Below are 71,444 nucleotides of genomic sequence, written 5' to 3'. Positions count from 1 at the left end.
GATAGAGAAGATGTGTTGAACTCCTAGCCACCTGCTGAATTGCAATTTATGGAGTCTCTCCTCCCGACAAGAACCATGACCTTATTCTGGACTGAATAACGATATTTGCTCTCTAATATGCTTCATATAAATCTGATCTCACTAATCCTAGGTCCAAAAATCTCGTCTCACCCAGTACAAGTCATTCCGGCAATAAGCCACCACAAACACTACCAAAGGTCTCATATGATGCCACCATATGCCAACAATCCACAAGCTCGAATGTGGTACATAAGGAAAACGAACTCTGGAAAGAGTTACTCAACCCACGTAGCTAATTTAAACAACCGAAAGGATGTTAGGAACCTTCCTCCGAAAATGAGAGGCAAAACACACCATAATAGATATGGGAAACTGTACTCAATACCACACTGTTGCGGCGTGCAACCCGATCCAACCATGATACCGTTGTGACGTACAAACCGATCCAACCATGATACCCGTGGCGGCGTGCCACCCGGTCCAAAAAACATATCTGTGGCGGCATGCCACCCGATCTAACCATATACCTATGGCGGCGTGCCACCCGATCCACACATGGCAATAAATAGGAAAGTACCCATCAAGCCAAAACGCTTATACCTACGAAATACCCGAATATCAATCATAAGCATGCCAAGTGCATAATACAATTCATGGGGAGACGGGCAGCGTCATACGCTATAAACTCAAGCACAACTAAGGTGCAATAAATGACCTGCATCTCGAGAGTTATCCTGCTCATATAACACCACAAACTATACGGGATCTCAATACGAGTGCGAATAATCAAACCGCCTCACAACCCATATGGCATAATAGAGACTACACGGGAGGGCCGACAACAGAAATAACATCCAAGGCCCGAAGACCCCTCCGAAGACAGCGTTATGCTGAAATGAACACATCTGTCCTGATATAGAGCCCACATTCACATTTAGATCCATCCACAGATCTCAAGTCGATCCTGATCGTACTGCACTGGCTAATAACCTTTCAAGGATCCACAATGACCTCTTTTCCCATGATACATAAGAACAGCTGTCAAATCCGGAACAAACTTCCACAATTCACAACCAACTGAATAGAGCGCCTTTCAGGCCTAAACTTTCACATTAGCGATAGTACCAAATCTCCGTACTTGGTTTCAAATCTTTAATCAATCCAGTGACTACATGTCACACTTATACAATCTTCCCGTGGGACACGCTCCCATGACCTTCCGCACCAGACAACGAGTCTGCACATCCATGCCACCGGCCACACAAATGATGTAAAGCAATCAAGAATCCACAATCAGTAGGCAAAGCCTCCCATACAAGATACCGATCTCAGGTGACGCCAAAGACAATACCAACTGACTCTAACCATCTGAGTCCTTTCTCGCTCATCCGAGCTTGTGATATTCCTGCCAACACCAAATGGCAACCTTGATCCTCAACTTTCGATTCCCATGCTACCTCTTGCACCTAATCATGCCAATACGCAAAGGTACAAGAATTTCATCATAACTCCTGAACCACTAATAGGGTACACACTTCATCAGATAGAAACCTTTCACTTAACTCATTTCAGGAGCACCATAGCGACACTCGACTGAATTCCTATAACCGTAGAAAATACAAACCTCAAATCGTGGTCTAAACCACCATAACATTTTCGAAAATCACTTTACACCACAAAGCCATACGAATCGAATACCTCCCAAATCAACCAAGTTGTGGTGGCGCTCAAGCCCAATTATACTACCACAAACCACATGTATAACTCCACGCTCGAGAAACTGGTCACTGCCATAACCGTGTCGATTCAACCATTATCAACCGAGCCACTTCTTCTACTTTACTTGGGACTTGCCCTAGAAATAATAATTCAAAACATCATGAACCCAAATCCGCACTTATCTGGGGTGACCTTATTTCACGAGACCATACTGTCTCAAAACCCACGAACCATCACATACTTTCCTTGTGCGCATATTCGCATCTTCAACGGGTACGCTCATTCTAATAATTTCCCTATGATTCTGAAGTTATTTTCTCCTATTCTTCTACTGCTACACCGCATACCGAAGATAACATAGAACACTACAAGCCCCTTTTATAATCCGCTGCAATAGCTTGATACTTAACCCTACTATGGACTCGAAATCCTTAGGCACCACACTTTAACTTTTGAATCCACTTGGACCGTTGTTGAGAGTCACCCACTCTGTCTTGGTCCCAAATATAATCAAACTCCAAGGCTTCACTAGCACATGAACTCCCTCTCAAGAAGCACCCGGCTGAATCACTTTACTTGTAAATCACCTCTACACGAAGCATAAATCCCGAATCTTTCCAAAGCCTGAACATGAGTCAATAAGGCCAACTATTGCACGCATTCCTCAATCATTTGCTCAAATTACCACTGATGTTCTCTTTCCTTAGTCGTAATGACCCAACAATATACCGATAACCAGAAATCTCACAAGTAGACAACCATACAGTCCAATTGTAGGTGGTGGGGCTCTCCCACTTAGCTTGAAGCTACCATTGCATAACTATGGAACCTACCAAGGTTCCTTTTTCCTTACTGACATGACCTTGCGCAATCGACCCGCCAAATTCCTCGAAATCTTCCTGTTAACCATTTCGTGAACGCCACTAGCCACATTTACATATTCGACCTCTTACTAGATAGCTAGTAAAATTCTTCGTAGAATTTCATCGACACCACGCAACAGTTAACCTGCTCACCAGAAATAACCCACATGGGGAAATTACATGTCGACATTTTCCAACAGCGCTGCACCGAGTACAATTACTATGAAATCAATAAACCACCCTGAGCCCATGCTCATTCACCAGCTGTACAAGTCCGTTCACTCCCCATGGACATCAACTAAAGGTACGACAATATATTCAAATCCAAAGTCATGTTGTATCCAACCCTTCTCCGTATAGCAGCCAATATTCCAAATTAGGTTCGTAGACTTAGTCACTGTCCACCATGAGTTCCAAATTACTATAAACTTTCTCAAGGCATATAGTCATCCTACCACAGAACCCATATGCTACTCTGCCACTCTCCCACTTTGGTCAAACCCTCTCCTTTAAGCAACTATTCGATCTTTGCTTCTCACACTTGGCCTTCTAGAAACTTAACCGCGACAAAAAAACTTACCACATGTTCTTCCTCATCCTTCGCTGCCCAGTTGTTTCCTTAAATCAAAATCTACCTCTGTAGCACTTGAACCAATCGATCACTACCAACTTTAACCTTTCCGAAGATCATCTTCCTTGAACCCTCAACACCCGTACCACCGATTGAGTCCTGAACCACTGCACACTGCGATCTCTGACAGCCGCTTCCCTGGTAATATTTCACACTACCCTGCCCCGAAGGCAAATTGATAAAGACCATAACATCGGCGAAATTAACACATTCAATCCAGGGCGACGACACTACATCACAGATGAAAATTCCACCATGCTCGAAATACCAAGACTCGTTACTCTGTCAACCCCAAACCCGAAAATTCATAGCCCGATTGCCTTTCCTTCGCCGGAAATAAAACACTGCATCCTTGAATCGTGCACTGAGTAAACCTCCTTCCAAGTCATTCGCTGCTTCGATACATAAACAAGCATCCTACCATTACACCAACACTGTGCGATAGCAACGCGCGAATCATCGTAACAATCAATGCCAAATCTCAAAACCTTAGGTAATACTAATACTGAGCTAAAACGACCGAAAGACCTTCCACAAAGTGACGACAATAGCCCAAAGCAAATATGCAGGGAGAAACATCCCGCACCACATCTGTAGTACCATTCAAATTCCTCGATTCCCAATTTATAACAAGCGCCTCATGCCACGTAAGATTAAATGGGAAGGAAATGAAGGCATAAGCCTCACAGGAATCAAATCGCACGACGAGGAATCAAGAAGGGAAATGCTCCTAACAGCCTTGTAGCCTCTCGAAGATAAGTACAAACGTCTACGTACTGATCCACAAGACTCTACTAGACTCGTTCATGACTCGTGAGACCTAAGTGAACCTAGCGCTCTGATACCATGTTGTCACGACCCAAAATCCATAAAGGTCGTGATGGCACAACTGTCAGGCAAGCCAACAATAAATACTTAATTGTGTTATCATTTTGTTACTTTTGAAATCATATTTTCCTTCAATTTGAATCGTAAAAGATGAAGTTTACAAAATAAATAATAATATCTTTAAAAATTCCAATACAACACAACCCATAATCATCCTAAAATCCGGTGTCACAAGTGCATGAGCATTAACTAGGAATATAAAATAAAATACAACAGTTGTCCGGAATACAAATTGGACAGGAAAAATGTAAGTACTCTGAAGGAGACTATGTTGGCTGCGGATCGTCGTATAGAATGCAGCTCACCTAATTCCCTGCCATTATCGCGCCTATGCGCCCACAAGGCCACTAAACATATATGTACCTGCACAAAAATGTGTAGCAAGTGTAGCATAAGTACGTAAATCAACGCGTACTTAGTAAGTATCCCGCCTAGCCTCAAAGAAGTAGTGACGAGGGGTCGACTTCGACACTTACTATGGGCTATAAATATGATATCAATGATAAAATTTAAGCATGGATTATATAAAACGGTTGCAGGCTCAACATTTTTAAGTAAGAAAGCAGTTCTTTTATAATTAAGAAATCTCCAAATTTATTTCCCATTATTTAACAATTTATCTCATGCCAAAAAAGCAATATCATTTACTGTAAATTCCAAAGCAATCAATTCAATCATGCGCAAATCATGCCGAGGTCGTACGGACCGCTACAACATAAATATTTAAATTGTGTATTGCCGAGGGTCGAACGACGCGAACCACAGATGCATCTATTTAATCTACCGAGGCATTCGACCCTCTCCACAAAAGATAAACATATTCAACAGTCAATCAAGAATTCTTTAAGGAGCAATTATCCAAGGAAATGTCAATTCTCATTTAACTGTCAAGGAAAATGAAGTTTAACCTTTTAGAAATTCATTTACCAAGTTCAATATGATTTAAATAATTTAAATTAACAACAAGGTTGCAAATATCGCAAGTATAGCATGATCTGGGTCCTAGACTACCCGGACATAAACATATTAGTAGCTAAGCACGGACTCCCGTCCTCGTGCGTACGTAGCCCCCACAAATAGAAGCACATATTGAATTATTTCACCTATGGGGTTAATTCCCTCTTACAAGGTTATAAAGGAGACTTACCTTGCTCCGAAATTCCATAACCGACTCCCAAGCCCTTCCAACAACTCAAATCGATGCCCAACGCTCCAAAACTAGTCAATAAATGTGTAAACTCATAAATATATACTCTAATACTCATTATAATTTAATTTACAACAATTCCTAACTCCACTTGAAAAGTCGATAAAATCACCCTCGGGCCCACGTGCCCGGATTCTGAAACTTTTCGAAGATAAACTTACCCATATCACCACAAGGTCAAATATATAATTTATTCCAAGTTCCACGTCCAATTGCGTGGTCAAAATCCAAAAATATAGTTTCTAGGTTTTTTACCAAACCCCCCACAATTTCTACTAATTGTCATGTTTAAATCCTTATAAAAATTATGTATTTAACTTGCAATAGGTGGGAATCACTTATCTTGACATAGATGACGAAAATCTCCCTTCCAAGAGCTCCAAAAAGCGCCCAACCAAACGAAAAATGGAGGAAACATGGCCAAATCCCGTCTTTTAAACTTCACTGCCCAGGTCCGCCCTTCTTCGCGATCGCGGAAAGACCATCGCAATCGCGAAGGCCAAAGAAACACTACCTCCAAATTTCCTCTTCGCGTTCGCGTCACCCTGGTCGCGTTCGGAAGGCCAGCTACCCAGGCCCCTCGCATTCGCTTTCCCTTCTACGCATTCGCGTAGGCCAAATGGCCTTAGGCCCATCTCCCCCTTTCTTCTTCGGGTTCGCGAAGGCTTGCCCAGCTACTGCCTCGCGTTCGTGAAGGCCAAATCCCAGCAGCCTTAAAGTTCCTCTTTGCGAATGCGAGACTCCCTTCGTGTTCGCGAAGAAGGAAACCAGATACCAGTAACAGCAGCAGCAAATCGTTCTGTTTTGGTCCGAAACACACCTGAGGCCTCCGGGACCCCGTCCAATCACCCAAACCAGTCCTATAACATAACACAAACTTGCTCGAGGCCTCAAATCACACCAAAACAACATCAAAATCATGAATCGCACCCCAATTCAAGCTTAATGAACTTTAGAACTTCAAACTTCTACATTCCATGGCGAAACCTATCAAATCATGTCCGATTGACCTCAAATTTTGCACACAAGTCACATTCGACATTATGGACCTATTCCAACTTCCGGAATCGGATTATGACCCCCATATCAAAAAGTACACTCCCGGTCAAACTTCTCAAAACTAACCAAATTTCCAACTTTAGCCAAATGACCTACGGGCCTCCAAATCTTCATCGGGACGCGCTCCCAATACCATAATCAACATATGAAGCTATTTTTAGACTCGAAATCCCAAACGGATATCGATAGCATTGAAATGCACTTCAACTCAATTTTAGGAAATTCTTCCAAAATGTCAACTTTCACAATCGGCGCTAAAATGCTCCCGGGTCATCCAAAATCCGATTCGGACATACGCTCAAGTCCAAAACCATCATATGAACCTGTTGGAACCTTCCAATCCCAATTTCGAGGTCATTTACTCAAAAATCAAACCTTAGTCAATTTTTCTAACTTAAGGCTTCCGAAATTAGAATTTTCTTTCTAAATCAACTCTGAACTTCCCGAAATTCAATTCCGACCAAGCGCACAAGTCACAATACCTTAAGTGAAGCTACTCAAGGCCTTAAACTGCCGAACGATGCGCTGGAGCTCAAAACGGCCGGTCAGGTCGTTACACCTCAATTATATCCATCGTTTTATAACACAATCAACGGTGATATGTGAGCCAATCATCAGAATGCTGAAGAAAGATGTTGCAACAAGTTGGAATGAAGAATGCCAGAAAGCCTTCAACAAAATCAAAGAATATTTATTCAAATCGCCCGTGTTGGTCTCACCAAAACCAGGAAGACCTCTGCTGCTTTATCTGTTTATGTTGGATGGGGCTTTTGGTTGCGTTCTAGGACAACATGATGAAACGGGAAAGAAGGAGCATGCGATATATTATCTAAGCAAGAAGTTCATGCCTTACGAAGCTCGATACTCTTTGTTGGAATGCACTTGTTGTGCTTTAACATGGATAGCCCAGAAAATGAGACATTATTTCTGTGCGTACACTATATATCTCATATCAAGGATGGATCAGCTAAAATACATCTTTCAAAAACCCATGCCTATGGGTAAGTTAGCAAAGTGACAAATATTGCTGAGTGAGTTCAACATCGTCTATGTAACTCAGAAGGCAGTCAAAGGGCAAGCATTGGCGGATCACTTGGCATAAAATTTCGTAGACGGAGAATACGAACCATTAAAAACGTATTTTCCCGATGAGGAAGTGTCGTTTGTAGGAGAAGATATCACTGAGGTGTACGATGGTTGGAGGATGTCCTTCGATGGAGCAGAAAACTTCAAAGGAGTGGGTATCAGAGCTATCTTAGTATCAGAAATTGGTCAACACTATCTGGTATCCGCAAAACTCAGGTTTTCGTGCACCAACAATATGGCAAAATGTGAGGCTTGCATCTTGGGACTCAGGTTGGCCATTAATATGAACGTTCATGAGTTGCTGGTAATCAGAGATTCAGATCTATTAGAGCACCAGGTTCTAGGAGAATGAACTATGAAGAACACCAAAATATTGCCATACTTGCATTGTGTACAAGAGCTGATCAAGAGGTTCACAAAGATAGAGTTCAAACATGTTCCAAGGATTCAAAATGAGTTCATAGATGCATTAGCCACTTTGTCTTCCATGATACAACACCCAGACAAGAATTTTATCGATCTTATCCCAATAGGAATTCATAAGCAGCTAGTTTATTGTGCACATATTGAAGAAGAGATTGACGGAAATCTGTGGTTCCACAACATCAAGGAACACTTAGAAAAGGGAGAATATCCAGAGCACGCTACGCACACTCAGAAGCGCATGCTTCGAAGATTGGCCAACCATTTCTTTCAAAGCAGAAGAATTATGTATAGAAGGACTCCTGATTTGGGATTGTTGTGATGCGTCGATGCCAAGGAAACGTCCAGATTGCTCGAGGAAATACATGCCGGAACTTGCGGACCTCACATGAATGGTTTTGTTTTGGCCAAGAAGATATTAAGTGCAGGGTATTTCTGGATGACTATGGAAACAGACTACATCAAATATGTTTAAAAGTGTCACCAGTTCTAGATACATGCTGATATGATATGAGTGCCACCCAATGAACACAATGCAATGAGTTCGCCCTTACCTTTCTCTGCTTGGGGTATGTATGTTATCGGACTAATTGAACCCGCTGCTTCAAATGGATATAGGTTCATTCTGGTGGCTATAGACTACTTCACAAAATGGGTTGAAGTCGCATCCTATAAGGCTGTAACTAAGAAGGTCGTAGCAGATTTTGTTCGGGACCGTATCGTTTGTCGATTTGGAGTACCTGAGTCAATCATTACTGACAATGTCGCCAATCTCAACAGTGACTTGATGAAAGCCATATGTGAAATATTCAAGATCAAACATCAGAACTCTACATCATATAGGCCGCAAATGAATGGAGACATAGAAGCTGCCAACAAGAACATCAAGAAGATATTGAGGAAAATGGTAGACAATTAAAACAATGGCATAGGAAGCTACTGTTTGCTTTTCTCGGGTATCGCACCACAATTCGTACATCCACTGGGGCAACTCCCTATCTACTGGTTTACGGTACTAAAGTCATTATTCCCGCCGAAGTATAAATCCCTTCCTTAAGAATCATACAGGAAGCCGAGATCAGCGACGCATAATGGGTACGGAGCCGGTATGAACAACTAGCTCTCATTGATGGAAAAAAGAATTAACGCAGTATGTCACGGTCAACTCTACCAGAATAGAATGGCAAGATCTTTCAACAAAAAGGTTAGGTCAAGGCAATTCACACAGGGGCAATTGGTACTAAAACGGATCTTCCCACATCAGGGTGAAGCAAAGAGGAAATTCTCACCCAACTGGAAAGGCCCTTGCATGGTTCACCGAGTATTAACAGGAGGAGCACTTATACTTGCAGAAATGGATGGAGAGATTTGGCCTAAACCCATCAATTCAGACGCAGTCAAGTGATACTATGTTTAAGTTTATGTTTGCACTTTTTATTTGATGTAACTGAACTACGCTTAATCTGATTCTCGTTTAAGAGGGGATACGTAGGCAGCCTTGTGGGTTCAGTCACATCATAATAAAACTAGGGCAAGAACTCGATTTTACCCGATCTCATCATGTTTTGAACCGCCAAGGAATGTATCGCCAGAAGTACGCATTTAAATTGGGGCAGAATTTTGAGGAGGATCCTCAAAATTCCGAGTTAAGGAGGTTGCAATGTCTCAAAAGCGTGTCACAGTCACCAATTCAACAAATTATTTGCTCTCGTGCACTATCACATATTTCAAACAACTACATTTTCATAAACAATTTATCAAATGCATGTTTTTCAAAAAATTTGTTTCTAAGGCAGCCATACGTTACCCGGGGTGACTCAAGCAAGGCCTCCAAACAAAAGCAAAAGCGAAGCAAGGAATTGAGAGCACGAACCAACCTTCCCCCGCATAACTCACAACTTTTTCTTTGGATGCAGGCACAATGAACATAACAGGAACATTTGCAAATACATACACACAATAAGATCGCTATCTTCACACCAACAAGAATCGCCAAAATCAAATACATCAAGCTAAGAAATGCTTTACTCTCTCACAGTCAGTCATTGCTTTTCTTGCATAAGGATAAGCACTGCCTTCCTTTGCATTAGACTAAACGTTGTCTCCACATCGCGTAAGGCTAAGCACTGCCTTTCTTTGCATGAGACTAAGCATTGTCTCCATTCTGTGCATAAGACTAAGCACCCTCTCCACATTGCATAAGGCTAAGCATTGTCTTTCTTTGCATGAGACTAAGCACTGTCTCCATTCTTTGCATGAGACTAAGCATTGTCTTCATATTGCATAAGGCTAAGCATTGCCTTTCTTTGCATAAGACTAAGCACCGTCTCCATTCTGTGCATGAGACTAAGCACCGTCTCCACATTGCATAAGGCTAAGCACTGTCTTTCTTTGCATGAAACTAAGCACTGTGTTCATTCATTGCATGAGACTAAGCACTGTCTCCATATTGCATAAGGCTAAGCACGGCCTTTCTTTGCATGAGACTAAGCACTGTCTCCATTCTTTGCATGAGACTAAGCATTGTCTCCACATTGCATAAGGCTAAGAACTGCCTTTCTTTGCATGAGATTAAGCACCGTCTCCACTCCTTGCATAGGGCTAAACACTGCCCTCATCATTGCATAGGGCTAAGCACTGCCTTTCCTTGCATGAGATTAAGCACTGTCTCCATTCATTGCACGAGGATAAACATTGCCTCCATTATTGCATAAAACTAGCAACTGCCTCTCATTGCATGAGACTAAACATTGTCTCCACTCTTTGCATCGGGCTAAGAACATTGTCTCCACTCTTTGTATCGGGCTAAGCACTGCCCTTACCTCATACAAGACTAAACCGTGTCTCGTCTCGTGCTCGCATATGACTAGGCATTACCTGTTCCCTCCATCAAATGATCGATATCGTTTCATACTTGGATTTCATGGGCTGAAACATCGCCATAATGTCTGAATGTGTCATAGTCCAAAGGCACCATTCTCATAGCCTGATGATAGCATGCCATGGCCGGAGGATCTCTCGAAATTGCATATCATTATTCAAAGGCGTCATAGCCCAGAGGCATCATCTTCATGGCCTGAGGACACCATTCCATGGCCTACGAATTCCTTATCATACGCTTCATGGCCCAGGACATCATGGTCTAAGTACATCATCCTCATCGTCCGAATACAACCCTTATGGTCCAAAGGGAATTTGCATCATGTTTAAATTACGCAATTGCCCTATATATTCGCGTGTATCATGTTTTATGTTTTGCAGGTAACTCGGGAGGTAACCGTTCTACAAATAGGAGCAATTCTCACTCCGGTTTCCGTTCACATAGTTCACATCCTTTGACTATCTCAAACGTAGACGACAATCAGAAATTGTTTACTCTTTGTCCCGTAACCGCCCAAATATTACCTCAAATATTTGCAATGTTCAAATTCGCATTCATAGCTACACCTAAAATTATCCGTTACCTACGATACTATCCTACCCAAACGATTCTTTTCGAAACATATGACCACTCTTATAACAACTCCATCGGTTTCGTTCACCATTGGATCCAGAACTACACACGGCCTGATTCCCGTAACACCGGGGAGGCAACTCAAGAACCAGGATTCGACCCCCATTTTTTCAAAGTACATCATTCTTCACTCACTTCGGCCAAAATTGGTCATCATTTTCTTTACCCGACAATTCTTTCATCATTTCCGGGTAAAGAGGGACAACTATTGATACCCAATTTTGCCCTCATATTTTGTAGTATATATACTTTCGAAATATCATTTTCGCATCATTACTTTATTTACAAGAGTTATACAAGTATTTTCTATTATTTTTATAATTTTTGAAGCTTTAAAATTAATTTTCTCGCATTTAAATTACTTGAATATTTGTTAATTACCCCTTTGAATTATTTTGTGATGACTCAAACATCCAAATTTATTATTTTCATCCATTTATATGCTTCATAATATTTTACTTTGTTTTATATAATTATATTTTGTGTTTTAAAGATATTCTACATAATTTTGCGATAACAACCTAAATTCAATACATGATTGTATTTATTATATTAATTATACTAAAATAGCATTTCTTATATTTTTATAATATAAAGATATTATTTTAAGTATTTTACTGCATAAATAATATTTTTTATTATTTACTAATCATTATTTTTATTTATTTTTAATGAATTTCGTGTATTTTAAATTATAGCCCAATACAGGGCTAATTTTCGAACCAATTAAGGTCCAAATGAACATGCCCATCCCCAATTGACCCCAGAAGCCCAAAACCAAATGACCCAACATGTTTGTCCCATCATCGACCCGCTTTACCCGATCCTAGCACCTCTAATCTTGACTGCTGATCTCAAATGATCAACGACCCATAATAAACCCCGCATTCTCCTTATATCCTTCACCCCTAAAACCCTAGAGACATTTCCCTAAACAGCCGCCCCCAAATCCTTCTCTTCTCTCTTCTGTGAATCCCTAATTGTTGCCTCACCAATCTCTCTCCGATTCCGATAGGAAAATGGAATCATCTCATGATTCACTTACCTTACTCGAAATACCTCGCGATTATGAACATATCTGTGGAATTACTTGAGTACTTGTTCAATTTTGGCAAGTGTGACTTTCTGAGATCGGGCTAGATCGACTTTGATCTTGGAGATTTGGACAGTATTTCGTCCATATACATGAAGAGAGGCTTGATTCCTCACACCAGTTGGCTGATTTCAAACGTCAAAACCCCAACAAGGGTTTGGGATTCGATTTCTTTCCTTTACCGATTGATTTAGTGATTGCATATATCTTTTCCTTGTTTATGTTTGCTTGATTTCTTTCCTTATTTACTCGTCTCATTTAACTATTATATAAACCCCTCCCCTAAATCCCCTTAAACAGACCTTAGTCATTGTTATTCTCTCACTCCCACTCATTCTACTATTCTGAAATTTGAGACCTTGGCCGGCTGAAAGCCAAGGCCACCGGAATTCGATCGTTGCTCCTTTCTCAGTATGAGCACTGCCCGAGGTTCATTCGAAACCCTTGGGAACTCTGACGCACTGAGATTCTGGGAGTCCCACTGTTTGTTGATCTGCTTCTGGAACTTAATTTCCTTATTCGTTTAATTTGCAACTGGTAAGTACCTTGACTCTTTCAATTCTATTCGTAGTTGTGGTCATGATCTGAATACCATGCTTGTTCGAGTTTTCTGAACCTATATGATTACAATATGTTGTTACCTTTTGTTTGCAATCATATCTGCTTTGAAGTTAGCCTAAAGTCATGTATTCCCTGGCATCGAAACTTGCCTAAATTATATACTTGGACGTCTGCCCACTATGTATATTTTGATCTTGAACCTATTCAGTCTACTACGTTTATGCACACATGAGTTTCCTATGTATGTTTCTTGCCCATATTCAAGTATTTCTTTGAATTATTATATTAAAACTCTTAGGATACTTATTCGTGCCCAGAATTAGCTCGACCGTACTTCTCTATGCTAAGTCATTCAGGCATAACTTGCTATTTGGTCATGACTGTATGAATTCTGAATTCTTCAAACAAGCGTGATACTCTACCATTTGTGAACCCTCAATCCTCATTATAGTTATTTTCTTTACTACCATCATGTTCTATAGAATCACTACTAATGCTAGGATTGCTCAACTTTAATGCCTGTGGAATCTTTGATGTTCATAACTGAACTTTCTATACGTGATCAATTCATATTAAATACTTGTTTACTGACTAAGTTGTGGTATTGAGTTTGTGAAACTGTTAACCCTAAGATTCTGCAATAGGTTTCCTTAGTAGTATTTCTACTCGCCTTGAATTAGTCTACAACCCTTAGTTATGTCCTTCCTTGAATCCTTATGTTCTGCTTGGGAAGGTTGTTGTGGTATCTACCCCAAAGGGGAGTCTCTCGAGCATGTCATTGTCTCTTGTTAATCTCCTTAGAACTAATCCATGTCCTTAACTTTCATGCTTAGTTTCTTTCTTTGTGGATTCATGTCTCCTATAACTAATCTGGTGCATCCTAAGAAATCTATGCTTTGAATTTATTTGTTAGTTTGAAAGCCTTATATATGTGCTCATTGTAAGGTCTTTGTACACGTGTGTCCTCCCATCTGTTAGACGTCACCCCTAAGGTGGCACTTAGAAAATCTTTCTGTTAATGATTGTAATAATAGGAATCCATGGGTCTTTGCCTGAGCTCTGAGCTATTTGAATGACATGTTTTGTGTCACCATGTTCCTGTTATTCGTTAATGGGTGAGCAAGATAATTTATTTCATGTTTGGGGCCTGACTCATTGGGCTGTGTGTGTGTTATTGGATCTGAGCATTAGTCAGACCAGCTTGCGAACCTAGGTATTGGGCTTGTTAGATATGCAAGAGCACAATTAGTGAAGGTCCAGAAGGGCACTGCTGGGTTACTTTGTACTTGTGTTGGATCTGTAATTATTATATTTGGGCATGTAATAGCCCTTTCAAGTTTGTATTTGTTTATTCATTCTACCTAGACCTGTAATAATTTGTAACAAATAATTGGGGTGTTAATAAAATTGGGGAAACAGGCATATTCCAATACTTGCATAAAAGGGTAGAAAACATACCTATAGGGTCTATGTGTTCTATTTGCTATTTCGTTCAGCATGCCTATAGGAATCACACATGTACTTCACTAAACTTGTCAAAACATGTTGGCTCAAGTAATTGCTATATTTGTTTCCATGTGTACTACTAAATACCTAGATACCGTGTCTATAGGTTTTTAAGTAATCAATCAACCAACCGCTTCTATTATTCTTAGTACGTTGCTCCTTTAGATATAATGACTATAGGATCTTAATCCATCAACCAATTACTTTGTCATTGCTACACTTAGACGACATGCCTATAGGGATAAAGTACAGAAAATTAATTTCAGTTCTTAATTACTAGAAATCATGTCTATAGGACGATGTCACCTGCCTAAGAAGCATGTCTATAACATCAGCAATGGCAATTCGGATAGTTTTACTGCCTCCTTGCACCAACAATTTAGAATTCATGCTTCTAGGATTTATAATGCCTTAATCCACATAATTCACTGCCTGTATCATACTGGAAATCGGAATCACCTAGAAATCATGTCTATAAGACTTAATGATTCTAATACGTCTAAAAATTTCCTACCGTTGAATTTGCATGCGTGCAATCTATTGTTTATATGTGGAGGTTAACTCGAGCCTTTACTTGTATTTATGTGTAGTCCTACGTGTTTTTGAATGTGCGCTAGTTTTGTTATTTTAAGCATCCTAAGTGAAGTCTAGAACCACCCAAATAGAGGTCCAAAGCCTCCTGGACCATAGGTATGGGACGGGTAGTGCACGCATAGGGTACGACCTAGAATTGAATTAGAACGCCTTTAGGTAAACAACTTTAACACAGTAATTGGGTAGCAGGAGATGATAGTCTGTGCCCGATGAATAATATGAGCAACCCCCACCTTAAGGGAGTTGCGAAGTATTATTTATGTTGCACGGGGTGATCCTTTAGGCTAAAAAACTTAGGACCCCCCTCTCTTTACATACTTGTTCAACGTAGCTATCAAGATTTATGCCGGCTCTCACGTGTTTTTATAAGACTCCGCAACTTCTAAATTTCCCTTCTATTTGTTCGATCACCTAACTTGATTACGTCATCCACATAGTCTAAAGTTCGATCGGGACCCACAGTTGTGTACCTCGAAGAGTGCCTAATACCTTCTCTTTGAGGTAATTTAAGCCCTTACCCGATCTTTGGTGGCATTGACTAGTCAAATAGAGTTATTTGCATATAGGTGCCTTGACGCACCTAAAAAAATCGTTAGGTGGCGATTCTTCTTTTTTAATACCTCCTTTTAAAAGAGTTGTCACACGTCAAAATTCGCTTTCGAGAGAAAACGGGGCACAACAAGACCTTTGATAGCAAGGAAAACAAACAAGCTTCCACTCGGGGACGGTTAGATAATCTTTGGCTCGGTAGCAAATTCTCACTGGGAAGTTAAGTTTGCTACCGAACAGAGGTTACCTGACCGTTTATGAGCACAAACCACTAGAGGATTGTTACATATTCTTTCGCTCGATAGCATAGATTCCTAAGGGGAAGTAAGGCATGTTACCGAGTTAAGGATTATTTAGCAATTCATTGGTGGAATCTTTGAAGACACAAGACTTCCAGTGTTCCAATTCACATTCTTCGCATTCGAACACTTGAGGGAATGATTTGAGGATACGACAACATTGACTGCCACGTCAACCGAGAAATGAAAATCTGGAAACCAAATGCATCATCGAGACTGGGGACTGTGCAGCCAGCCCCGTAGAAACAAGTTGTACAAGATAGCCACAAGTAATGGCAATTTCTTTTTAGCATAATAAATACTAGCCACAAGTAATGGCAATTTCTTAGCATAATAAATGCTTGTGTATTTTGAAAATAGAAGGAATTATATGAAATGAAATCCTTTTATTTTTATTTTGTCTCTTGTTTGAACGATGAACTAACTTTGTCATTTAAAATTTAAACAAGTACTTCAAATGTTAGTGCCATAATGAACAGGAGACGTCCTTTTCAAGAGCACCGTAAACATAAGAGGGCTCTCTCTTATGAAAACCCACACATTACAGGGTTGGCTTCGGAAGAATTTGCGCCCGGAATCAAAATGCCTTCGAGGAAAAATGCAACCGAAGGCATACATGAAAGGACGCAAAAAGTAAAGTTATGCAAATACTTATAGAAACCCTCACGTAAAAGGGATAATGCTCGGAACCAAAGTGCTTCGAGGAAAATGCATCCGAGACTACACAAAGTAAAGCGCCAACAGAAAAACGTGCGCATAATTCTTAAGCAAACGAAAGTAAGACTCAAACAATACTTGAGCAGAAATATGTCTTTATTTACAAGAACGTGCTAAAATGGTAAAAGTACAAAATAATACAAAAGAAAAGCTAAATTGCAGTGTCTCTGGAACCAGGAGGCAAAGAAGTGTCCCCATCCCCAGGAGAAGTAGGTGGGACCACCAATGGCTTAACATTTTCAGCAGTTTGGCCTTCAGCATCATCATCTTCCGATTCTTCTTCAGTTCTCAAAACCTCGAAACCAGAACCAGAAGGGCCAGGTACATCAGACCTCAATGGGAGTCCACTTTTAGCTTCTAACTTAAGCTCGCGTGCCTTAGCAATTTCGGCATCAAAATCAATGACATCAGCTTTGGCCTCTTTCAAGATTTTTCTCCGCATGTTGTACATGGCGTAAGTTTTTTCAGCAACAAGGGAAGCCTCTCGGTGCTTGAGTTCTTCTTTGAGTTGGGTTGTCTCGGCAGAAAGGTTTTCCCGGACGGACCTTACAGATTTAAGGATGACATGAAGGTCGCGGACAGTTGAACTAAAAAGCCTATTATGCTAGATAGTTTTCCTGTACTTCTCTTCTAACTAGGAATGTTTCGCCCTCACAGCAGCAAGCTCTTCGATTTTGGAGTTCAAGGTTGCTTCTAAGTCAGTCACTTTCGCGCTCGGTTGCAGCAAGAATGAAGTCTTGGACTTCAGCCCATTTGGCCATGGCTTCATCAAATCTAACCCTCAGCGGGCCAATTTCTTGGCTAGGGGTCACCATTTCGTGCTCGCTTTGCTACAAATGAGCCTCCAAAACAACGACCTCAGTAGCTTTGATTTCCAGTTCCGAGAGGCGGAGAATAATTTGGTCTCGTTCCACCAAAAGCTGATTCTATTCAAAAGTAAGTTCCTCCTTCCCACGAATCAACCTCTGAAGGCCCTCAGAAGCAAGAAAGTTGGCCTGCAAAACAAGAAGAAGTAAAAATTAGAATACATTCATACAAAAGTATAAGAAATAACAAAGAAAGAAAGGAACGCCTCGATGCGGCATTGTGCATGGCATTGTTAAACAAACACTCCCCCGAGAGTGCTTCAATCTTTTCCCTTTCTCTGAAGCCAAAGTATTCAGATAATTAGTAAGCTCCACCGGTCGGGATAGCAAGTTGCATCCGGTAGAGACTGAAAGAGTAATGTTCCTCCTCCTTTGTGGATCTTCAGAAGGGGCAACATAATTTTGCCCCAAATTCCCATGAACTGGGGATTGGGGAATAGGAACACCCTCTCTATGGTCAGGTGCGGCCGGTGGAGATGATGTAGCAGTTGTTAGTAGAAGAGTGGATGAAGGTGAAAATAATATAGCAGTTGCTGGTGTTGGTGAACGTGGAGATGAAGCTGATGGAGTCGAAGGGTGGGAAATAGTTGCATCAAATGCAGTGCTGGTGGATGGATGCTCGCCAACCAAAGACGGCAAGGATCAGGTACTCAGCCCCACAGTACCAGACACAATAATTGGGGCCTGAAAATGGGAGTTGACATTATCTACCAAATCAAACTCTCCCCAAAGTGCCGAGGCATCGTCCTCAGTTGGTGTAACTCTCTCAATAGGTCGAGCATCCTGTTGAGATGATGAGGATCGTTGTCTTCTATGTAAAGAAGATCCCTCATCACTATCTTCTTCATCATCGTCAATCGTCACAGGGTCTATGACCGGCTTGGAAGGAGGTCCAATCACCATCGCTACCGGAGATGAATCGGGGGCATCGGTCCTTGCTCTCTTATTCTTTTACCTAGCTGTAGAGAAGCGTCTTCTCTTTGGTTGTTTGTCCTCCACCCAGGGACTCCGTAAAGAAGCATTTGTTCTAGAAGCAAGCCCGGAGCCACTTGTTCGAGTAAGCACCTCCTGAAGCAGCCTCGCTGCATCAGCATGATCATCCAAGACATCCTCCTCAGGGACATCAACAGAGCCCGCAGGTAGACCTAATTTCGTGAACAAGTCAGAAGGGTTCGACCAAGTTCTCCATATATAAAAAAAAATGGAAGCAAGGTAAGTTAAAATTACCATGATTTTTGGGCCTTCCACCAGTTCTTTCCACAAACGAGTTTCGAGCACCGTGACGTCCAAGCTCTTCTGAACCGACCGGTCCAAGCCTTTCACCACCAGTGGGATCCGCCAAGTTGCTGAAACATACGAGTGGTGAAGAGTTGATACGACCATAGAAGAATATTTGGTGAAAGAAAATATATTAAATAAAGATCTTACGAGTGCGGTTCCAAGCGGCCGAAAAAGATGAAGCCATTGTCGGAATGATATTATTGGTGGCAACTGTAATAAACCGTTCCGTCCACCCACGGTCGTTATCATCATCCATGCTAGTCAACAAAGCATGGTGACCACGTTTGCAGAGGTTTATCATACCCCCACGAAAAATTTTGGGGGAGTAGAGATTCATCATACGAGCTAATGTTAGCTCTTCTCCAGTCTCCTGGAATAAGCATCGAAGGCAGGCGACCGTCCTCCATACTGAAGGACTTACCTATACCAGACACACTTGGTAGTGAAGGCAAAACTCCGCAATCACGAAATCAAGTTATCCACTCAAAGAAAACACACCTAAAGTAAAGTGATACGTGTAAAAGTATGTAAAACTTTCATTGGGAAGGATCACTCGCTCCGATAGATCAGGAGAAATGATATCCAACTCATGGCAGCGACAGTCTTCATTCACAACAAGAATACTGGAAGGACGAACAGAAGAAGGGTACCTATTAACAGCCCGTGTACGAGGGTTAGCAGTAGAAAATTTCTCTTCAAAATCCTTTATGGTACTGAGTCTTCTTGGGATGATGGAACCCACCGTTGGAGGAGCAGATTCCTCAGCTTTGTTCTTGTTCTTTGAAGAACCGGCACGCTAGGAGGAAGAAGCCATTGAATAAGAAGAAGGAAAAGGTTTTTGTTTGAAGAGAATTAGAGAAAGGATGGGGAACAAAGATGCAAATCAGAAGCTCGAGAAATTATGAAGTGCAAAGGAAAAGAATGATGCGTATAAGTAAACTTTTGGCGGCTAAATTCATGGCCATGATTACCTCGATAATCGGCAAAGGTTGTGCTGAATCGTGGGATGACGCGTGTTCAGAGAATTAAATGCGGAGAGACGTGCGTCTAATCAACCATCAGAAGCCTTCAGAGGGAGTTATAGTAATTCCCGCCAAAAAAGTATTTCTACCAACTTTCCGGTAATACAAAGTTATGTCACCGAAAAGCAGGGGGACTATCTGTATAGGGTAAAATATGATATGACACGTGGTCATCTAAGGGAAAGACACGTGAAACCCAAGACGGGAATGGCCGAAGGCCGAACGCAGCTATTGCACTTGTCACCGGAAGGGATAACGTTCATAAAATTGTATTAAATGTTCTGCGCCCGGTAGCATTTAATAAGAAATATTCTGCAGCATTAAGAGCGACGACCCGTTACAGAGAATTTGGCATTTATGCTCGCCATTACATGTTTATCAATGACCCTCATAATTGACATGAAAGGAGGGCATGATCCTAGGACCTCCTTTCCTAGACACAACTATAAATAGTGAGCTCATTTATCATTGTAAAGGACACAAATTTTCTTGCTAAACTTACACTACATTCTATACAAAGCTTAATACAATCTTACTTTTTCGCTTTTTGATTTCATCATTATTGTGCCCGGAAACCTTGTTCCCGGAATTGTCATCTCTGTTGTTTCATCTACATTTTAAGGCTAAGTATTGTATATTTCTTCAATTATTGTATTATTTCAGGATTAAATTAGTTCACTTGTCTAGAAACCACATAGAAATTCAACTGTACTGTTTAACGGGTAATCAGAGTGAAAATAAATATTTCGCTTGAAATGCACCTTCAAATCAACATCAATATTTTAATAGAAATTTAAATACTGAATTTTTAATATACTCATGACCGAACAAGTGCATGCAAAATATTCAAATTCAGTATTTAAAAATACTGAAGCACAATTATTTAACGAAAAGGGCCAAAAATGCCCCTAAGATATTGAAAATGGCTTAATTTTGCCCTCCATTCACCTATTGGACCATAAATGCCCTTAACGTTAGTTTTTGGGCTCAAACTTACCCCCTATATCTAACAGAAGGGCCAACAATACCCTTAACGTATTGAAAATGGCTCAGAAATACCCTTCGTTAACCTTTTGGTCTGCAAATGCTCCTAACGTTTGTTTTTGGGCTCAAACTTACCCATATATATCTAACAAAACTAACCTGATCAATTTTTTGACTTTAATTTTGCCATATGGCATTTTCTTAATCTGCCACGTGTATTATTTGTATTAAATAAACCCACATATATCTTTTAAAATACCCAATGACCTTGACCCGCTCCTATATATTTGGACGGTTAGCTAAAAATAATTACATTCGCTAGTTAAATATATAAAAAATATAAATTAATTATATATAAAATATGTATATTATACATTAATATTTTAATATATATTTTACATGATATTATTTTTAGGAGAAATTATACGGTGTAGTTTTTCCTTCAAATTTTTGTAAATCTTACCAAGTTTTAACAAATACAAATTTTAATTTGCAAACATAAAAATGATAGTGTTCTATTTATATGATTCTAAAGGAGAAGCTAAGAAACAGATGGAAAGGAACTATTTAAAACCTTTAATTATATACATATCCAACTGCTTAGCACATTAATGGACTTCACATGATCTTTTCAATGGGAACTAATAGTGTTTTAATATATAATGATAGAGCTAAAATATTAGCAAAAACTGACGTTCCATTGTCATATTTGCTTAATAAATTCGAGTTATAGATCATAATTAATAGAGAAAACTACACCGTATAATTTTTCCTAAAAATAATATCATATATAATATATATTAAAATATTAATGTATAATATATTTTTTTATATATATAATCAATGTATATTTTTTATATATTTAATTAGCGAATGTAATTATTTTTAGTCGACCGTCCAAATATATAGGAGCGGGTCAGGGTCGTTGGATATTTTAAAAGATACAGGTGGGTTTATTTAATACAAATAATACACGTGCCGGATTAAAAAAATGTCACATGGCGAAGTTAAAGTCAAAAAATTGACCAAGTTAATTATGTTAGATATATGGGTAAGTTTGAACCCAAAAACAAACGTTAGGGGCATTTGCGGACCAAAAGGTTAACGAAGGGTATTTCTGAGCCATTTTCAATACGTTAGTGGTATTGTTGGTCCTTCTGTTAGATATAAGGGTAAGTTTGTGCCCAAAAAATAACGTTAAGATCATTTATGACCCAATAGATGATAGGAGGGTAAAATTGAGTCAATTTCAATATGTTAAAGCATTTTTGACCCTTTTCCGATTATTTAATTATGTCCAATGACAGTTAATTATACTTTTATGTCAAGCTAGTTGAAGTTAGTTGTACGAGCCATCTCAATATTTAGAGGATTAACTTTCATCTTTTCCATCTCATTAAGCTGGACCTTTAGTTTAAAGTACTAGACAAATTAAATTCAACATCTGTACGTCCTATTTTAAGCAAACGCTTTCTGAACAAACAAACAAAGGAACGAAGGTCATCTCCACTTCTCTCTCATTCATATTCACGCAACCAACAAAGTCCAGAACCTTCCCTTAATTTAGTCATAAGTTATACCGGATCCGCCGTCTTCGTCAATCTCATTCACGTTCTCTTCACGCTTCTATAGGTACACAGACTCTCTCTCTCTCTTCCTTTTTCTCTTTCTCTCTCTACGCGGCCACGAAAGCAAGTAAGTAACATGCTTTTGTCAACCGCCTTTAACTTCATTTTACTCTTCGCAGTTTGCAGCCTTACAACTTCAATTTCACACTAACTGCCTCTATTTATCTCCAGATCTGCATTTTTCTATTGCATCATTAAATTGTTAATCACTTGTGCTTTGATTATCCAAACTTTTGATATTGCAGATCTTTCGAAAAGTGTGAAAAAGGACGACGATTTTAATTATTGGCAATGGCGACGCTTCGCGTACTCTCTGTCACGCTTCTCTTTGCGGTTTTGTCTATACAACACTGTATTTGTGCAGATACGCCAGAAAGTTCGCCGAGTCCGGCACCGGAAGCCGGCGGAGATGTAGTTTCTCCACCGCCAACCTCTGCGGCTCCTGAAAGTCCAGCACCGTCACCTTTAGCAGATGTGATCAGTTCTCCTCCATCGCCTCCGCCAACAGATCGCTCTCCTGATTCTGCTCCGGCGCCATCCCCAGGCGAAGCCGACGACGATGCTACGTCGAATGAATCTCCGTCTCCTTCTCCTGCTCCGGCACCGAGTGACGTAGTTGCGAGTGATATAAGCCACGAGAGTACTGCGGAGGCGAATGAGTCGTCGTCTGGCGATGGAATGAACGGCGGGAAGAAGGCAGGAGTAGCAATCGGAGTGATCGCGGCGGCGTGTGTTGTAGGTCTGGGTGCATTGGTTTACAAGAAGCGTAGGCAGAATATCCGACGAGCACAGTTCGGTTACGCTGCCAGGAGATCAGACTTTCTTTGAGTAATTGCATCCTTCATAGTATATATCACATTGCTATACGTAATATTGTGTTTATATTCATGAATAGATTTGTAGCATTCGGGAGTTTGGAGGAGAATTTCATTAGCATTACTATATTTTTTTGATTCTTTATTCACTGAATAAGAGTCCTTTTTGAGTTTCTTTATTTTTTAGAAATTTTGATTCTCGATTATTGGTTATCGACTAATTGTTGGGAAATTTTAGTTTGATTATTTGCGCTTTCTGCTGTTACTATTACATACAATTCAATTTTACTATTTTTGAATCATGAATCATAAAGTTTTGTTTTTCTAATCCCTGTTTAATACAATGGTATATTTAAAAGGAGACAAACACTAATACTCTAGAATAAAGGAAGCGTTGCATTTAGCTCCGTATAAACTTTTAACGTATTCTTCTGGAATCTGTTCATTGAAGGCGTTTGTTGGGAAAAGTTGAAAATTTGAACTTTAATTCTTTGACTTCTTTGAGCAAATATTGACTCTCTTTATATACTCCCCCCGATTTTGTTTATGTTCCAATCCATGACCTCATTTCCTATTATGTGTAAATAATTTACTTTAAATTTTTATTTTATCTTTAATGAAAAAACTTCAGCAGCTATACATAATATTATGGTATATTTAAAAAATAATCTTATGATATGTTTAAGATCACAAGTTAATTACGTTCTAAATTTCATATTTGTTCATATTTAATGAATGTTTTAATGCAAATATACAGTTTTCTAAAATCTCCATTCTTTAAGTATTTTATAATCCCTCTAACTTGCCTAAACCTGATATAGATTCAGAAAGAAGTTTCTCGTACAGATTTGTTCCAGGGTAAATACCAAATTACCAAGTGCCTTATTGACAGTTGCCATTTGCCAAGCATGCAGATGAGTGCGAAGCTACAGTGTTTGACCACCCTTCGTCGTAAAATTAACATTGTGTAAATAGGTAAAATTATGGATTTACATACATTTAATACATATTAAATACTCTTGCAACAATGAAGATTCATAGCTCAGTGGCAAAGGGTGGTCAAGAGGGCCTCATGGGCGCGGGTTCGAGCTTCACTCTCCACAATTTTTATTTTTCTTGTACAAATTTGAACACCCTTGAAATATTTTCTAGCTTGACAGATCATTATATATATGTAATTAACATGGGCCAAAGTACAATTAATAAGCATGTGGAATCGAATAGGCATCACAGTTTTGTCTATACTGAATTTTTTGTTTGAGCCAACTCAGATCTGAAGGAAGAGTCGTGCAGTTAAAAGTAGATTTCTTAATGTTTAAATCTCATATAATGTATGTATACACCAATTAGAGGATGTTGATCTTTACTTAATATGCAATATCTTTCTAATGCTTAATCAAAAAGAAAGAGAGAAGTGTGCACATAATAAGTAGTATATCTTACACAAAGGGATTGCCCCAATTAGCTAATTCCCATACTTAATCTGTTTTTGTTGAAGTTTATCATTTTTGTTTAGCAGATCATTTTTAGATATCGTTGAATATTTTATTTGCTTATCATAGTAAATGATTTAAATTAATTAACTTTTACAAAAAATGTGTGAAAAATTAATTGACTTGTGTTTAGAAGATATAATATTTATACTGTGCAACCCACCGGAAAATTTGCTTTTAGAAAATGAAAACTATGACTAAAAGACAACAGATGATAATTTTTTTATATATAAATGTAAGTTTATCCACTGACCATATAAGATATTTGCATATTAATGTAACTGACCAATTACAACATGTTATGTAACTGACCAATTACAACATGTTAACTACCATATTGTTCAAGCTACCATGATTGGCATAGACACTCACTCTAGCTGATTTTGTATATAGATTCTTGCGAATAAAACTTAAAACTCATTTGTTTTCCATACTATGGAGATTGGTTGGAGAGGAGCGTTAGAGTAACAGTAAAAGTTATCTCCATGTAACCTATAGGTCACGGGTTCGAACCGTGGAAACAGTCACTAATGCTTGTATTAGGGTAGACTGTCTACAGTACACCCCTTAGGGTGCGGCCCTTCCCTTGACCATGCGGGATGCTTCGTGCACCGTGCTGCCCTCACTATGTAGATTGGTCAACAATGAACGATGATATAGCCTATTACTAGATTCCCAAGAAGGGGACTGGTAACTAGAATTGATCAATACATGAATAATCATATTCTGCATTTGCATGCATGTACTAGATTCTACAACATAAAAGCTACATCTCAGCTGCTTGGAAATGGCAGCTCTCTGGAGTTGGCTAATGCTGTATTATTATCAGGTGCTAGAATCTGCATTTACAATGCAACTGTATCTTGACCTCCCTCCCTCCCTCCCAGTTCCATCTGTCAAACTCTTCCAGTTGATCTTACTCCTCCTTAGGAGGATCCACCCAACGACCGTTATCTTTAATTAGCTGGATCAAGGCATCTGTTGCATGCTCCATTTGAATACCGCGTTTTACCACCGTCTGGTAGAAATTTAGTTTACCAGTTATTGAAACATATTAGTCACAAGTAGTACAAAATTTGAAAGCTAGCAAATTTTGTTTTGGTTTTCTTTATATTGTATTTCATTAATAATCTGACCATGCACAGTGGCTCATAGATTTGTTTTGCTTCTTGCTAGTGGTGATACTACCAATGCATTTAAGGAATCATAGGCTATGTTGCCCGGACTCTCCAAAATACACTACTTTTGTAGGATCCGACACATTCTCGGAGAGTCCGAGCAACATGGATTATAGGAGACTAATTGCTATGTAGGTATTTTCAGTTGGGGGATAATAACAACCTTGTAGACTATGTGCATCTAGTTTTGATTATCTTTTAGGCCAGTATGTTGGCTGAAGAGGCATTGTCCCCTCGCACTTTTTGTACTTCAAGACATTTTTGTCTTAAATTTTCTTTCTGTTCTAACATTATATGAATAGTGCAAGCCAGATGCATCTTACTAGGTTACTCGCAATGAAGTTCTTAGTTGTGAAGAGCATTAATAAAATAAGGGAAATCAAAGCTTGGTACCTTGCCGACGTAAAGGTCAATCTTCCCAGGAGCACCACCAACATATCCAAAGTCAGCATCAGCCATCTCCCCAGGTCCATTCACAATGCAACCCATGATGGCAATCTGAAAAGGAAAGTGACGACACAACACAAGCCATTTCATTAATATACTAAGAAACTTAAGAAATCCAATGACAGTAAGCATTAGGGTCGCGTAATTACTGAAACACCGGGCAAGTGTGACGTCTTCTCCCTTATTTGAGCACTTATCTCTTGAAGATCAAATAAAGTTCTGCCACACGATGGGCATGATACGTACTCCTGAAAGGGTAATATGGAAATAAATCATGTTACTATAAATTGGTTCAGATTGTTGCTTTATATTTTCACTTCCCATTACCGTTTTAGTGTTCCGCATTCTGCAACCTTGAAGCAAATTGAAAGATGTATTTCTGAGAAAATCAAAATCCTGATCTGGAGCTTCCAAGAGAATACCATCTCCGAGCCCATCTACTAGAAGAGCTCCTGCATTTGCCCCGGCACCAATCACTAAATCATCCCTGTCATGTTGAAATTTTCATAAGCTAAATTCTAAATAACCTCCACATATCTGATTGTAGGTAAGTCATGTCTGATTTACCATACCTGTGGGTATCACTGGGAAAGTGTATGTGATGAATTACGGGAAAGTTCAATGAATTTTCAGAGAGATACTCAAAAAGCCTGCAACAGCAGATATTTTCAGGTTATCAGAGTCAAAAAATTAGAGACATGAAAATGCAGCGGCTAAGTATGTTTCCTCTCGTAATGTCTGCCTTTAAGAAAGCTTATACAAGTAAGATACGTAAGTACATGTATGTCATATTGATTAGGCCCCATCAAGGATAACTGGTAAGTGGTAACCACTTTACCAAAAGAGAACTTGATTATTTTCGATACAAATGCAACATACCTCCTGGCTGCATGAACTCTGCCAATTTTTTCTTCTGTATATGGGAGATTATGAAGAATCATAGTAACATCAGTGCTCTTTAGGATTTCCAACTCATCTTTTGATTCATCACCACGCACATACACAACCAATCTTGTACCTGAAGAAGGTTCCCAGTCTAGCCTGATTACTAAACTTTTGGAATATGATTAATTCAAAGAACTTAAAAAACTATTATGATCCTCACACCTTCTGGAAGAAGCTTTTGAGCACCACCAGATAACTCCTTCAGAGTAACCAATACCATGGCATTAGATAACGGCTTTGTCAATTGCTCCGACAGAGGAGTAATGACTCCCATGCTTATGTCAACCAATCTTTTGAGAGCTAGGCGCTGTTCATGGTGCAATAAACACAATCAAGTCATTCTCACAGTTTCAATAAACAAAAGGGATCGAGCAAAATAATCTGCAGTAGAAATGCTAAATTTCACATATTAGTCCGAGCATCATCAAAAATAACTTAGATACTTAAATTACTACATAGAACACATAAGGGTCCTTACAGAATCTTTATCATCTACTGGTGGAAGTTCCCTCAACAGGATTGAGTCCACAGTTGCCAGATCCTGAATTGACGCTGATTATAATTTAGCACAAAGACAGTGCACATCTAGAGAAGAATTGGTTCTAGTACACAGTGCAATGAAAACAGTAGAATTAGACCTTAAATGGCATGCCAACGACAAGCTTTGCCGCTAATGATCTGTACAGAAGTTCAGGGGTCTGCAAAACCAAAAGATAAGGCCAGTTTTCAGGGAAGATAAAATAAAGAAAACATTTGTGGCTAGAAAATTCACAAAAATTAGCATGTAATAAAATCGATCAGTAGAATCATATATTATAAGTTATTCTTAGAGAAGTGCTAGATAAGACCTTCAATTGATCCAAAGAAACAGACATGAGAACAGAACCATCTCGATGCAACACCCCTCTGTAGTCTACTTCATCACCCTGTTATAAAAATCAAAACATTTGTTTGCTTCACAAAATGCAGCCTCATATAGCAAATCCGCTCAGGTTTTAAAACTGACCTCCTTTTGAGCTGGCAATTCCCCTGACCGACGTTGAAAGTCAAAATAACGTCTGTTCTTTTCTTCAAAAGGGGCCTGATAAAGGAAGTAGAAATTTTACTACATTGTCAAAACTTAAGGTCTTAAAGCACACTCATAAGCAATAATGTGTGATGAAAACACTACCACTCCTTGTTGAAGCTCAGCTGCTCTCTTTCCAAGGTTTGCCAATCGTCGACAGGGATCTATCTCCTCCTCTGGAGGTTCAGTTAGGGAAACCCTTATTGTATCACCCAGACCATCCTGCATGAATAGAAACTTTTCTTCTTTAGAGAGTCGAGCAATACATTTATGATGATAAAGCCACAGCAAGCATTTCAAGAAAATGAGGATGCTTGTATGAGACTAGATTACCTTATCGTAGTAATTTGCTCGCATGAACACACTTTAGCTTTTAAAATTCCAATGTGATAAATCACAAGTACATATTTTTGAAGCCGCTCTAATTGAGCAGATTCTAGCTTCTAGCTTAATTACGTCTTCTGATTAGCATAATATAACAAATATATTCTTGCTTTATTTCCTTTTGACAGTAAATACCTTATTGCTTGAATCAATGAATATGTATCAGTGAGTACAAAAATATCTGGTGTACCTAGAAAACTTGTCTAAATGAAGCTGGAACCAAAAGAATAAAGATGTTACTTTCAACAAGATGCTCAGCTTTTACTGTTACTCATCCGGAATTCCAAAAGTGTACCTGAAGAAGTGTGCCAATACCGATTGCAGACTTCATCCTTCCATCCTCACCTTCACCAGCTTCAGTAACTCCCAAGTGTAAAGGATAATCCCATCCCTGAACATACATCTCAGCTACAAGAAGACGATACGCCTGAACCATGACTACTGGATTGCTAGCTTTCATTGAGAAGACGAAATTGTGGAAGTCCAACTTTCGACAAATTCTTGCAAACTCAAATGCTGATTCAACCTGTTAACACATTTAGATGATACAAAGTAATTAAAGAATACAACAACAATGACTAGAACAGAATATTCTAGATAAGTAATTCAGTTACTGCTCACCATTCCCCTAGGTGAGTCCCCATAATAGCTCATAATTCGATCTGAAAGGCTCCCGTGGTTAGTTCCAATACGTATTGCACGTCCATACTTTTTACATTTTTCCACCAATGGTGTAAAAACCTGAACCATTTCAAAGCAAAAATGGATTAGACTCAGCAAAGAGATAGACTGGCTGGGCTTCATAATGGAGGACTAAATTTTGTCCAAGAATATGCTCCCGTAATAAAAGGGAAAATTCCTTGCTAAACGAGAATAATGAGCAGGCAGATTATCCAATATAGGATTATTATAGACCCAGCGTCAGCTTGAGAAGCAATTCTTGTTTAAAGTTATCCGTGCTAGCATATTGAACACATATTTATTTTTTGCTCAACAGTGCATAAAAAGGATCTTATAGTTAAATCAATAAGATTCATACCTTATAGGAGAAAAAAAGGGGAAAATCAACTGAAAATAACTACTACATAAATAAAAGACATCCTAACTTGCAGGACGAGCACTTCATACCATGTTGCTGCTTATCAAATACTATTGATAGAAAGGTTAATAATTATCTTTACATGTATTAGAAATCAAAAAATATAGTAGTTCTTATACTAGTATGGCATAGTCTGACCTCCTCAATATGCTCAAGTTCTTTCTGGTAGTCTTCTTCTGTGTACTCTAATTGCTCAAACTGGGCTCGCCTGTCAGCTGAAAGAAATTAACCGATTAGATCATAGCTATTCTCCTGGCTCTGCCAAAAAAGACCATCACGTAGACAGAGGAAGAAATACCAAAGTTTCCAGGATTGACACGTATTTTTTCAAAGCACTCCGCAACTCGAAGTGCAATAGGAGGAGCAAAATGAATGTCAGCCACCAGAGGGATGTTATAACTGCATATGCAGAACACAGATGAAATAAGATATGTCATCAAGTCCATCAAATCTTGAGATATATCGATAAAAATTAAGACCTACTTCTTTTGCACCAGAGAATTTTTAATCTCGAAACATGCATCAGCTTCTTTCTTCCCTTGGACTGTAATTCGAACTATGTCAGCTCCTGCATCAGCTATTTTCATCACCTGTGTAAACAGGAGTTAGCATCAGCGCTAAACTTTCTTGGCTTAAAATTTTCATGTGCATTGAAGAGGTATCCTGTTCAGATACAACATGAATATTATTATTCAATTCAAAACCAAAAAATTGCCTCATGGACTGGGAAATGGTTCGGTTGATTCAAGTAGAAAGCTTGATAATAAATTCCAAACTCGGATGCGGGAGAATTTTCAGAGCAGACTCTCGAAAATTTAATGAGGTTCTATATATTACCGGACTCTTGAAAAGCTCCTCAGAATTAGATGGCAAGAGTAAAACACTATTCGAATGATTGATTCAAATCAAACCTAGACCATTAACTTACTATTGCACAGAAACATTATTACCTTATGATACACAAAGAAGGAAACTCAGATTCAACAAGGATTAACATAAATACCACAGCAAACACAGTTACGAGTAGATGCCACTTCTAACTCGCTTAAATCGTGAAGTAGAAGGAGAACCTGTTCTACTGTTGCAGCAACATCTTTAGTATCAGTTGTAGTCATTGTCTGAATTCTGATTGGATGTTCGCTACCAATGGCCACGTTCCCAACCATCACCGTGCACGTCTTTCTTCTGACAGTTTTGTGTATGGATTCACAGTACTTTTGCCTGGGAACTTTTATCAAGGGGTGATACATCAGTCATCAGAGAGTGAATACAACAAATGTGTTACTTCACTCATAATATAAAATGAAGTTTTTTGTAGGATGACAAAATAAAAAGAAAAAAGATATCAAATTTCCAAATCTAAAATCCCTACAAGTAGCATCCATGATACATTATTGGCACAGTATGATTCACTCGTCGAACATCTAAGAGAAGTTGCTACAAACTTATTCCAAATCAGTTTTTATGACACGTTCCAACCCTCAACGATTTGTACAATATAAAATAATCTCTCCTTTGTTTTTCCTTCGAGTAGTTTTGCAGCTTCATAAAACATTCAAATCCTTGAAAGCTAAAATTTATTATAGACCAAGTTCCAAACTGTTTAAGAACAAAGCAACTAGAAGCTTTCTAGTGCCTTATAAAAATACCTAGTAGTGGACTCCCTTCGGACGCAGGCTGAAGTTCAATGGTTTCTGGACCAGGATTTGCATTTCTTATCACAGAAACCTTGGTTCGTCGAAACTTAACCCTCTGTAAGTCAGAAACTCTTACAAAGTCCAAACTTTTAGCAAACCCCACACCATTTTCCCTGCTCTTCAGGCCTGTAAATGAAGTTGGAACAGCTCCTGCCGCCATTTTATAATTCTTCGCACTCCTGAAACATAAGACAAGCAATACTCATCTAACTTGCATCAAATGCCACACAAAACAAACCATAACTACCACTACTATGCCTCTATTCCAAACTAGTTGGAGTTGGCTATATAACACCTCAATATTCATTAAAATTCAGTTAGCCAGCAGAAAAGACTCACACCTAAGTTTCCTCCATCCCCCCCCCCCCCAAACCACCACCACCACCACACAAAAAAAAAAATTCCCCAAAGAAATGATCTTTTTCTATACCCTTCTGAGCCCAGTTGATATCTTTCACTGTTGAGATAAAACTGAAGTTTTTAAACAATTTAACCAAAATTCCAAAACACAATCTACATAAAACTGTAATAGAAAAAGAAACAAAAGAAGAATTGAATTGCCTAATTCAAACAAAATCAGCTGAAAATACAAACTATAAACACTTACTAGGAATATGACTGCGGACTGCCTAATTAATTTACAAAAAGTTGAAATCTTTTTCAAGAATTTCCTCCAAAAAATCAGTGTTTAACAGAAAAATAGCTGGACTAAAGGATAATACCACTCACCAAGTCACAGTCAAAATCAAGACTAGACTAATATACCACAAAGAAAGAATCTTTTTCTATGCCCTTTTGAACCCAGTTGATATCTATCACTGTTATGATAAAACTGAAGTATTTAAACTATTTAACCAAATTCCAAAGCACAATCAACAGAAAAGTGTAATAGAAAAAGAAACAAACCAAGATATGAATTACCCAATTCAAACATATTCAGCTGAAAATACAAACTACAAACACTTACTAAGAAAATAATCAGCTAACTAATTTACAAAAGGTTGAAACTTTTTTCAAGAATGGTAGTACTACTTACCAAATCAGAGTCAAAAAACCAAGACTAGACTAATATGAAGCCAAAGAATTGGTGGTAGGTGGAAATTGAGAAGGACTTATAATGAAATGGGTTTCAGAAAAGATTGAACATATAAATGTACTAGTAGTCCAGAAGATTAGGCAACAGCTAGTGAATTGTGAATGAAGACAAGAAACACTTGTCCAGCATCTTTTGTACTGCTATTTTATTTGTGGCCATAGGCATATACATTTAAATGAAAATTTAGTGGCCATATTAAATTACTTAAAATTTGCAAATAGTGGTAATGGACCGGTAAATGTCTTTATAATTGCCCCCCTCTATTTAGCTTATAGTATTAGTTTTTCTCCGCCAAAATTAGTTTGGTTCTGTTATAAAATATAATTCAAAGTAACAATATGAAATAAGAAAAAATAAGCTAAGAAATATATGGAGAAAGATAGAAGAGATTCTTATTTCTTCTTCAATTGTGTGTATTTTCCTATCTATTACAAGGCCTTTATATAGGTAAGAAAAGTGAAAAAAATATGTCATTGAATATGTCATTAAACATAGAAAATATGTCATTGAATATGTCATTAAGCATTTGAGATAAAGATCATGGAGTAAGAGTAGACATCCACCATAATTTGATATTTCTTATAACACTCCCCTTGGATGTCCATAGATAATGTGTCTCGTTAAAACCTTATTAGAAAAAAATCCTAGTGAAGGAAAAAGAGTACACATGTTTAGGAATACGCTTTTTGGTTGCCTCATTAAAAATCTTGCAAGGAAAACCCAGTGGGACAAAACCTTGTAAGGGAAAAAGAGTACACTGCGTATTAACTCCTCCAGATGAGAGCATCAATTCACATTCTTGAGCATTCGCATCCTAATCTTGTACACTAGTTTCTTGAAGGTTGACGTCGGTAGAGATTTGGTGAACAAATCAGCCATATTATTACTTGAACGGATCTGTTGCACACTGATATCACCATTCTTTTGAAGATCATGTGTGAAAAATAATTTGGGTGAAATGTGCTTTGTTCTATCTCCTTTTATGAATCCTCCCTTCAATTGAGCTATGCATGATGCATTGTCTTCATACAAAATTGTGGGTAGTTTGTCACACTTCAAACCACATTTGTCTCGAATAAGGTATATTACAGACCTCAACCATACACATTCTCGACTTGCTTCATGAATAGCAATTATCTCAGCATGATTAGATGAAGTAGTCACGATTGATTACTTAGTCAATCGCCAAGATATTGCAGTGCCTCCACATGTAAACACATAGCCTGTTTGAGATCGAGCCTTGTGTGGGTCAGATAAATACCCAGCATCAGCATAACCAACAAGATCGGGACTGCAATCATTGCCATAAAATAAGCCCATATCAGTAGTCCCTTTTAGATCCGCAATATATGTTTGATTCCATTCCAATGTCTCCTTGTAGGAGCAGAGCTATATCTTGCTAAGACATTAACTGAAAAGTTATGTCAGGCCTTGTAATGTTAGCAAGATACATTAGTGCACCAATTGCACTAAGATATAGTACTTCAGGACCAAGAAGCTCTTCATTCTTTTCTTGAGGTCGGAATAGGTCCTTATTCACATCAAATGATCGAACAACCATCAGAGTACTTAATGGATGTGCTCCATCCATGTAAAACCGTTTCAATACCTTTTCTATGTAGGCAGATTGATGAACAAAAATCTCGTTTGCCAAATGTTTAATTTGCAAACCGAGACATAATTTTGTCTTTCCGAGATCTTTCATCTCGAATTCCTTCTTCAAATAATCAATTACCTTTTGGAGTTTTGTAGGAGTTTCAATAAGGTTTATGTCATCAACATATGCGACAAGTACAACAAACTCCGATGTTGTTTTCTTTATAAAAACACATGGACAAATGGAATCATTTATATAACCTTCCTTTAATAAATATTTACTAAGACGGTTATACCACATTCTTCCTGATTGCTTTAAGACCATACAAAAATCTTTGCAATTTAATTAAAAATATTTCTCTGGACTTTGAATTATGTACGTCGGGCATTTTAAATCCCTCAAATTTTTTTATGTATATCTCATTATCAAGTGAGCCGTAAAGGTGGGCTGTAACCATATCCATTAAATGCATGTCAAGCTTTTCATAGACAGCAATACTAATGAGATAACGGAACGGTATAGCATCCATAACAGGAAAATACGTCTCTTCATAATCGACACCAGGCCTTTGTGAAAATTCTTGTGCAACAAGGCATGCCTTTTATCTTTGTACCTCATTTTTCTCATTCCTTTTACGTACAAAGACCCATTTATAGCCAACAGGTTTAATACCATTAGGTGTTTGGACTACAGACCCAAAAACTTTACGTTTCGCAAGTGGATCTAACTCAGATTGGATTACTTATTGCCATTTTTGCCAATCACGTCTTTGTCGACATTCTCCAATGGATTGAGGTTCAAGATCCAATTACCTTGCATAATACTAGATGTAACATTATATGCAAAGACATAATCCACAACTATATTCAATTGATTCAAATCTGTCTCAATATCGATTGGGTTTATTGATAGTTCCTTATTTTCTTGAGTCTCAGGCTCATTGATTTCCTCATGAATTTCAGGATTGGTTAAATCATGGGTTTCTTTATGAGACTCATTCGTAGTGTCATCTTGATCATTTATTTTCCTTTTTCTAGAATTTCGATCCTTAGAACCCAACGGTCTCCCACGCTTTAGGCGTGCTTTTGACTCATTAGCTATGACACTAGAATATTGTCCAACAAGGACATCAATACGGATTGAAACATTCTCTGCAGGGATATGTAATTTTGTTATCCTTTTCAGATCCGTAAATGCATCTGGCATTTGATTTGCTATTTTCTGCAAATGGATAATCTTTTGCATCTCTTTTTCATAAATAGAGCCACGTGGATCAAGATGAGACAATGATGTATTTTTTTCACAAAATTTCACGTTTGATTTCACCAATTTTTCCCCCTAATTTTGAAAAAAATGCCTCATCGAATCGACAATCTGCAAATCGAACAGTGAACAAACCTCCCGTTAATATTTTAAGGTAGCAAATAATGGAGGGCGATTCAAACCCAACATATATTCCTAACCTTCTTTGGAGACCCATCTTGATGCGATAGGACGATGCTACAGGCACATATACAGCGCATCCAAAAATTCTTAGATGGGATATATTAGATTCATGACCCAAAACTAATTGCAACGGGGAATATTTATGATAATTTATCGGTCTGAGATGAATTAGCATTGCTGCATGCAAAATGGCATGATCCCAAACAGAGGTGGGTAATTTTATTTTCATGAGTAATAATCTTGCTATCAATTACAGACGTTTAATTAAAGACTCTGCAAGGCCATTTTGAGTATGAACATGAGATACATGATGTTCCACTTTTATCCCAATTGATAAGCAATAATCATTAAATATTTGGGATAAAAAACTCAGCAGCATTATAAAGTCGAATAGACTTAATTAGATTATCGGGAAACTGTGCCCGTAATCGAATTATTTGTGCCATTAATTTTGCAAACGTCAGGTTGCGTGATGACAATAGGCACACATGAGACCATCTAGAAGATGCGTCTATTAAGACCATAAAATACCTAAACGATCCACTAGGTAGGTGAATAGGTCCACAAATATCTCCTTGTATACGTTTCAAAAACACAAGGGACTCAATCCCAACCTTTGTTGGTGATGGTCTAATAATTAACTTGTCGTGATAACAAGGAGTGCAAGAAAATTTATTATTTAAAAGAATCTTTAAATTCTTTAATGGATGCCCATTTGAGTTTTCTATAATTCGTCTCATCATAATTGATCTAGGATGTCCCAATCGATCATGCCAAAGTACAAAAGTATTGGAATCAGTAACCTTTTGGTTTACGATAGAATGTGCCTCAATTGCACTAATTCTTGTCCAATACATGCCACAAGATAAAGATGGAAACTTCTCAATAACCCTTTTCTGGCCAGAGACATTCTTCATAACGATGAGATATTCGATATTATTCTCATCTATTATCTTAATATGAAATTCATTTCGACGGATATCTTTAAAACTCAACAAGTTCCTCTTGGACTTGGAGGAGAACATTGCATTCTCTATGATAAGTATTGTTCCATTAGACAGAGTTATAGTGGCTCTTCCAGAGCCTTCAATTAGATTACTACTACCAAAAATTATAGTAACATCTGCCTTACACATACCTAAATGAGAGAAATATTTCTTCTCTTTAAATATTGTATGTGTCATACATGAATCAATTAAGCAAATATTTTTACAATTGAAATTTGATCCAAGTTTGCTTTGAGAGATATCCATATTTGCTTAGTCTTCTCAAAGAGCTTCTTGAGACGGTAGAGTCCCATGTTGATAACGTGTTATAAAATATAATTCAAAGTAACAATATGAAACAAGGAAAAACAAGCTAAGAGATATATGGAGAAAGAGAGAAGAGATTCATATTTCTTCTTCAATTGTGTGTATTTTTCTATCTATTACAAGGCCTTTATATAGGCATGAAAAGTGAAGAAAATATGTCATTAAATATGTCATTAAACATAAAAAATATGTCATTAAGCATTTGAGATGAAGATCATGGAGGAAGAGTAGACATCCATCATAATTTGATATTTCTTATAACAGGTTATGAATTTTTTCTTTTTTCTAAAAGTTAAGGTATTTTTCAGAACAGAATCTTGTTTTGCCGAATTTTTTTTTCCTGAAAAATAACTGTTTTGATAAATAAATAAAAGATATTAAAGATGTTCAATAAATTGAATAATTGAAAATGCTCTAGATAGAATAAGTTGAAATGCCTCAAAAGCGAACAGATTGAATAACTATAAGTATCTAAATCGTTTGACTAAAGCACTAGTACTATTTTTGCTGAGAAATGATAATTTAATTTTCGACTATGGTGTATTCTGCATTGTTCAAGCTTAAATATTATTCTTTTCTTATATTTGTTGTATATTTGTACTAATAAGTGGAAAATTAAATGCGAAAGACTCCATGATTATTGTGGGATAAAACCCTAAATAGTACATGCAAAAAAGGAAAGAAGAATGGAGGGTTTAAGTTGTTTTATGCTCCTACCTCAAGTTCTAAATAAAAGATGGTAGCAACCAACTTAAAGGATATTACTAACGTATTACTTCATGAAATACACAATTAATAGGGAAAAACTTTAATTGATTTTGAAAGTTTGAAACTTCAATTACCCATGTAAAAAAATCATTTTTCATCTACTTTGACCGTTATAATAGCGAAACAAATTAATAATGGCAAATACCTATTAGTTGAAAATGAAACGGGAGAAACTATAATTGACGTTTGAAAGCTTGAAACATTTAGTAAATAGGAATCAAATTTGTTATTTTTCTGTTGATATAATAATTGTCCTATACCAAAAAAATTAAATGAAATACTCCCTCCTTATTCCAAGCCAAACTAGATTTTTTTTTAAAAAGAGAGAATGAAAAATATTAAATGTAAGAAATAAAATAGTATGAGATGGTGCAAAATGTTTTAAAATTAGTACATAAATCTCTCATTAGCAAATGCCACTTTTAAGATGTAAAATGAGGAAGCAATTGTGCATTTTGATTGTAAGAGCAACTAGATATTGTAGCACGTAAAGTCTAATGAGTACCCATAAAAAAGTATCAAAAGTATTGCTAAATTTTATCACAGGGGGTAATCCTCTTGCTTTTATTTCTTTTTCTTTTTTCCTCAATAAATGAAAACGGAGAAGATGTAGGAGCAAAAAAGTAAAGAAAACCGGCAAGCATGACTAATAAAAGAAAGTTGTGGACGGTAATTAAATTGGTCAAAAGTGCAAGGACTGAGATGCAAAATTAGAGGGAATCCACTCCGCGATATTCCTTAGTAGCAAGAAATAACTAAATTGTTCAACACGTGAAACGAGAAATAACAAAATTACTTGTCGTTTGGACATTTTAGACAAAAAGACCGCAGTGTGGAAAAAGTAAAAGGACACAGAAGCGTCGCCACGTGTTGTCTTCTTATTGGGTAAATTGTTCAAAACAATACGAACACCTTTTAAACGTGAAAATAAGTACAGTAATAAAATATTTATTCATATGACAGACTTTTTGTTCAACAAGAATCATTTCAGCTCATCTAGTTTTACTAGCAAAAGTATGATCAATACTTAGTTAGTTCGATTTCGTGCCGAGAGTCTGTCGAAAAAATAATCTATCTTTACGAGTTAGGGTAAAGTCTGCGTACGTATTATTCTCTCTAAATTCTACTTGTAAAAATATACTGAGTTTGTTCAGTGGCGAAACCAGAAATTTCATTTAGAGTGTTCAAATTTAAAATAAGTAAAAAAAATCTTCGATAAAGAATGGTCAATATATGTTATATACTATTAAAATCTAATATTTTAGCTATATATACAGTATAATATAACTTCGCCCCGGATTTGTTGTTGTTCGATCGTATAAATTGAGTCAGTTTGCATGATTTTTTCTAAATACCTCACACTATTTAAAAACATGCCTACACTTATGGCCATCATGGGATATATTCACTAGCCCCTCCAATCTAGCACGGCGTAGCCAACCCCTATTGATTTATGGGCTTATCTGAATATTTATTAAATTTAAGTTGCCTAACAAATTTAATTCTACTTAATCATAACGGCGGTAGTAATTATAATATAAAAAAAAAATGAGTGAAAACAAAGCTTCACCAAAATAACTTAAATCGGAGAAGAAAATACATTCATCATCAAAATATGTTGAAAAAACAGATCATTATCTAACAGGTTTAGGGTAAATATCTTGCAACAAACAGCCATTACTGAAAAAATTACTGCACCATACGCATTTCTAGCAAGAGGATCAAATACACAGGAATCATGTCAAAGATGGAAAAGATACGCAATGGACTAGAATGTACGCTAACGTTAAAAAGAGGGAGCTTAAAATTAGCATAAATACCATCTTGAGCAATATAACGGGCGGACTACATTGCCATCAGTTACAGAAGACAACCACATCCTTAAATGATTTGGATACGAGAACCTCAACGAACAAAGCTATAGCGACCAGATTTAAGAATGAACAGGATATTACAGTTACAGTTTCTCATGAGATGTATCGATCCTGTTGCTCTTGAAGAAGTCGGGCAGATGACTTCGCATCAAGATACAATGTATTTACTTCTTCTAGATCCATCTGTAAAATTTAAAGGCTCAGTAAATATCTTCAACTAGCTTCAACAAGGATAAAAATGATAAAGAACATGATTGGGCAAGTACCTTGCAGATTTTGTCACGACCGTTCATTTTGGCAACTACACTGGCTGGTGAAAGTAGCTGCACAGCATGCCTGACAAAGGAAAGAATTGAACACCGGTTACTTCTAATTAAACAAATAGACATCTGGGGTTAAAAATCAAATAAGCTGAACCCAACCTTAAGGAAGCTTGCTGTCCAATCTCGCCCAAGTAAGCAAGGCTCTCTTCATCTATTTCTAGTTCCTCCACTTGTGCACGTATAGCTAATATCTGGCCAGGCATTCCATAAAAAAACATCCGTCAGGAAAGTGCAATGACATTACACGTGTTCAGGTTGAAGCTAGTAAGGCGTATACAAGAAAAGTTGAACGAACTGGCGGGAACCTGTATCATTTCAGCTGGACCATAAGTTTCGGTTCTGACAATCACCAACCGATCTAACAAGTCAACTGGAATGCCATGTGGACTAGTCATATCTGTTCCTCTGCAAGGAAATACATGTGGTTAATTTGTTAGTGACAACTGAGTTATCTCAGACATCACATATATATGTACTGCTGTACATACATCTAAGGTGTCTACAAAGCCAAAAGCATGAAGTTAGTAACTGAATCTAACAAGTAATTACGTTCAGAGTTTCATATTTATCGTAATATTGCAGTTTAAAAGCTACAATTACATGCAGCATATTTGATATAGAAAAATGACAATTTTGTCCTGTATTTCCTTTATGCTTCCACAGGTACAAAATAAGTTTACCAAACATAATAAGCAGCATGGAATATTTAATAAGAACTTCAATCAACGCGCAACTGTTTGGTGTATGATGAAAGACAAGCAACAAAGCAAATTTTAATTTACAAATTTCAGAAAACCTAGAATAAAGAAATCAATATAATGGAACTTGATGAATTTTTCAGGCTTGGTTTTGAACAGCCATACCTGACAGTACAAATGCCTCTGTTAGTGGCAAAAATCACAATTGGAGACAGTGAACTCTCCAGTGCACGATTCAAGTATGAAAAGCATTCCATATCAAGCATATGAACCTGCCAAAGACGTTTTTTCCAATTAATTAACCGGAGGTGGGGGTTAGTATTAAATGGATTATCAAGCACGATGTTGTATGAATGAGAAAGAAACCTCATCAATAAATAAGACACCAGGAACAAGCTCTGCAACACCTTCGTCAACATAACGATTGACAACCTACAGTGAAATAAGCCCATTATAACCCATTAAGCTAAATACGAAATTCAGTCTCATACACAATTCATGAAAATATCCATGAGTAGCCAATTGGACAGTAATCAACATGCATGAAGCAGCATAATCTGTACTTATGCATCCAGAGTACTCTAGCACTAATAAATCAAAAGTACCTTGTTTATCTCTTGCCGCAACTTGTCAGTAATCTCGGTTTTCCTAGGTTTCATCATTTGACCCATAAGAGACAATATATCTTGTCCTCCTTGTGGCCGTGCATTTGCAGCATCAAGATCATGTAATGTAACATCCTGGCAGAAAACAATACAGCGTGAAATTAAGTACAGAAATCTTTGTTTTTATGTTCCTTGCAATCGATTTCCCTCATAAATGGCCATCAAAGTAGTGATATCATTTGACCCCAAAAAATACAGATACTTGGAATAGCATATTAGTTTGATCAAAAACCCCACAAGCCAGCAATCATGGCATGTAGGCATCAAGAAAAGATCTGATGCAAAAAACTAACTAAATAATTATTTTAATTAGGAGACAGCTGATTTCCTCCTAAAAAATCTTGTGAAAAGCAGGTACTTGCCTGCTTGTAAACTTTACCACTATATTAACTTGTTAATGCCATGGACCACGATATCTCTTCCAATTACATCCTTAAAATCCAGGAGCCTGATTTCCTGGTCATTCCAGTATCTATCTAAGGAATCTGTTTCCTCACTCCTCCAAATGATATACAGAATTTTCACACCCTTCAAATGTTCAACTGAGTTTGTTAAGACAAACTATGATCTTTGGTATTTCTTAGCAAAGCTATAGAAAAAATTGACTATGTAGAAAAGAATCACAGAAATCAGCCACATGTATACAATGCCAGGGTAATCTTCTATTTGCGCCATAGCAAAATAAGAAATGCGACTGCAAGGAAAATGAGACGAACCTGGACTATCTCCTTCTTTTTGTGAACCTCTCCTTTAGGAAGTGGAACATACTCCTCTGCCTCAAGATCAAATTCTGTGGCAAAAGCATCACTTCTACCCACTCTTTTAACCGCTCCACTGTTTGATTCAATGTAAATGACATCACCAACAGCTACCTGCACATATATCGTGGAGACAGGAGATATCAACAGAGAAGATTAGGTTCCCTTTCAGAATAAGCATATACTGAACAGAAGTTAATGTAAAAACTAAATGCAATTCCCCCAATGCCTTCTGAGAACATGATTTAATAAGAATGACATGAAAGTTAATGAACTTACTCCAGAGAAAAATGCTTCAATCTAGATTTCAAATGTCGGATGTTCAAATATATTTCCTCATTATCCTATTTATTGAACGTATTAACAAATTGATGCTTCACTGGCTTACCTTCTCTTTAATTAAGGCATCATATATTGTGGGGTCAAGCTTCAATTGTTTGGTACCTTTGACAGTTTTCAGCCCAATTATAACATGGCTAATGCTTTTACCATATCCACCTGTCACGCTCTCACTCTCTTCTGGAGATAGTTCAGTCACCTACATCAAGAATTGATTAAAAATGAAGATCATCGTCACAACACATCAAAACTAATCATCGCAGAATTACTCTGTGTCAAAGACCAGACATAAATGAAACGAGAAACGGGATAGACTATAGACTTGCCTCTCCTTCATAAACTTCCTTATTTTCCTTTATACGGAGACCAATAGCTCGTCGGAAATTTTCCATTAAAACCTCAGTTTTCTTCACTTCTGATGAATACACTTCAGATCCAACCATCGGACAAAAAGGAACCTGCAACAGTTGAAGCCAATGCCACCAATTATCCTAAAAGCTATATTTTGGATTGCTAACCCATAAAAGTAAGTAAATTTCATAACAACAAACAAGGAACATTTACAATGCCCAATCAGCTCAAACATCATGTATCAATCAAGTGAACTTCGTTCTGGTGGGATCAATTCAATAAGAGAAATAAACCCAATTTCGAGTTGTTATCAATATTCATTCAATCAACAGCATCTCAACCCTAAACTAGTTGGGCTCGGCTATTTGAATCATTGAATCCTTTATATGAATTCAACCTTATTCAAGCCCATTTTATTCCAATATTGGTAAATAAAGCTCAAAACATTATAAATATCATAAAAGAGAAGCACTAAATCCAGAACCAAAAAGAGTAAAAAGAATGCACCTTGCTTCCAAGTTCTTGTGATATACCAAGAGCAAGAGCTGTCTTCCCTGTACCAGGCGGACCAGCAAGCAGTAAAGCCCGACCCGCCATCTTCTTTTGGCGTATCATATCAACCACAAGCCCTGCAGCTTCTCTGGCTGCTGCCTGACCCACAAATCCAGCTGCCAATGGTATCGGGGTCCCATTGGGCTACAATATAACACATCGTAGTCACATTCAAGCAACTATATGTTAGCAATTTCAGTAAAAACATACATAAGAATTAAACATCAAATGTAAGAAACCTCTTGGTAACTAAAGAACCAGCATAAACATACCAGCTCTACAAAAAAAAAGTAATACCAAAGGCCAAAAACCCTAAAACCCAAAACCTAAAAAAAAAACATTAACCCAAAAATTCGTCTAAAAGATAAAAAGGGTACAAAGAGTACACAAACAGGGGATTGGTTAGACCCAGCAAAAGATTGAAGCTTTACACAAATTTAATACCAAAGGTCTAAAACCCAAAAAAACACATTAACCCAAAAGTTTGCTTAAACGGTAAAACAAAGAGGGGGTCGGTTAGAACCAGCACAAGGTTGAAGCTTTACACAAATTAAACACCAAAAGTTAAAATCCAAAAAAACACAGACAAATAATTAACTCAAAAAAATTGCTTAAATGGTAAAAAAGGGTATAAACAGTGTACAAAGACGAGAGGAGGTTGGTGTAAATAGACGAAGTTACCTCAAGGCCAAGGCCTTTAATGTGAGTATGAGTGGCGATTCTCTGCTTCTTAGTGGTCGATTGTACCTCTTCTATCTTCATATTTTTCTTCTTTAATGTATCTCTTTAGCCTTCTTTTTCTTCTTCTTTGTTTGGGGTTTAAGAGTAGCTACTCTAATGGAGGCGATGGTGGGGTTTTTGAAGAGGTAAAATTTTAATGCGCCATAAACCCCGGCATGTGCACATTATTTGAAATAAACCCTCAACATTTTAAAACAGTGCCACTTAAGTCCTTTTTGGCTCCTTCATTATTGTCTTTCTTTCTTTCTTTCTTTCTTTTTTCCTTTTTTACCTTAAGGCCAATAGTACTTTCTCGTTAAGACAAAAGAGAATTCTCATCCTCGCTCTCTCAATAATATAAAGCATTTCAACTTTAAGTATGAGGATCAAAACATCTAATTGACATTGTGAAATCGAATGTCTAGCCTTCTCTTTGGATTAAGATTCACCTATTCAAGAACTACAAGAAAAGCACAAGAAGAGTTAAACATATTTTTTTTATAATTAAAGATATGGAAAATGTTTGAAGAAAATTCTAGCTAGAAAAAGAATTTTGACTTTTAAAATCATAAATTAGCACGACGTGACCTTTATCGTGTGTGATTGTGTATAGCGGAGACTCGATAGAAAAATATAATGACAGTGTATGTAAATCAATAACAAGTAAATGCGATAGTCTTGGCGGAATGTCCCCATTTTTATGGTCTTAGCAAAATGTCCACCGAATTTTGGTTTCTAGAATCAGAAACTAGCACGGCATGACCTCCAAAGGCGATAGTCAATGTTCCCATATTTTATGGTCTTAGCAAAATATCCCTCCCCCCCCCCCCCTCCCCCTTTTTTTTTTACTTGAACACCATATTTCTTTAATTTTTAAAACTTAAAATTCTCGTATGATGATGAAAAATCTCAAAACTGCATTGTTGGACCTTAGAAAGTGTTGAAAAAGACACAATGCGTCTTTTTGATTTGGTGTTATTCGACTAAATTGGTGATTGAGGATTATTAGTGTTGGTATTTTGGAAGCTTTATTTCAGATTTGAGATCATTTGGAGTAGATTTGGGGTAATTTAATCGAAATTGAAGTTGCAATTTCAAAGAACTATCCGGTAGAGTTCGAGAATAACTTAACATATAGGTAAACAAAATATAGCATCAACTCTACTGACCCAATAGAGAAATTCTTAAAGAGCAGAATTATGACAATTCGAGAGACTTCAAATAATAATTTAACAGATAAGTAAAGTAATAATAGCATTAACTCTACCGGACTGATAGAGAAATCATGAAGAGCAAAAGTATAACAATCCGTTAGACTTCAATTAACACTTTAATCCGGTAAAAAAAAACTGAAGAGCTTGTGCGAGTCCAGGGTCATTTTTTAAATATCACAATTTTGGGAACATCCTGCTAAGACCCCCCCCCCCCACCCAAAAGTCCTTTTTGTGTCAATCACCTAAAATAATGATATTACCCAAAATGAGACAAAAGAGTACGTAGTATTTTGCCTAATATGACCTTCAATTGACAAAGTCGTACACCTATGGGTGTTAATCGGGTCGGGCGGACCCGTTTACAATCCGATTCAGCCCGAGTCAGCTCGGTATTATAGCGTGGAGGGCGGGCTGGGACGGGTTGAGCGGGGAGTGGGTTTCAAACGAACAGTTTTTTTATATCGGTACCGGACCCCGCTAATCCCGTTAACGGATTTTTAACAGGCTACAGTCCGGTTCAGCCCGATTTTTAACGGGCTACAGCCCGGTTTTTAACGGGGTTTTTTTATTTATTTATTTTTTATTTTTGGACCGTTGCCAACGGTCAAATTCAAATATGACCGTTGGCCTACAACCTTTTTTTTGCAGAAATGGCCATTTCAGCCTACCCCTTAAGAAAATAGCCCTCACACCCCTAATATTTAATAAATTATAATTTTAACCTTTTAAAAACTATAAAATAGCCCTCCTTCTTCTTCATTTTTTCCTCACAATTCACTCTCTTACTACTCTAATTCTCTCTCAATTCTCTCTTGATATTATTGATTATTGTTCTTAAATTCTCAATTACTTATTATTTCAAGTTTCATCAAATATTTAGTTTAGCCATTACAAAATTATTATTATCAAATATCAAGTATTCAAGTGAAGTGTAGTATCAACTATCAAGTATCGATCTATCAATTGAAGTTTGATTTTTTATATCAAATTTAGTGCGATATTCGGAATCCCGATACACTCGTTCCATATCTTTCTCTTCTTTGGTGTACACTTATTTTATTATTTAGAATTATTAATTTAATTTACATAATGAATATATTTAGAGCAGCCAAAAAAGCGTGCACTAGTAGATGTGGTAGTAAGAAAACTTCCAAAAGATCAAGAGGTGATGCTTGTTCTTCTAATAGCTTTACACATATTTCTAAAAGTTCACCTGAAAATTTAAATATAGATCATGAGCGACTTCAAGAAAATTATGATATAGATGATGATTTAGATGATAATTTAGATGATATTCCATCACCTGATAATCTTGAAACACCACCAGCTACACCTGGTAATGCTAGTCAAACTCAAAATATTAGGAGTGGAAGTCGTGGTAATACAAGTAGGCCTCCCCTCCCTATTAAGAAGAATCAAAGATTAAGAAATAAGTGTTGGAATTTTTTTGACAGACTAGAAGAAGATAAAAATTATGTAAGATGTATAATTTGTAAGGATATTTATAAACATGAGACCGGTAAGGGAAGGGGAACGGGTAAACTTCGTAGGCACATGGTAGACAACCACCCTCTTGATTGGGGAGTAGATGAGGAAGATGGGCAACAAAAACTTAACCCGGGTATTGGAGGGTTAATGGGTAAATACGCTATTAAGAAAGATCGGGAAAAATTAGCTAAAATGATTGTTTTAGGTTGTTTACCTTTTAGTTTTGCTGTTTCACCATAACTTATTACTTATATTCAAAGAATTTATAACCCTTTGTTTAAAGGTATTCCTAGAAGTACTTGTAGAGCTGATATCTTCAGGCTTTTTGGACAATATCAGACGTATATACGTTATTTGTTCGCCAGTCTTTCTTGTAGAATTTCTCTTACTTCTGATATTGGTCGTGCTGTAAATGGTAATGATTATTTGACTGTTTACATGCCATTGGATAGATGATAATTTTTGTATGCAAAAACGTATTATTGCTTTTAAATATGATGAACATCAAAGTCATACTGGTGCATTTATAAGTAATACTATCCATGAAGTTGCTATATTTTATAATCTTGCAGAAAAAGTTTTGTGTGTGTCATTTGATAATGCTTCTAACAACAATGCTGCTATTACAATATTAAAATTGCATCTACACCCACCACTTTCTGAAATATTTCATGTTAGATGTGCATGTCATATTTATAATTTGATTATGAATATTGGCCTTGAATTATTTAGAGATGATCTCACTTTAGTTAGAAGAGCTGTTGGTGTAATTCAAGAAAATAATAGAAGTGCTAGATTAAATGCATTTAAAGAAAAATATGTACACTATGGACTAAAACCAAGACTCATGCCTGAAGAAATAGTTACTAGGTGGAATTATACTTATTTATTTTTAAAATGTTATTATAAATATAGAATACCTATAACTGAAGTTGTTAATTCTCATTGTACCGATCCTAGCCGTTTGTTAACATCTAGAACTTGGGATGTCATTGAAGATGTAGTAAAGTTTTTACAAAACTTTTATGTGGCTACACTTGAGTTTTCTGGAGCTTATTATCCTACTATTGCAAATGGTTTAGTTCATATTGCTGAAATTTCTCTTTTACTACATAATTTGAAGAAGAAAGAAGGATATACTTATGTTGTTGAATCTATGCTAGATAAGTTTAAAAAATATTTCTACCCAATTTCTCCTATTTACCTAATTGATGCTATTTTAAACCCTTCTATCAAAATGGTCACTTGTCGCCAATTAATCACTGTTTTATATTCTTATATGGATATTGGACCAACTGAAACTCCTGATATTGACACTTGTATTTCTGATCTACACAAACATTTAGAAACATTATATAATTATTATGCTAACATTGTTGATGCTTCTTCTTCTGCTGTAGATGCAAATATTCCTTCAAGTTCAGTTTCAACATCTGGGATCAGTGCTTTGGATGATAATGATGGTGTTGAAGATTATTTGATTTGGTCTACACTAGGGGAACATCAACAAACTAGTAGCATGAATATTGATGAACTTCAATTTTACTCGCAAAAGTCAGCAGAGCCCCGCACAAAGGAATTTCTACCACTGGGTTGGTGGAGGAGCAACTCAAATCAATTTCCTGTTCTTTCGGCCATGGCTCGAGACATGCTAAATGTGCCGATTTCAACAGTCGCATCAGAGAGCGCATTTAGCCAAACAAGGCAGCAACTAGGAGATACCCGTCATTCATTGGGCAGCAACGCTTTGGAAATTCTAGTGTGCTTCAGAGATTGGATAAGATCAGAACGACGAAATCAAGGGCGTGACGAGGTAGATGAAGCGGAAGACCAAGAAATTGGAGATATAATGGTTTATGGTTCTGATTCAACCAATGCCGAAAACCAAGAACCTCATGTTGACATGGATGAACTTACAAAAATGATGCAAAACATGTGATGTACTATTTTTTTAAATTTTTTATAATTGTTGTAAACTTTTAATTTGCAAGTTCAAAAATAACAAAATCAAAAAAGAACTTGCAACTTAATTTGAAGTATTATATATTATTCAATAAAAATATCAAATGAAAGTTTTCGGAGCTTCATTCTTACATATTGCCTATTGGTCTTATTAAATAATTTTTTGTAGCCACTTACTTTCAAATTTCAATTTTAAAATTATAAAATTCAAATTTCAAATTTAAAAGTTTAAACTTCAACGTTTAATTCTAAGCTTTAAAAGTTTGCAAACACTTAAGTATCAATAATATTGAATAAGAAAAATAAAATTTACTTAAAAAAAAATAAAAATAAAATTGCATGGCCCAGTCCAGCCCGCTAAGCCCGAACCCGGACGGACAAAAAAAAACCCCGAAAAAGTACAGCCCGCTAACAGCCCAGAACGTTAAACGGACGGGTTATTTTTTTTGTGTCCAACCCGTCCCAGCCCGCCCGTTAAACACCCATAATTACACCAAAGGGTAAAAGTATATGAATCACCCTAAACTATGCTTCATTGAAAAGAAAAAACTCTGCCTTAAATGTTTATTTGTTGGATAAAACTTTGTAGAAGTTGAAGAAACATAGTATATATGTTGAATAATTTGAAGTTGAAAACAGATATTAAATTAGAAGTTTATGCTTCTTGTTTTTGCAGAAATATATCACCGCAAAACCTCCATTATCTTTCCCCCTTCCCTCCACACGCACATTCTTCTTCTTTTTCCAAATTCTGTAAGTAAAAGCAACTGATACTACGAGATGTGACACTATACCTGTTGATATATGAAAAGAAAAGATAATACTATACATTAAGGTGTATCTAAAACTTTTGCCATCATTAGTCAGATGCAAGACACTATGAATCTCAAAGTCAAGAAGTTCCAAATATGATGTTTTCGTCGATTAGATGATTCATTACATTAAGCTACCAAATAGAAAACAGTACACACATTTCGGATCCTATTTAGTAAGTGATTGCAACTTCCATAGCAGAGATAAAATCAAATAAATATACACGTGAACAAATGAGTGCTTCTCAAGTGATTTGCACTTCAAATAGAAGCAAGAAAGCTTTCTGAAGACAGCAACGGGAGCACAACCGCGTCATGTTTTTAGGAAGCATGCTTAAAAACTCAGGCACAAGTCCTCTTCTGGTGAACAGCTTCAACTTGACAATAGCTTCCTAATCTCCAGTTCCATCTTCCAGTAAGGAGTGTCTTTCAAGGATAGCAACAGTCTCTTCCTTGGCACTGTCATAAGATTATAGCTAATTCATCAAATTACGCACAACAGTCTTATGACTTTCTCGTCCCAATGGTTAAACACCAAGAAAAGTTTCGACAATACAGTCGTAGTTGTACACACAGAATATATACATGATCAAGTCATGCCGTCATGGACATTATTTAGAGCATTACCCCAGATAGAAATCTAGAAGGCAAAAAAAAAATCCAATAACTTATATTCCATGTGAAGACTCTGTGCTAAAAAAGGATAAAATATTATTGTCCCTCTAACAAGAAATGATTTGCAAATAGAATAAAAAAGGGACAAAGTCATGGCTACAATCAACAAAAGAAGAACTAGAACGCATTTAAAAAAGATGGAGGCATGAGAAATATTGTATTTCTTAATCTTATTGTATTTATTGGGGAAAGGGAATTGACTATGACAAATTTAGCAAACAATATGAAAATTATTATGCACCTTCTTACTCATTAAGTATTTTCTGGTAAATTTCATTAATTTAAAAGTCAAACTCCTTTGAAGCCTTCTCAGAAGGTTATGATCAGTTCAACTCGACAATAGTTCCCACCCTAGATATTGGAAGCTTACCTCCCAGGTCTTAGAATCTTGTACTTTCCCAACTTGGTAAGATCCACCACTGTTGATCCTGCTCGCCCAGCTGGAAGAACTCCGCCATCATAGACATATGCACAGTGCTCCCAAAGGTTCTCAAAATCTTTGATGTTTATGCTACTGGGTTGTCCACTGAGGTTTGCACTAGTAAGTGCAAGGGCACTTCTAGAACCACGGGCAATTGCCCTGATGAAGTTATAGTCAGGAACTCGAACCCCTATGCTTTCTAATCCAGGGTTTAATGACTTCTCAAGGATACTTGACTCACCTGCAAAATATCTGAATTCAGCCTCTAGTACAGAAGATTTATAAGAGAAAGATAAAAGCTTCCAAAACTACTGAATACGGGCCAGTATTTGCCTAGGCGAGTGACTCTTCTAGGTCCTTAACTCCTTACTCAAGTGTCTTACTTAAGAAGTTGAGATATTTAACCCTAAATTAGCTTGAATAAGAATATTTAACCATAAATTGGCTTGAATAAGAATACCCATGCTGCCACATTTTGGTGGACATAACATATAATAAGCTACTAACCTCGCCTTAAGACCACAGTCACAGGTCCAGGAAGCAGGCAGTCAAGCAAACCATGAGGCAGATGATCTGTCACAGCGTAACGTTGTATGTCATGAACATCGCCAACACAGATAGCCAGAGGACTTGTATGCTTACGTCCTTTGATCTCATAAATACGATTCACTGCCTCAGCAGAACTACAGCAATGCACCGTATAAAATTAAATAAGACCTTCTATAAAGATGACTTAGGTAAATATAACAAATGGATTTGACTCTTGATGAATTGCTAGGTAAATAAGTGAACAATGAAACAACATAATTTTTGAAAATTTCTGCTCAGTCAAGTTGTTAATGCAATACCTATAAAACATAGGGTTTAAAATTCAAATCCATTATTTCTTTCTTCCAGTTAAATTATATCATTTCATAGGAAAGGTGGGGAGGAAGGAGATATCGAATACCAAGAAAGTAGCTTAAGGGTATGCAATCCATCGGTAAATAATCATAAAAAGAGGGAACTGATTGTTGTAAGTTGGTATTGCAAATTCAAAGAATGCGGGGCATATGTAGATCATTAGTTCTAACAAGAATAGCTTCACAGTTTTGGCAGTGCATTTTTTTTATAGCACATGAATTGGGTACTCTCAAAGACAGTGTTAAGAGGCATTTGAAAGCTGGAGGGTAAGGAAGCCTCTAATCAGTTGAAAGCATCAGAAAGGGTGCTTGCTATGCCTTCTCTGGACAATTTGGAATCCAATTGACAAGAAGATGTTAAAATCAAGGCAATGAGATCTCAAAGGATAACGAGCTCTTCTATTTTTTTTTATACTTTTCATGAATGAAAGATAACCTGTTTGTATAGATAGTTGGGTAGGGTTGATACAAGATCAGCAATAGCCCACATTTTAATCTTTTTCTGATCAATAACTGCAGCCCACATACACACGTCGTCGATATATTTTAGCACCATATTGGTGAATGAAAGAAATGATGTTGACATATCAATAAAATATTTTATCAATTCCAGTGGAGCGATTAGTGATAAAGCATCAAAACAAGTGGCCACCGGGGCCTAAGAGTGATGGAAAATAATTGAAGCAGGAAACTTACTATTCCCTACTGCTTAATGCAAAATGTGCAACTCAAGAAATTAACAAAACAATGTCAAATAACCAGAGAGAATCTGATCATGAAATGTCTAACAATTTACCCACACACAGTAAGAGACAAACCCTTCAGAGCACAATAGTCATGCAGTAAGCACCTGCATCGTGAATACCAAACCAATGTCCCTAGAAGGGGAAGGGAGGGGGGGGGGGGGGGGGCCCTGTCCTTTCCCAGAAAATCTGCAGATCCACATACAGGACAATCTAGAAATCAAAAAAAAAATAAAAAAATCTAGAAATCGCAGTTTCTGGTGGTGGAGTGGAAACAAGCTCTATGTACTTATAAGCATCATAAAGACTTGGATGTATGAACTCTGCCATGCTACAATCAGTCACCATAAAGTTTTTGGTCCCATTGGTTTTAACTCTAGTAACTCTGTTAACCAAGTTGCATTTGTTTCAAATAGTGATCTTCTAGGTTCAATAACGAGTTTGCTATCCATATGATCTCTATGTGAACAAAGGAAAGCTCCAAATTGATAGTAATCAATCGCTAAACCACCTCCAATGCTCAGGTAACCATTTTTTTTAATAAGGTAATAATACTACAGGCAACTAATTTCAAATCCCTAGAATCGAATTTGGTCAATGTAGTTCACCATTACGACAGCTGCATCTTGAAAAATATCTACCTTGGTGATAGTTAAACAAATGTTCCAAGATCTTGAGATCATTGTTGGCCTTAACGGCATAAACAACAATTGAATTAAAACCTTCTAAAGCCGCCTTATAAGCCTCAACAGTCTAGTAATTTGGGGCTTATTATACAGATAAAAGGCATTCTTTCCATAGTTTCATGTCATCTTGAACCTTAACACCCTCACAGTACAAAATCCCATCTTCAGTTTTTTTTCAAAACAACGCTAGAACTTCTGAGTTTGTGGTTCAGAAGTTGATACAACTCCTCTTATGCTTAGATTTCTCGAAATGAGCTTCAATGAAAAATGTGTTTGAAAAAAGGAGAGTTTTACTGTTGGGTTAGAAGGGTATTGAATAACTTGGGAAGTGATAGAGAGTGCAAGACTAGGCGTATAGTCGCCAATGTTATCAAATAACCTTTCTATTTGCTCTACATTCTCCTTTCTCCTCCACTCTTTGGAGGGCCTCTGGAACCAAAAACCAGTCCTTTCAAGCTAAGGAAATAAAGATTATTCAGATGTCTAAGCATTAGCAAAGCTTAAAATTTGCTCCATTATATTGTTAGAATTTAAAATTACATTGAATCTAATGCAAAAATATAAACAAGATACTTTAGAATACTTTGCAACACAATTCAGGAGCTTACTGTCCAAGCCTAAATCTTTAATTCAAGTCTACCCTTTCCTCTCCAATACAAAATAAACCAAAACCCAAGAGCACTAACAGTTTATTTGTACAAAGCATGCTTAAAATAACATAACTACATAGTATCTGATATGAATTATTTTATTTTATTTTGAGTTCAACATGTCATCAAATGAAAAGAGCAAATTAGGGGCATACCAAGCATTACAAGCAAAACCATATAGTGTATCAGTGGGCACAGCTATTACTTTCCCAGCTTTGATAGATTCAATTGCCTCTTCAGCATAATCTTCTGTTGCAGGACTCACAGAAACTACCTTAGTCTCCACATTCCCTTCACCTTTCTCCAAACTCCAAGCCATTTTCTTCACACTTACTGCACTAAAACCCCTCCTCCTCCTTGCCCACAAGTTCAAAAATCCAATATTTTCCACCCCTGCCCAAAAAGGAACAAGAAACCAAAAAGTTTAATCTTTCTTATGTCTAAGAGAAAATGGAAACAGAACTTATAAGAAGAAAAGGAGAGAAGACTAACGATGAGTGTATATTAAAGAGCACCTCGAGAAGGATGAAAGAGAGAGTTGAAGAGAGGGAGAGTTTGGGCTATTTTTGTGGGTGTGGTGGCGTTCATCAGTCTTCTCTCCCCTGCAACTTTGCTCTGTTCGAATTCTGCTGCGTTTTATTTATCTCAAAGAAAATGCAGTATACATATGCCCTATTTGGTTGGACACCTAACAGCTTGTTTGTATGTTTGTTATCTTGTTAGTTAAATTTTATTATATGGTATTCGGTGGCCAATACATAATTTTCCGAGCTAAACAGTGTAATTTTCGACGAAGACCTTTTGGTTGCATGTGGCTCCGCACTGATCGTATCGTTAAATCCGTACTTACGTAACGACGAAAAGTGTACTTTATGACGACCGATTTGGTGCAATCGCACAATTTTCTTATTTTTTCTCTCATTTTGTCCTTCCTTATTATTAAATAATCCTATTTTATCTTTTACTCTACCTTTTTTATAAAATAATTCTACCGCGTACCTTACTTTTCTTTATAATATTACAAATTTATTCCTCATATTGTTGTTGCATGACATTATGAAACTACGACAAACAATACAATCTATCCAAACATTGTATATATCAAAACGATACGATACGATACAATACGATACATTATGAAACGATATATAACAATCATCCAAACTAGGACTGTGCATGGATCAGATCGGATTTAGCACATTTCAGATCGGATTTTCGGATTTCGGATTCTAGAAAATGCAATTCGAATCCGATCCGAAATTAATATCGGATCGGATTTTAAAGTTTGGATCGGATTGGATTTTCATATTTCGGATCGGATTATTATGCCTCAAAGTTGCAAACTCATATGTATATTTTCTTTGTAAAAGAGACAGTACAGTAAGAAAAATTTATGTTTATACAATTATGAGAGTACTATGGTGCCAATAGAGCTAAATCAATCAATTGTATAGGTAATAACTTGGACGAAAATGTAAAGGAAGTACTAATTATCCGAATTAAAGTTTAGAATTTATACATGCCCTAATAATTTCGGATTTCGGATCGGATCGGATCGGATCGTATTAAAATTATACCAATCTGAATCTGATCCGAAATCCGAAATTGAACGAATCGGTTCGGATTTTCGAATATCCGATCCAAAGAACAGCAGTAATCCAAACAAGCTATAAGTGTGATATTCAGCCGCCAGTTAACTTAAGGCCACCGGGTACTTTTTTTTGTTTTTTGAGTACTCTATTTATTTCTTTTTTTTTTTCTTTCTTATTAATTAAGAATCAAATGGGAATTCGGGGTGTTTACAACTAGTAGCAAATTTTTGAAAAAAGAACCTAGAACTTGTGGAGCATATAATTTCAATGGAGAATTGATGCATTGGCATAGCTGAGTTATATTCAACAATGATAAAAGCATATCGCATCTAATCACAACGAGCTTTTGTAAATATTGACACTACTAATTAGTTTTTCATGTTTTATATATAAAAGTCCTTTTTTGTATTTTTTGCTGAAAAGAAGAACTTTTATTTAAGATAGAATTTAAAGAGAGTTATTATACAACAGGGAACTGATCTCATTGATCCAGTCCCTAAGAAGTCTTTGCGAAAATGTAATATAGCAAAAGAAAGTGGTGCATTCCAAAACTAAAGGTTGTCAAAATACAAGAAAATAAAAATAAGGGAAGTGCATAAATATGTGTAGTGAGTGAAGTAAGTAATTGTAGAAGAATCTTTTAGATGTTTGAATTAAATGCCAGAATATTATTTCACCGAGTAATTAGAAGTTTGAACTCAGAGAATAGCTTCTTTGCTTCTTCAAAAGAAAAGAAAATTCTTTCTGATTTCTACACTCTCTTCTGCTTATAAGCATTTCACTTTTTACAGTTCTTTCAGCAATACAACAACTACTATTTCTCTTTTTCCTGTAGAATTAAGTTTCTAAAATGTACAAAACATCAGTCTCACAACTGTGTATGGACAAACCTCACTCTCTCTATTGGCTTTATAGGCCACCAATTATGGTAACATAATAAAACACAATCTAAGTCCAACTAAATGTCTCGGGATTTTCAATATCGTGTTGATAATTTTGAGGACCTACACTAACACGAGATGATGTTGGAGGTTGATTCATCTGTGGCCATCCCCCTGGAGGCAAAATCATCTGTGAATTCTGTTGCTGCTCTAACAAGGCTTGTCGACGCCTTCTCCATCTAAAGAACTCGACAAGTAACGAACTTCCACTCATTGCAACTCCAAAACCAGCAAATGTAGACAGAAGAATCGAAAGAACTGCTTGCACTCGAACCTAAATATTATACAGATGGCAAATTTAAGCAGTTCAGTATATATAGTAAGCTCAGTATGACAACTTCCACCAACATAATTAGATATATCTTACCAAGGAGTAGAAGATATGTGCAAATAGTACTACTAGCGCAAACTGGACCGATGCATAAACCCAAACAAATCTTCGCTTCACTGCACAGAAGATAACAGCTATAGTTAAAATACAAAAAAGACACAATGCACATAAGATATTTGACAAGCATTTTCCGAGAAATAACACGTCAAGCTCATGCTTTTCTTCTTTTTAATCCATTCATATACCTCAGATATGTTTTCCAAACTCTTACTAAATGGCGATGTTCCTACGTTAATTGATTTCTCATTTAAGGGAAAAAGTATTGGGATGAAGTGATTAGGCAAGACATGGCGATGCTCCAGCTTACCGAGGACATGACCCTCGATAGGAAGGTGTGGAGGTCGAGAATCCGGGTAGAAGTTTAGGTGGCCGACTGTTTTCTGTTTTTCTTGTTCATACCAGTGGTATTAGTGTGCTACGTAGTGTTAGTCTTGTATTTTGTTATTCTTATATTTCTGTTATCATTTATTGTTTCGTTCACTTCGATTTTCTGATTGGCCTGTTGGTGTTACTACTTGTTGTTACTCGTTTCTTCTTATCTTTCCGGAGCCGAGGGTCTATCGGAAACAACCTCTCTATCTTTTCAAGGTAGGGGTAAGTTCTGAGTATACACTACCCTCCCCAGACCCCACATATGGGACTATGCTGAGTTTTTTGTTGTTGATTTTTCATTCAAGATAGTATAAATAACATCAAGTGCTGGTCAGCTGTTCCTTGCAATATCAATCAGATTTTCACTGAATTGGTGTGTGTATAAGCTTTTGTCACAACTAATGTTTTTGATAGATCAAAGCTTCTTAAATGTTACCGCTAGTGATAAATGACATACCCATGGTTGAAGATGTCATCGACGCTAGCAGGCCTAGCACACAAGAAAAGGGAAGTGAAATAGCAATTGCACCAGTTCCCATTTTCCCAACCTGCAGACCAGAAAAGTTTAATTTAATGCTAAAAGATAGATTAATTAGATGGCTGTTTCTACTTGAGATTATTGATTATGACCTACTAAACTTACCAGCAGCTGCTCAAGAAAACAAAAGTAGGCTAGCATGCTGACAATGACAAGAATTGGTACTTCCTGCCAAACCCTGTGCAGTATAGCAAAAGTCAGAAACCCGATTTAGTTGAGTTATCGCTAATATATAACACCCTAATCTGATCAATTTTAGTATTAATCAGTTCTATTCCAAAGAAAGGTGAGATAAGTAGAGAAATGAGGAAATAGAAGAAAGAGTAATTTTTTGTGGTCTAACTTTGCCTACTAAAAGAACATGACTTTCATTCAAATATATGTATGCAATTTCATGCTGCAAGTCATCAGTAGATTTAGTTTATAAATCTACATCAATTTCAGTATAATAAAGTGACACATCAAAGGTCGATTCTTTTTTCCAGCCAATTTGGTTGCTTAGCTGCTATTGTTTCCAGAAAAATATAAGGGTGCATATCACTACAAAGAGTTGAAATATCGTAGGAGGGAAAGCATATTATTGGGGTAAACCAGCACAAAGATAATACTCTTAACATGGAGACTTTCTGATATATGAACAACCCTGATTGTCAATGGTGAACCGGACAGGTAGTTGTTAAGCAGGCAATATGAGATACTTTAGTTTTCTTAGGCAATAAAATATTTACCTGTATCCATTTATTTCCAGATGCCGGAACCTATTGGATCCTGCAGCATTTCGAACACTTTGCATGCGCATAAGTGTGACGGGCAGATTCCGGACCTCTTGCTTGCACACTTCACATGTCTTGTTCCCTTTGATACTAAACCATTTTAAAGCACATTCTTGGTGAGCTAAAGCAAGTTCGCCTTTGCAGCTGCACTCCATCTTGAGTGTCTCTCCACCTTCACACAACTCAACCAGGCAAATTCGACAAACAGCCTCCTCTTCCGGTATATCTTCACCATCTGGCTCATTATCCTCTGAGAACAAAAATACAAATGTGAGATCGGGACAGTGGGCGTCTTTAGTAATATATATAATGCTCATATAAGCATAACATAATTTGCCAAAGGCTCCTTTTAAACAATAAGGACACCAGAAGCTTCATCCTCGCTTTTTATGTCTTTGGTGTTCGAAAGAAAAGTGTATATTCCAAAGCCTATGAATGCTTAAAATAACAAAATAAACAAAGACCACATTTTAGGCAATTGTTTACCAGATACTTTTGTTGGACTTGTAGCTGGAAGTGTGGAATCCACATCCTTCACTTGAGGTGTTGAAGGAATAACTCGAAAGAAAAATTCTACTCTCCTATCGCTTCTGTCCTTTTCTTTGTTAATGACTGGTAGAGACATTGATCGTGAAATGCATACATGTGTTTCCTTTGTCTGCAATTACAACATATCCTATTTCAAATGAATGCACCAAAAAATAAGCGCATATATAAATTACTTCACTGCTTTTGCATTTAAGAGTTCCTTTCTAGTGACCAAGTATGGTGCTCATTTAGAATGTTAAGAAGGATACGATATGTTGATTGATGCCTCTCCTTTTCTTCAAATTGAGTCAAGGAAGGGACATCTCAGTCTCCGAAAAAAGCAACCAGTCACAAGGTCAGTATTGTTATAAACATTTTGCAGATTACCTTCAGTAGTCTTAGGTGGTATAAATTAAGTGTTATTTTTCCATCAATTAGGATAACCGAACCTAAAAATACCAAGAATTCAACTATTATGAAATCAATCAAGCCAATGTCTAGAGAACTTACACCAAGTGTTAGAGAGCCGCTGATGCTCCCACTAATAGACTCTGGATTTGAATGTGCAATTGGTGTAACGGGCAAAGATGACGTCCTCTTAATGCGCGGCGTAAACATTTTAGTAAGTGACCATGACCTTGAAATGGATACCTTCTCTTGTGGCACAACTGCAGGACCTGAATCTGGGATGGTTATCTTCTCATCCAAAATCATACGCGATTTTAAGTTCAGCTTAGGGAAAAGATTCCTAATTGCTAATTTTCCACGAGACGGGGAGGGACCAGGAGATGAAGTTATTCTTGAATCAGCAGTACTAGGAGTCAAAAGGAAATTCACCCTCTTCGGTGTTGGGGTAGGCGTTGATGGCATTTTAATCTGAACTAACTCTTGCCGAGAGGCGTCCAATGTTCTTGAAGGTATCTCCAAAGATAGATTTGGTTTCCTCCAATGTTTAGCATGTGTTCTTTCTTCATTGATCGCTGAGGAACTCTCCATCTGTACAAGGAAGCAGAATAATAAGTTGTTTAGTAAGCTGGTGATCAAGGAACTTGGAGTCCTAAATCTGTGAAACATGAAATAATTCGCTTCGAGATTTCGATCGACATCTCCAATTAATTCAACTCCATAACACTCCTAAACACATTTTAGAAAAAAGTGCCATCAGGGAAGAACTCTTCACAGAAAGTAAAGAAAAAAAAACATCATTCAATAGAACAACTATCTATTCCTCAACTTAGTAGGATCCAAAGCAGCTTTGTCAGCGTTTGCTTACAGCAAGGGGCGGAGCTAGTGCTTTGGTTACGGGTTCGGCCGAAGTCAGTAACTTCGGTCCAAATCCTGAATTTGTCTTAAGAAATTCATTGAATATATATAAATTATTAATCTAGAACACAATAATTTAAAAGGACTAGAATTCTAAGCACATAAACTTCTCCTAGCTCCACCTCTGGTTACAGCATATTGGTTCTGCAACTAAAAGGCTGCCCTTGATTGAGATTATCAAATTTAAAAGAAAAAAATGTTTCACTCTTTTTCCTCATTTGAATGTCTCAATGTTTTGATTTAAGTAATTCATGTAGGTGCCTTTCTTAACTTGCCAGAACTCTCTCTTAGTCATTTGATTTGAAGTTTCAATGTATAAAAAAACATAGTAAGACGTCTCACAAATTTACAAAGGTGGATTTACAATAAACATGACTTTACACTCTTAATCTCAAATATAATTGCTAGTAAATGCCTAAACTCTTTGCAGGCTGGGAATCAATTTTTGTGGCGAAACTCCAATTGATGGAAAGTTACAGAAAGCAAAAGGAAAAAGGAGTAATATAAAGAAGGGGCTGGATTAGAGGGAAAGGATTTTAAACAAGTACAGTAGAAACAAACAAAAAAGTACAACACCAAGTTACAAACAGACAAATCAAACTATAACAAAAGAAACAACCAAGATAAAATAACAGTTCCAGAGAAGTACATAAAAAACAATAAGCTCAGAAACTTTCCTTCCATTTCTCCTTAATTTCTCTCCTCTTTTTCAAACCATAAGAAGAAGAAAACAAAAGACTATGGAATAAAGAAGATATAAAGAAAAACAGAACAGAAAAGCACAAAAGTAGAAAGCAGAGTCTTTGTTACATCACCTTAGGAATTGGAATGACAACTTCTCTTTCACAAACATGACCCTCATCAGCCATGGATTTCTCCTTCTGTTCTTCACTCACAGTCTAAAAACAAACCAACCCCAATTCAACAATCTACTACTACTACTATTACTACACTTGGTTTAGAATTGAAATTCTTGAAAAGGGTGACAGGAATAAAAGCAAAAGGTAATGGGATTGTTGTTAATACAGAATCAGAATGTTGTTAGCTAGTAGATAGAAGCACTTGCAATAAATATTTGGCTAAACTAAATTATGTTATCTCTTTCACAATCAATGGGCAAAGGTAGAGTAAAGAGGGGGCTCTCTACACAAGACTGGCCTACTACTTATACTCTTCAGGTTTGCCCACTCCCCAAAGTGCGGGCTCACTTCACTGCACCACTATCTTTTTTGCTGCTGCATACTGTAGCATGGGCCAATGTCATGCAACTAATTAAATTCTGCCATCTTCTGCATAGGAGGACCCAAGATTTGAAATTGACATGGTGCCACTCTCGCATAAAAATTTGAGCAAATGTTGGAGTTGAAATAGGGAGTGTATTAATAGTAGTTTTTTCTCAAAAGTACTTTTTAAAAAAGTATTATTCGGTAAGAACAAGTTTGTATTTGGCTAATTAATTTAAAAAGTATTTTTGAGCAGTAATTAGTGTTTGGTCAAGCTTTTGAAAACTACTGGTAAGTGTATTTTTCTTAAAAGTGCTTTTCAGAAAAGTGATTTTGGAGAAATTATTTTTTTCTGCTTCTCAAAAACTGCTTCTGCTTTTACTTAAAAACACATTTTTTCGTCTAAAAACTTGGCCAAACAACTCATAAAAGTCAAATTATGCCTTCCAAATCAACTAATGCAACTGCATGCATCTCAGAGTGTCATATATATATATATATATATATATATATATATATATATATATATATATATATATATATATATTGATTAAGTACGAGAAACTACCCAAAGGGTAGGTCAGCCTCTGGCCTTCGAGCAAATTTCATTTACCATTATCATGTACCTCTATTAAGTTCTACGCGCTCTAAAAAATATGACATAATCAAATCACTTATTAAGTAATTACGCGTAAATCCCATCATAACATCAATTGATAATGGTAAAAATGGTAACCAACTGTTATTAAAGTTAAAATTTAATGATTGTATAAAAAATTCTTTACATTATCATTATATATAACTTAAATCTTTATTTTAATTGGTAATCAAGTCATGTATAACATAACTGCAAAATAATTGCTTATAATAAATAAAATTAGTTATTTCAAAAATATGTAGATAACTTGCTACAACATATTGAAATTGCACTGAATAGTTAAAAACTATTACTCCCTCCGTCTCAAATTATATGTCATAATTTTTAAAAATAGTTATCTCAAATTCTTTGTCATTTTAGAAATTCAAGACACTTTATTTTTTCTCCCTATTTTACCTTAGTAGTAATTATTTTTAAAGACTACAAACACCTCAATTACATGGTAATATTATGATTGTTCAAATACCAATAAAATATAAATAATGATAAAATAATAAAAAATACCTCCTAATTATTATTTTACACTATAGTAGTTAATTTAAGATGGAGGGAGTAGCTGTTAGTATATTATACCAACATAAACTCTGTTCACTAGCTTTATTCCACGCATAAATTCTGCATAAAACCACTCACAAAAGTCCAAGTTGAAGTGACAATCTTAATCCTACCTTTGCTATCGAATGTTTACAAGGGTGCTTGTCTAATGCTCAAACTCTATTTCAAAAAGAATAAAAAAATTCAAATAACTATTTAATGTTAATTCAATCTTATTCGAATATTGATTCATTAATTTGCTCCCATTAAAACTACATAGTATATAATTATAGTCAAAGAAAAATTGTTTGATTACAAAATAAAATATTACGAATAAGCTCTTAAAATAGAATTTTCTTTCTCGTGACTTTTTATGGTGCAGATATTGAAATAATTTGTGTAACAACAAATGCAGTAGTTTCAACAAAAGTTAATTTGCAGTGCCTAATAAACTATTCCTTAATTAAGGGAAATGAATTGAAAGAAGTCCATTTAAAGAAAGTATATGGATCCTCATATCCCGTGTGTCAAATTAAAACACTTCTTTTCGTTTAAGATTAGTCACTTGATATGATCATTATCATACGTGTAATGCATTATAAAAAGCAAATAATTTGTTTTAGATTGGTTAGTGTCATGTCAGTCTTACTTTAAAAAGAAACAGAGACGTTGGAAGATGATTAAATTGTGCCATCTGTTTCTTTTTCTTCTTTTAATTATGCATGTAACACACAGTTTAGCACGAGTGACAACTTTGGTTATGTTCGAGTGCAACTTTACTTAAAAGTTGGTGCATAAATATATATATGTATGAGTTTGAATTTGGGATTATGATGGTTTTAAAGTTTTACTTAATTATGTGAGAAATCACATAACATAGAATTGAAATTATAAAGTAATTTTTAGTGGTTTATCGGAAATAATTTTTTTGCCTGTACAAGGTAGGAATAAGGTCTGCATATATACTATCCTCCCCAAACTCCACTTGTGGGATTACACTCGTTATGTTATTGTTGTTGTTGTTGCAATTCTTAGTGGTTTATCCGAAACAACCTCTCTACCTACACAAGGTAGGAGTAAGGTCTGCGTATACACTACTCTCCCCAGACCCTACTTGTGGAATTACACTGGGTGTGTTATTGTTGTTGTTGTAATTCTTAGTAGTCTATCAGAAACAACCTCTCTACTTGCACAAGGTAGGAGTAAGGTCTGAGTACACACTGCCCTCCCCAAACCCCACGTGTAGAATTACACTGGGTATGTTATTGTTGTTGTGGTTGTAATTCTTAATGGTCTATCGAAAACAACGTCTCTAACTACACAAGATAGAAATAAGGTTTGTGTATACATTACCTTTCTGATATTCCACTTGTGAAATTAGATCGAGTATGTTATTATTATTGTTATTGTTGTTGTAATTCTTAGTGGTAAATAACACCCTAAGTAGGAAGAAAGCAAATATGATGATGGAACAAAAAAGAGCACATCCATTTATCATTTGGGAATAATAATATTTTGGACATAGAGTAGACCACCTTAACCTAAGAAAATGACTTTAATACTACATTTGATATGCCTACCACATATATTTGGTGGCAATTGCAAATCAATATTACCTTTATTGGTGAGTAGGGTCCTAAATTTTGACTTTCCATCTCGAGAATGGAAAAGTAAAGTGGGTCAAAAGATAAGATATGAAAAACTTTGAACTACTTCAGAGGCAATTATCTATTCAAGAACTCAACTCATCTCTTTTAATTATGTGCCGAGTACCTTTCTTTTTAGGTAATGTGAGTTGCCCCTCTAATTTTTCATCTGCTACATTATACTCTAAAATTTACAAAAAATTATATATTTGTATTAATGGCTTCTTTATCATTTTCAAAGGCCAGTTTTCATGCTCTATTTTTGGTCTAAAAATCTGTGCAAAACGCAAGCTTTTGAGACAGATGTATCAAGATAATCTATGTAATTATTAAACTCCTTGAAATATCATATTTTATTATTGTTTTCTTGATCGTGAAATTCATGCTAGAATATAAGCTCCAAATGATATACAACCAAAACCAAATAGTAGGAAAAAGAATTAAATGTCATTTCTTATAGGTAACTTACTTATTAAAAGTGTTATCTCTAAAAAACAACTCAAGAGCACAATTTGATTCGAAATGTCATGAGTTTAGATTTAATAAATCACAACTAATCGACAAAGAATTTTGTATGTTAGTTCTTATAGGTAGTTTTTATATCCCCTCAAAAAAAAGTACTAGTTTAGAAGAGCAGTCTCCAAAGGGCAACCCAAAAGGACAATATAATTCATAATTCGGTTCGACGGGTTAAATAAGTTAATGTAATGAAAGCTCGTTAGGTCAAACTAGAAGAGTTCTTATTAATAGCAAAAGGTTAACATTTTCTCTGCCGAGGACTTTCAGAAAATGGAATCGGGCAACATCGTTGTATGCTCCACTTTTGTTACTCTTTTGGAATTTAAATTCATTATCTTCAGATCACGGCTAATCTTATCTAAACTCAAATCATTTCTCTTTTCTTATTTAACTTTCTAAAAGGGAAAAAAGATACGAGCATCGGTCCTTTTTGTCCACCTATTCGTCTAAAAGGCCAGACAAGATAAAAGCACTTGAGTTAAATAGATGGTTGAAGAATTTCGAAAATTTCCGCAGTGGGAATGATCCAAACACAAAGTTAATTCAAAATTCAAATGTTGCTATCTCAAGAATTAATAAGAACCTCTGCTTTTGCTCTTTTTTTTTCTTCCTTCCAAAAGACACAATCTAGTGTTTGTTAAAGAGGTTAATTCCCTGTTTGGAAAGCATCTAATTCTAAAACCAGTGGCGCTTTGAAGAAATTTTGCATCAAACTGCACTCTCTTCTATTCCTAGTCTTCTCTTGTGAACTTCAACATCAATTTTCTTTTCATTGTACCCTTTGTTTTCCTTTCTCTTTTACATTACTCAATTTGCCTTTATTTCCTTTCCCTTTTTTCATAACCAAGTTGTAGCATTTGTGTTAGAAAGGATTGTAGAATATAGGGACGAAATAATCATGCCTTAATAGTGTAGTCATTGTCCTTAAGGAATTTAAGCCTCCTGTTTTTGTAGTTGCAGGGATTATGTAGAATTACTTCAGGATTGTACAAAGTCTATAAAATTCAAGTACCAGTAATTAACTCGAATTTTCACGAGAAGGAACTCTGTGAATTGTAGATAGCAGTAAAAGAAGAAGATGGAAATTTGTTTCTTTTAGTGATGGAATTCGTTTTAAAGTATTTATAAATCCTTTAGGTGTCTGATAGAATCAAAGACTCAATCCTTGCAAACAGACACCGTTTATCCGAAAAATCAGATAGAGTTGAATTTGTATGTAGTTCTAAGGGTATGTGGTATAGCTTGATACAAATCGTAAAGAGAAATAGAAATATTCAATCTTGACTATAAGAACGAAAGATAAAAACTGTTGAAAAGAGGAAATAAATGGATCAGATAAGATGAAGTAAGAGAGCTCAAAGGATTGATCTTTCGATATAAGGAATAATCTTTTGTTACCATGTCTAAATGTCCCTTCACAGAAACAACAATCATCCCCTTTATAGTGGAGGGATCCTACTTTAGATATAATAAAAAATACATAGTGGGGAACCCATGAAGAACTAGTTTTTCCCTAATTCGTGCCAGGATTCTCTCTCCTAGCGTGGTTACAAATGGCTCTTGTCTGTGAGCTCGATATTGACTCGAGCTCTCGATCTTGACTCGAGCTCGATTCTGACTCGGAGTCTGGTATTGATTCGGGGTCGGTGTCGGTCGGTTTATGCATCTTAGGCTCGATAATTTCGCCTCGCCCCGTAGTTCGATTTGGATACGAGCTCGATAATGATACCGAGCTTGTCATTGATTGGTCCTAGAACTCGAAACTTGATAACCTTACTTCGGACCTCGACCTGGTATTACGAAGCCGCCCTTCGATCAAAGTATTATCATACCGACCTGTCCGTACGACGGACTAATCGGTTTTGACCGTATACAAACACCTTTTTAAAACCAGTAGTCACCTTTTCAATTTAAATAAGTTGTTAAAAACATTTTGATGAATAAAAAATATTTTTATTAAATAAAAAATAATAGGTGACTAAAAATATTAATTTCGGACTAGCCCTTGGCTATTAATAATATAGCCAAATTCTTACATCCCTCCAAAATAGCTTTCAAAATAATCAAATTATATAAGACAAAAAAGTGCTTATAAATACTTCTTCCTTTCTTTATTGTTCCAATGGACAAGTTTCCTACTCTAAAAAGATTATCCATCAAAACTAACTAATGTAACAATTTGTACATCCAAACAGATCTTTGAAAGCAGAATTGTTCTTGCATTTGCAGAGACTTAGTGATTCTTTTAGTGAAACATATTATAAAAAAGGATCATCGATCCTTTTAACTTTTCATTATATTGTTTGATAAGTCATGTATTAAGAACAATTTTTTTTTAATTGAGATTCAAACTCGTGACACTATGATTCGAATTGTATCCTCTAGACAGCTGAATTATCTCTGAAAAAACTATTAACACGCAACTGAACGAGTATTTTTTGGGCGATAATATTTGTGATTGAGAGTAGACAGGAAAGGTTATAACATCATTTAAATATTAATAGAAATACTCCAGAATTAAAAACTAATTAAAATATCCTTAAATTAAACCTCGTATAGATATGAAGTAGTTTTAATACTACCATAATATATCAAGAACGAAAGGAAAGCAGCCCCTACTTTTTAATTTCAATCACAACTCAAATGACACCAATTTCATAAAGTAGAGATATCCATAATTTCCATAAAGATAAATGAAATAATGTGCTAGGTAAAGTATGATTTTGACCTTTTCTTTATCTTTAACTTTTTCCTTCCTTACCTGCCAGTGATAGAAAAAGAAGAGAAAGCAAAAAAAGCAAAAAAAGCAAGAAAAAGTTAGATAAGTGCAAAGAAAAGCTAAGACAAGAAGGTTAGATTGTAACATAAGAGCCACAAGCAAGTAGCTTCTTCTTTCATATAAGAAGTTTCTTCTACCCAAAAAGTTTACCTAACTCACATAATTAGGCTTAAAAAGTAGGATTAGGTCCAAGTATACACATGAATTGTGATATTTACAGGTAGTCAAAGTCTAGATATGGAAATAACAACCCTAAAAGTTGTTGCATTATTCTATTAAAGAAATTGATTCCATCTTAGTTACAAGTAGGTTAAATTGGGGTCAAAGATATTTCATTTTTTGCATCGAAAAGATTCAAGAAAACAACGTGTAACAATAAAGTTAAACACATATAGGTCGAAAAAATGAAATCAAAATATGTCACTTCCCCACCTTCCATGCCCCAAGTGGAGGGGAGGCCTAAGAGAAAGGTCAATCATTTAACTTTGCCATGTTGTATTAAAACTATTAGCCTGTTCGGCTAAGCTTTTAAAATCAGTTTATTTTGAGAAGTGAGTATTTTTCAAAAAAATATTTTTGATGAGAAACAGTTTGTGTTCGACTAATTAATTTGAAAAACACTTTTGAGCAGTAATTAGTGTTTGGCCAAGCTTTTGAAAACCGCTTCTAATTATATTTTTCTTAAAATTGTTTCTCGAAAAAGTACTTTTGAAGAGAAACTATTTTTTTCTATTTCTCAAAAACTACTTCTGCTTCTCCTCAAAAACACTTTTTTCCATCTAAAAGTTTGGCCGCTGTAACTCTCGAAGACAACAGTAATGTCGTGGTCAACTCGGTCTTTTACTCTTAAATTTTTTTCTCACATTCATTCAACTGACTTTCTGAGTCAACTTAGTCAATGAAAAGGCAACGAGGAGAACCCCTCCATGAATCTACTGTAATACCCGGTCAAACCCAAAAAAAAATTAAATTTTTATTGCGTCGTCGATCATGAGTCATGACCACTACACTTCAATCTCAAATTAACTGAGATTTGTATAAATAATTTGTATTTATTCTGTTTATTTCAGTATTTAAAAGGTTAATCAAAGTTAGAGTATTTTTATGTTGACCATCGTTCTATAGAGCGCAACCCTCCTCTTTTAAAAAAAAAATGTTTCTAAGGTAAAGATATTTTCCATTGAAAATCTTTTTCCTTCAAACTAAAGCATCTCTATCTGCAGAGATTCTTGGGGACATATTCTTACAGTTCTATATTCTTATTTTAGATTCTCTTTTCTTGAGTTATGTGATTTCTTAAAGGAGAAATGAAATAGTCTCTTCCTTTTCCTTTTTTTAACCTTTTCACCTAAAACGTCTAATGCTGTGGTATTCTTAGAAAAACTACTAGTGACACCGAACTCAGGGTTTACACCAAAATATATTAATTTATCATAATTAAATAATAAATTGAGAGAATTCATATTATTCATCCATGATTTATTTTTCAATTATTCATCCAAGATTCACCAAGAAAAGTTTATGTAGAAAAAATGTCACGGTACTCATTGGTTGGTGTTAACACCAAATGCGCAATTATTATTATTTTTTGTGTGTATTTTAGTACCTTCATTTGTCAATTTTATATTTTGAAACTTTTTATTTGCCTCTTTTACCCTTTAATTCAAGGGCAAAGATCACTTTTAATCCGCGGCAAAACTATTTACATATGATAACCGTAAAAGTATATAACATGTATATATTTTTTGTATTTATATATATATTTTATATTTTAAGAGCGGTCATACGGTGTCATTTCCCATAATTCAATCAACCTTCCTTTGCTTCTTCTATATTTTGGGCCTAATTCTGTTGAAGAGCACAAGATTTTCCAACGACAAAAGAATGAAAGCAACCTTAAACGAATACACATGCCCGGTGTAAACAAGATTCGTACCAAAGATAGGGAACATCATAATACCAAGTTGATAAGTCATTGACTCAACCGTGAGTTATACTAGAGAGAGACGCAAGTGTGCACCAAGTATAAAGAAGCTACAAAAACATGGACTAATTTTCCTTTCTTTTCGTAAGGGTGGGGTCAGATGGGAAAAAATCACCCATATTTAGTATAAAATATAGTGAAATCAATACCATGTGAATCCGCAAGTAATAGTCATATCCAAATTACTCTCTCTACCAAGAGAGATTAATACATCGTCAATCTCTTAAAATTATCATCACTTTTCACTTAAACACTCTATTTTAAGTCTGTTTCATTTGAACACTCCAACCATATCTTCTGAGCATGAGAGATCAGTATTTCTATTTTTCATTTTTTTTAACTTTCTTTTTCCTCCTATTCTTTGGCACATTATCGTCCACGTCACTCCCTTCCTCTCTTTCTCCCTGCGCCAGTTCACCACCATCACCTTGTTGTCTTAAATTTTATTGTCGGAATTAATGGAGATCGCCGGAAAAATCCCAAATATTTTATTCTTTTTTGTTTCTTCCCTTTTTTCTCAACTCAGATTCTTTCTTCTCCAGTTAGCTAAAAGAAGGGATTTTCAACCCAAAAAAAGAAAAAAAATTAACATAAATTTCTCCCTTCCCCAGATCTGAAAATCCAAAATGGGTACTTTTGGGTGGAGGAATATTAATGGTGGTAGTTTACTATTCCTCTGTTGCTTTTCGTTTCATCTTCAAAACACTTGATTTAAAGGTCATCGTTACTGTGGCTGTTGCTGTGAAAGTCAGCAGCATTAAGAGCATGACAGCAATTTCAGTCAATAATGTTCATTCGGTGTGGATATTAGGAGAAAGAAAATGGTGGTAGGTGTGTTCATTGGGTGTGGAGATTAGGAGAAAGAAAGAGGACATGCCGGTACCTGTGTTTTTTCCTTTTGGCAAATGAAGACGGAAGGAAGAGGAGGGAAAGATGACTAAGGGTGGCGTAGGGTTCTTGTTAAAAAGCTTCTTTTTTAAAAAAAAAATTTGTCAAGTTAAATCCAAATGTCCCCTTTTTATTCGTCACTTTGTCAAGTGAATTACACACGTCTTATATGGTTGGCTACTTATGAATTTTGTGTTTAAATGGCACATTTGAGATATGATTGAAGTGTTCAAATGAAACAGACTTCAAATAGAGTGTTTAAGTGAAAAGTGAGGACAACTTTAAGGGATTGCCGATGTATTTGGCCTATTTTCTTTCCACAACTTGGATGTTTGAAAATTGTTGTCAACAACATACTCAGTGTGATCCCACAAGTGGAGTCTGGAGAGCATGGGGCGTACGCAGACCTTACCCCTACCTTGTATAAGGTAGAGAGAGTGTTTCCAATAGACCTTCGGCTCAAGAAAAGCGTTTTCAAAACAGGTTAAAAAAATATAAGAGTAAAAAGCTATGATAAAAATACTAACGAAACGAAAAGTATTGACAGCAAAAATAGTAAAGATAACTAAAGCAAAAGAAACAACATTAGTAATAAAATTTAAGAATAAGAATAATACACTGATAGGGAGAAGAAGGAGCAGATAGCGATATGAATATAAATATTTGCTATCCCAATTCAAGTAAACAAGTTTCTTTTTAGTTTGACTCAATATATTGACTTCCTTCAACCAGCGACAACATAACCACAAATATGAACAATACAGGATTCTGTATCTACTAAATATAGATCTGAATTTTGCAATGGAAAGACCATGAACATAATTTATTCAACACATCAAACTTCATTTGGGACAAAACTACGGAGCATCACTTGGAAATCCTTATAGCATCACAAATTATGTGAGGTCGTATCAATTACATTTGAGGTATTCTTCTTGAAGAGGAAATGGCAGCAATAAGGAGCCAATTACAACACAATATTATGGAAACCTCAAGAATAGAAGATTAATAAACGATATGTAGTATTTGTTTGCCGAAAGCTCGCTCATTGTTTTCCACATCGAGAA

The 71,444-nt window shown here is 36.4% G+C and overlaps 6 protein-coding genes and 1 pseudogene across 10 annotated transcripts in view; 1 reads left to right on the top strand and 6 right to left on the bottom strand.

Moving 5' to 3' along the window:
* The first annotated feature begins 22,348 nt into the window (after positions 1-22,348).
* Positions 22,349-23,572, top strand: LOC107796385 (uncharacterized). 2 transcript variants are annotated; one of them, XM_016619139.2, is made up of 2 exons: positions 22,349-22,515; positions 22,757-23,572. In XM_016619139.2, exon 2 carries the CDS (start codon positions 22,803-22,805, stop codon positions 23,337-23,339), a length of 537 nt encoding a protein of 178 aa, XP_016474625.1. In that variant the 5' UTR covers positions 22,349-22,515; positions 22,757-22,802; the 3' UTR covers positions 23,340-23,572. The 2 variants fall into 2 exon arrangements, with proteins under 2 accessions (XP_016474625.1, XP_016474626.1); XM_016619140.2 differs by having other exon boundaries at positions 22,472-22,578.
* A 1,888-nt stretch (positions 23,573-25,460) lies between these two features.
* LOC107796388 (4-hydroxy-3-methylbut-2-en-1-yl diphosphate synthase (ferredoxin), chloroplastic) lies at positions 25,461-32,872 on the bottom strand. Of its 3 annotated transcripts, none has more exons than XM_016619143.2 (20): positions 32,672-32,872; positions 31,588-31,814; positions 31,009-31,166; positions 30,422-30,528; positions 30,237-30,337; positions 30,077-30,153; positions 29,461-29,580; positions 29,135-29,365; positions 28,561-28,677; positions 28,396-28,470; positions 28,238-28,315; positions 28,028-28,087; positions 27,868-27,930; positions 27,552-27,696; positions 27,324-27,462; positions 27,017-27,094; positions 26,772-26,931; positions 26,594-26,692; positions 26,391-26,495; positions 25,461-25,837 (listed from the first exon to the last, which is right to left on the bottom strand). In XM_016619143.2, the coding sequence occupies exons 2-20, from the start codon at positions 31,793-31,795 to the stop codon at positions 25,736-25,738; spliced, it is 2,223 nt and encodes a 740-aa protein (XP_016474629.1). In that variant the 5' UTR covers positions 31,796-31,814; positions 32,672-32,872; the 3' UTR covers positions 25,461-25,735. The 3 variants fall into 3 exon arrangements, with proteins under 3 accessions (XP_016474629.1, XP_016474630.1, XP_075078118.1); XM_016619144.2 differs by having other exon boundaries at positions 32,603-32,677; XM_075222017.1 differs by lacking the exon at positions 32,672-32,872 and adding an exon at positions 32,365-32,404.
* Positions 32,873-39,536: 6,664 nt separating this feature from the next.
* Positions 39,537-44,256, bottom strand: LOC107824339 (ruvB-like protein 1). The gene is made up of 12 exons (XM_016651088.2): positions 44,097-44,256; positions 43,371-43,559; positions 42,839-42,970; positions 42,562-42,711; positions 42,132-42,287; positions 41,356-41,490; positions 41,117-41,182; positions 40,916-41,022; positions 40,358-40,457; positions 40,152-40,243; positions 39,996-40,065; positions 39,537-39,912 (listed from the first exon to the last, which is right to left on the bottom strand). Exons 1-12 carry the CDS (start codon positions 44,175-44,177, stop codon positions 39,823-39,825), a joined length of 1,368 nt encoding a protein of 455 aa, XP_016506574.1. The 5' UTR covers positions 44,178-44,256; the 3' UTR covers positions 39,537-39,822.
* A 5,429-nt stretch (positions 44,257-49,685) lies between these two features.
* On the bottom strand, positions 49,686-54,376 carry LOC107776382 (uncharacterized). 2 transcript variants are annotated; one of them, XM_016596271.2, is made up of 5 exons: positions 54,204-54,376; positions 53,844-54,081; positions 51,215-51,390; positions 50,657-50,948; positions 49,686-50,070 (listed from the first exon to the last, which is right to left on the bottom strand). In XM_016596271.2, the coding sequence occupies exons 1-5, from the start codon at positions 54,274-54,276 to the stop codon at positions 50,004-50,006; spliced, it is 846 nt and encodes a 281-aa protein (XP_016451757.1). In that variant the 5' UTR covers positions 54,277-54,376; the 3' UTR covers positions 49,686-50,003. The 2 variants fall into 2 exon arrangements, with proteins under 2 accessions (XP_016451757.1, XP_075078117.1); XM_075222016.1 differs by having other exon boundaries at positions 54,181-54,326.
* On the bottom strand, positions 52,402-53,201 carry LOC142164319 (diaminopimelate decarboxylase 1, chloroplastic-like; annotated as a pseudogene).
* A 1,591-nt stretch (positions 54,377-55,967) lies between the features above and the next one.
* On the bottom strand, positions 55,968-61,452 carry LOC107776383 (uncharacterized). Its single transcript, XM_016596272.2, has 8 exons — positions 60,962-61,452; positions 59,334-59,819; positions 58,782-58,953; positions 58,251-58,545; positions 57,628-57,700; positions 57,442-57,532; positions 56,589-56,668; positions 55,968-56,495 (listed from the first exon to the last, which is right to left on the bottom strand). The coding sequence occupies exons 1-8, from the start codon at positions 61,013-61,015 to the stop codon at positions 56,229-56,231; spliced, it is 1,518 nt and encodes a 505-aa protein (XP_016451758.1). The 5' UTR covers positions 61,016-61,452; the 3' UTR covers positions 55,968-56,228.
* A 9,719-nt stretch (positions 61,453-71,171) lies between these two features.
* LOC107776384 (zinc finger CCCH domain-containing protein 24-like) overlaps positions 71,172-71,444 on the bottom strand; it is an 8,163-nt gene continuing 7,890 nt past the window's right edge. Inside the window, 1 exon segment of the mRNA XM_075222015.1 lies at positions 71,172-71,444. This exon segment is cut by the window's right edge and continues 325 nt beyond it. The gene's annotated coding sequence lies outside the window, so the exon portion shown is untranslated.

The sequence above is a fragment of the Nicotiana tabacum genome, chromosome 9 (assembly GCF_000715075.1).
Source record: "Nicotiana tabacum cultivar K326 chromosome 9, ASM71507v2, whole genome shotgun sequence".
NCBI lineage: Eukaryota > Viridiplantae > Streptophyta > Magnoliopsida > Solanales > Solanaceae > Nicotiana > Nicotiana tabacum.
Note: the sequence above shows the minus strand (reverse complement) of the source record. Positions and strands in the feature narration are given on the sequence as shown.

What these genes read in the sequence shown, in the direction of transcription:
- LOC107796385 (XM_016619139.2), top strand. Translation starts at nt 22,803, where the DNA reads ATGGCGACGCTTCGCGTACTCTCTGTCACGCTTCTCTTTGCGGTTTTG.
- LOC107796388 (XM_016619143.2), bottom strand. Translation starts at nt 31,795, where the DNA reads ATGGCGGCAGGAGCTGTTCCAACTTCATTTACAGGCCTGAAGAGCAGG. An exon ending in TTTCTTTGGATCAATTGAAG is followed by an intron (nt 28,088 to 28,237) that starts GTCTTATCTAGC and finishes TTGGTTTTGCAG; the next exon opens with ACCCCTGAACTTCTGTACAG. An exon ending in GAATGCGGAACACTAAAACG is followed by an intron (nt 26,693 to 26,771) that starts GTAATGGGAAGT and finishes TTACCCTTTCAG; the next exon opens with GAGTACGTATCATGCCCATC.
- LOC107824339 (XM_016651088.2), bottom strand. Translation starts at nt 44,177, where the DNA reads ATGAAGATAGAAGAGGTACAATCGACCACTAAGAAGCAGAGAATCGCC. An exon ending in AAAAGAAGGAGATAGTCCAG is followed by an intron (nt 41,491 to 42,131) that starts GTTCGTCTCATT and finishes GTTTTCTGCCAG; the next exon opens with GATGTTACATTACATGATCT. An exon ending in GGACAGCAAGCTTCCTTAAG is followed by an intron (nt 40,066 to 40,151) that starts GTTGGGTTCAGC and finishes TTCCTTTGTCAG; the next exon opens with GCATGCTGTGCAGCTACTTT.
- LOC107776382 (XM_016596271.2), bottom strand. Translation starts at nt 54,276, where the DNA reads ATGAACGCCACCACACCCACAAAAATAGCCCAAACTCTCCCTCTCTTC. An exon ending in GGTTTTGCTTGTAATGCTTG is followed by an intron (nt 51,391 to 53,843) that starts GTATGCCCCTAA and finishes GCATTGCTGTAG; the next exon opens with TTCTGCTGAGGCAGTGAATC. An exon ending in GACTGTGGTCTTAAGGCGAG is followed by an intron (nt 50,949 to 51,214) that starts GTTAGTAGCTTA and finishes GATATTTTGCAG; the next exon opens with GTGAGTCAAGTATCCTTGAG.
- LOC107776383 (XM_016596272.2), bottom strand. Translation starts at nt 61,015, where the DNA reads ATGGCTGATGAGGGTCATGTTTGTGAAAGAGAAGTTGTCATTCCAATT. An exon ending in TTGTCATTCCAATTCCTAAG is followed by an intron (nt 59,820 to 60,961) that starts GTGATGTAACAA and finishes TTCCTTGTACAG; the next exon opens with ATGGAGAGTTCCTCAGCGAT. An exon ending in GTTTTCTTGAGCAGCTGCTG is followed by an intron (nt 57,533 to 57,627) that starts GTAAGTTTAGTA and finishes TCTGGTCTGCAG; the next exon opens with GTTGGGAAAATGGGAACTGG.